Here is a 70251-nt window from a genome sequence, read left to right as displayed (position 1 = left end):
AAAATAATGACATAAATGAGATATTAGCATGTCGGTTTCTGTTGTTAAAACCTCTGTGTTGTTTTTACTAGAAAGTCATATGCTTCCCAGAAAAAAGACATAAATAAATAAAAACTAGGAAGTCATGGATAATGATGAAGGAAAAATACGTGCAAAAGTAAGTAACCTTAGAATTCCTAAACCCTAAACCCAACCTAATCATGAAGTAGAAATTGTTTTGGATAAAGATCCTACTCCACCATCAACATGCCAAAGGCAGAATTACATTTATTTTCTCTTCTTTCAACTCTAAAAGAAAAGTTAAACGTAAAGAAAGATTACCTCAGAGCGGTATTCTTTCTCTACACCACCTACAGTTGTTCCTGGATGACGAGCTCCAACAAGCATGAGTGCTGAAATCCAAATCAACTTCTCTAACATCTGCTTCTGAAATTTTTCCTAGTTGAGAACCTGCTTTATGTTTTCATTCATTAGTAAAAGAGTAACGCAACAGAAAAAACAATTCCAAATTAGTGCAGAATGCTATGGAGATATTATTCTTTTACTTTGCAAGTGAGGCCTCCAGCATGTAATCTATCAGCTACTGTCGATGCCCACTTCCCATATGATGCAGTCAGTCCTTCAGGATTGGTATCAGTCTTTCGATCAACAGGAGGTTCTCCAAGCTTGGAGACAGCAAAATATGCTAGTACTTGGTCAGCATCACCAAGACCTTTACTTCCAAACCATGGTTCCAGCATTCCATTCTGGAAAAAAACCAAATCTGCCAGATTGTCAAGTCCATTGGGTCAAGCAAACCAAGAAGCAAAAATCCAAATTAAAATTTTCAAATGAAAAGTAAAGTAAAAAGTCCAGTTAAAGCCATTCACGAAAAAATGTATTCTGATATTTTCCTCATTTTCGCCAATTTTGGCAAGCAACAAAACTTGAAAATAAGGAGAGGAGGAGCAAGTTATATAGGCTTGATTCACTTATAACATGTAATTTAATTGAATTTGAATAGTTAGAAAATTATTATCTCAATAAAGTAAAATTGCTCTGAAAGAGTAGACAAAATTTACAAACTATTAACCGAGTATTTGTGCATGGGTATTTTAGTCATAGGCTTGTATAAGTTAGTCAGGTGGTTAAGATGTTTAGCTAACTTAGTTATTAAGTTTTGACAGCTGTTAGTTTTGTTTGGTTAGCTATATATACTGAAATATGTAAGCAATTGTATTCAGTTAGATAATACAACAACATTTGCGAGATATTACTTTCTCTCTGCTATAATATTCATTGTTCCTTGTTCTTGCTCTTCGATGGAGATTCATGGCGCAATCTGCCATAGTTATCATGGTATCAAGAGCTGAGGTTCAGTAAACTGGTGAAGAGGATCCTGGTTAGCTCGTCAGGCTTACGGTTTTTCTGCGGCTGAATCTTGATCTGCTCAGATTGGGGCTCAGATTGGGATCTTTGATCGTTGTTGCGAAATCAGGTTTTTCTGTGTGGTTTTGATCTTCAAAAATTGAGATGTTTCTTCGTATAATTGTGGATGTGTGGCTTGATGTGATGATTTCTCGAGCACGAAGCTCCTTGTTCTTTCTTGATTGTTGTTGATTTCTAGGGCACGAAGCCTATTGTTGCTGTTTTTTTTTAGGGCACGAAGCCTATAATTGGTTGATTACTGGTGATTGATTTGAGCACGAAGCTCCTTGGTGTTTCTTCTTGATTGTTGCTGATTTCTAGGGCACGAAGCCTCTAATTGTCTGATTTTATCAAATTGCACAGTATTGGTTGTTTCTTGAGCACGAAGCTCCTTGATTACTGGTGATTAGTTTGAGCACGAAGCTCTTTGCTGCTTCTTGATTGTTGCCGTTGATTTTGTAGTTGAAATTACTGTGTTCTTCTCATTCTTTTTTTGTTGGAGTAATGGCGATGAATATGGTGAAGGTTGAAAGTCTACTTGGAATGTTAACCATTAGACTTCAGGAGGATAATTTTGTGAAGTGGTCTTTTCAGTTTCGATCTGTTCTTGAAGGAAATGATTTGTTTGATCATTTTGATGGTACCTCTGTATGTCCACCAAAGTTTGTCTTTACTGAAGACGGTGGTATTACTACTGAAGTTACAGCAGCTTATAAGGAGTGGATTAAAAGAGATAAGGCTCTTGTGAGTCTATTGCTTGCTACTTTGGGAGATGAAGCAGTTGAATATGTTGTTGGTAGTCGAACTGCACATGAAGCTTGGATGAATTTGCAAGATCGGTTTGCTACTGTTTCGAGGGCAAGAGTGAATCATCTCAAGACTGAGTTACTGATAATTAAGAAAGGTTCGGATAGTGTTGAGAAATACATGTTGCGAATCAAAGTTCTTAAGGATCAACTTCTTGCTGCTGGAGAAGTGGTCTCTGAAAATGATCTTATTGTTGCTGCTTTGGCTGGATTGCCAGCAGAATTTAACATGATCCGTACTGTAATTGTGGCTCGTGAAACTCCTATTTCTCTCAAAGAGTTTCGAGCTCAATTATTGGCTGCAGAGAGGACTGCTGAAGATTCCCAATCCACAATGACTTTTCCTATGTCGGGCATGTACTGCCATGGTGAATCTTCAAATGCTAATTCTTCACAGAGTCAAAGCTCAGCTCAACAATTTTCTGGTGGTTATGGTTTTGTCAGTGGTGCCAATGCTCCTTCTCAGAATCATACTCAAAGGTCAACTGGGGAATTTGTCTCTCAGGCTTATCTTCCTCAGTTTCATCAACACAATAATGCAAATTCTCAGAATAATAGGGGTTATCAGAATTATGGAGGAAATAATGGAAGGGGTAACCACAGGCCTAGGTATAATGGGACCAATAATGGCAGGTTTTCAGGGAATAATAATGGAAGCTCTAATTTTGGATCTAAAGGTGGTTCAACTTGGCAGCAGTGGAATGGCAATAATGGTTCCAAACCAACACTGATTCCTGAATGTCAGATTTGTCATAAACGAGGCCATACTGCTCCTAATTGTTACTCACGGTATGATGCAAGTTCCAGTTCTGCTCCTCCAGTTATGGCATGTCAAATTTGTGGAAAGAAAGGCCATACTGCTCTCAACTGTTATCACAGAGGCAATTATGCATACCAAGGTGATCAACCAGCTTCTTCTCTGACTGCACTTACTGCCCAAGCTCAGCAGAATTTTGTGTCTTCTTCACAGCCAAATTGGGTGTTAGATACAGGAGCTACTCACCATATGACTGCTGACCTTGATAATTTGACACTTGTGACACCTTTTGAGGGCAATGACAGGATTACAGTTGGCAATGGAGAGGGCCTTCATGTTGCTAACACTGGTTTGGGTTCTCTTTTAACCTCTTCTAAATCTTTAACTCTTCAAATGGTGTTGCATGTTCCACAGTTAGCAGCTAGTTTATTGTCAGTTTATAGACTATGCAAGGATAATCATTGCTATGTTATACTTGATGAATTTGGTTTTTGGGTGCAGGACAAGGCAATCAAGAAAATCCTCATGAAAGGAAGGAGTAGTAGTAGTGGCTTGTATTACATTCCTCAGCAGCAGTTCTACAAATATTCTCAGCTAATAAATAATACACCTCAAGCTTTGTTGGGGCAACTTGTGAAGACATCTATCTGGCATCATAGACTTGGGCATCCCACCAATGAGGTTCAAGTCAAAATGCTTCAAGACTCTCAGATTTCTGTTTCTTTCGATAAATGTTCTCAGTTGTGCTCAGCTTGTATTAGGGGTAAGATGTCTAGACAACCCTTTCCTTCCAAGTGTAATAAGTCCAGTATTCCTTTCGAAAAAGTGCATACTGATGTCTGGGGACCTTCACCTACTGTTTCTGTGGAAGGTTACCGATATTATGTAATTTTCGTTGATGAATGCACAAGGTTTACTTGGATTTTTCCCCTTGTTAATAAGTCTGATGTGTACACTGTGTTTGTGAAATTTCATGCTTTTGTTGTGAATCATTTCAAAGCCAGTATTAAGACTTTACAATCTGACGGAGGAGGAGAGTACATGAGTAAAGTGTTTAAGACCTTCTTGGATACCAATGGTATTTTGCATCTTGTTTCTTGTCCATATACACCTCAGCAGAATGGTCTTGCTGAGAGAAAAAATAGACATATTGTTGAAACTACTGTGACATTACTGAGTGCAGCTTCTTTACCTCAACAGTTCTGGTTTCATGCGTGTAGTCATGCAGTATTCTTGATAAATAGAATGCCTAGTCAGACTTTAGACATGATATCCCCATATATGAAGTTGTTTGGACAATCCCCTTCTTTAGGGTCTTTAAAGGTCTTTGGTTCTGCAGTCTTTCCTTATTTGAGACCCTATAATGTTAATAAGCTCCAAGCACGAAGTGATGAATGTGTATTTTTGGGATATTCAGTAGGTTACAAAGGAGTATTGTGTTTTCATATACCTACCAAAAGGTTATTGTTGTCTAGGCATGTCATTCATAATGAACATGTATTTCCTTTTAAGACGTCCCAATCCATACATAGTCCTCAATCTGTGTCTACTTCACCAACACAAAGAGAGTTACCCAGAGTTGTTTCGGTTGTATTGTCTCATGAATCTGAGCAACTTGGGGTGAATGATGTTGTCAATAATCCAGACATGGAACTGCATTCTGTTTCTTCTCAGTCTTCTGGTACAGCATCAGGTTCAGGATTGTTACCATTACAAGCTACTACTCTACTTCCAACTCCTTCCTCTTCAAGGTTGCCTGTCCATAACCCTTCCCAAATTCAGGTATCTTCTAACTCTGCAGATCATTCTCCAAATGCTTGTTCTACATCTGCCAATATGGTTGATATTTCATCTGTTTCTCCCAATGTTATGGCTGGTACTTCTTCAGTTTTTGTTCATGATGTAAATGATTCTGAGATTCATAATGATGTACCTGATGTGTCTTCTGAGCATAATATGGTTACAAGGTTAAAAAGTGGAGCTTTACAAAGGAAAGATTATTCTGGTTATTGTGCTTCTGTATCCATAACTCCAGGTTCTTCTTTATCATCTGGTGATGATATTATGTTTAGTGGTTTTACTGCTATACTGGATATTCCTGAGTCGTCAGAACCCACTCATTACAAGCAAGCTGTTGCTTCTGTGCACTGGCGTAATGCAATGCAGGAGGAATTTGAAGCTTTGCAGAAACAAGGTACTTGGGAATTAGTACCAGTTCCACAAAACAGAAATGTTATAGGCAGCAAGTGGGTGTACAAGCTTAAGAAGGATCAAGATGGAAAGGTGTCCCGATACAAGGCAAGGCTTGTAGCTCAAGGTTTTAGCCAAGAACATGGTCTGGACTATGAAGAAACATTTAGTCCAGTGGTCAGACACACAACAGTACGACTAGTCTTGTCACTTGCAGCAATGAACAAATGGGATTTAAGGCAATTAGATGTGAAGAATGCCTTTCTTCATGGAGAATTACAAGAAGAGGTGTTTATGAAACAACCTCAAGGGTTTCAAGACTCTCTACATCCTACTCATGTCTGCAAGTTACTTAAGTCTCTTTATGGCCTTAAACAGGCTCCCAGAGCATGGAATGCTAAGTTTACGAGCTATTTACCTACTCTGGGGTTTCAATCTTCTCATTCTGATCCTAGTCTGTTTGTGAAGATCAGTGGGTCTAATGTAGTGATCTTGCTATTGTATGTTGATGATATTATCATCACAGGGTCTTCTTCCAAGCTCATCCAGCAAGTCATTGATGATTTAGCTAGTGTGTTTGATATGAAGGACATGGGGAGGCTAACCTATTTTTTGGGTTTACAGATTGCCTACAGAGAAAATGGAGACATTTTCATTAATCAGTCTAAATATGTTACTGATCTTCTCAATAAGGCGGGTATGATGCATTGTAGACCCTGTTCAACTCCGAGCAAGCCACACACTCAGTTATTGAAGGATGAAGGACAACCAATGGCTGATCCAACAGTGTACAGAAGTATGGTTGGTGCATTGCAGTATCTGACCTTCACTAGGCCTGATATTGCCTATGCAGTCAATTATGCATGCCAATTTATGACAACTCCAACTGAAGAACATTTTTGTTTGATTAAAAGGATTCTTCGATATCTTAAAGGGACATTGCAGTGTGGATTGACTTATTCTGCTCAGGGCAAAATGGAACTACTTGCTTATAGTGATGCCGACTGGGCTGCTGATATAAATACCAGAAGGTCCACCACAGGCTACATTGTCTTTATGGGTTCAAATCATGTATCCTGGCAGTCCAAGAAACAAGGAAGTGTGTCTCGCAGTTCTACTGAGGCAGAGTATAAGGCATTAGCTAATGCTGCTGCTGATGTAGCTTGGGTTAGATCCGTTCTCAGAGATCTGCACGTTTTTCTTCCATCTGCACCATTGTTACATTGTGATAATCTTTCAACATTAGCCTTATGTTCTAATCCAGTTTTTCATACTCGGATTAAACACTTGGATACTGACTTCCATTTTGTTCGTGAAAGGGTCCAAAAGGGAGATCTAGAGGTGCAATATATTCCTACAGAAGCTCAGGTTGCAGATATCTTGACCAAAGGTTTACACAGTCCTGTGTTTATTCATCATTGTACCAATCTCAGACTGGGATATCCCAGTTGAGATTGAGGGGGAGTATTAACCGAGTATTTGTGCATGGGTATTTTAGTCATAGGCTTGTATAAGTTAGTCAGGTGGTTAAGATGTTTAGCTAACTTAGTTATTAAGTTTTGACAGCTGTTAGTTTTGTTTGGTTAGCTATATATACTGAAATATGTAAGCAATTGTATTCAGTTAGATAATACAACAACATTTGCGAGATATTACTTTCTCTCTGCTATAATATTCATTGTTCCTTGTTCTTGCTCTTCGATGGAGATTCATGGCGCAATCTGCCATAGTTATCACAAACCTATACCATTAAAACTAGTTTTTGTCCATACAACGCATCACAATAGATTTGCCTACTTAATTTCCAACACCTTGTTCTCTACTCCCTTTCTCTAGAAGCAAAACACAAAATCCCGCGCTTTCCCATGCTTATTCAAATTCAAACATCTTTGACCCCACCAGAGAGAGCCCCACCCCTACAATGTGTGGGACCAAAACCACATATGACCCCACCATTGTGCTGATGTAGCAGAACAGAGGTGGATCTTGTCTGAATAAATTTTGAGACATCTATTACCGTACACACTAACATGGTAACTTTCCTACTTACTATCCAGTAAAAAAAAAAACCCAGCTTTTTGTGCTTGTTCATTCAAGTGAAGATTCAAATTCTCTCTATAAACATCAGTCTCTCTCTCTCTCTCTCTCTCTCTCTCTCTCTCTCTCTCTCTGAACAATGATGGCTGGTTGCAAGAAAACCACATTAGTTCTACGGCAATCCTCATACAACTCTCTCTATGTCGATCCCCTCGCATACCAGAAACACAGCCGCAGCCACAGCCAAGGCATCGCCTTCATCTCCAAGAACGACAATTCGGAGCCGAACCCATCAGCCTTAAACGTCAACAAAGAGAACGCAATGCCCAAGAAGCCACAGAAGGCCGTGCCCGACAGCGACAAGGAGAATTTGGTCGCACATGAACATGGGTCTTCCTCTTTTGCGATGCAGCCATTGAAGCAGAGGAACTTGAAGTCTCTGTCCACTGGCTGCAGGGCCCTGAAGCCTTCCTCGCTTCAGCTCTGTATGCAGGCGAGCGAGCCGGAGAAGGCACTCTTCGGTGGGTCCACAATGTGGGACCCACCCTGCAATGGGTCCGACAACTCGAGCTCTTTGAACATCTGGGACTACTCCGACTCTGAGGCTGCCCCTGCCTCCTCTTGGTCTACACTGCCTAACAAGTGAGTTCTCTGCCCAATGTGCTTATGCTAAACAAGGGACTTGTAGATCAATTTATTAAAAGCATTCTGCCTTGCATCCGAGGTCCTGGTTCGAAACACCCCTCCCCCAGTCTCGCTTGTATAAAAAAGAAATTGCTTTTGCTAAAAATATGAGATTTTTGTTTCCTTAAAAGAATATTTACTAAACTTGCAATTTATTTGGTGGGTATTTTTAGGTCATTGCTTTGCAGGCCATTGCCAATGGATGTGGGAAGATGCACATGTGTGATAGTGAAGGAAGCAATCCCAGAAGCAATAGATGGAGGCACTCTCTATTCTCTTTATACCAATGTAAGAAAGATGTCTCTACTTTGACGTTTGAATAGCTTATGTCATGTTCGATTTAGCCGAAACCATACTTGTGTGGTACAACTCTTCTGCTGGCGTAATGCCGGTCAGTCATTCCTGTATTTATAAGGTAGAAGATATGTTAGAATACTGTTATATCCCGAGATTCCCAACATTGCGAAACATATTTACCTGAGTTTCTTTTTGACATATGAATCGAATTTGCGTTGTTAGTTTGATTCCAAGTTCTAATATAATCTTCACGGCGTCATCCATGACCTGCGAGCCCTGCCCTATTGCTGTTCCTGTAGCAGTGGTTTGAAGCTCCATGTTTTTTGTTATAAGTTTAAGTACTGATCAACATTAATATTTTAGAGGTAAAATGTGTTAACCTACCTTTGGTTTGGTATTGATATGTTGCAGGAAGGCAAGGGAAGGCAGGACCGGAAACTAGCTATTGCTCACCATAAGCGGCGGAATGGGAAATCTGAGTTGACAATTGCTCAGAATGTGAAGGGAATACTGTCTCATTCGGATGATAGTTTTATTGGTATTGTAAATGCTAACCTCATGGGTTCAAAATACCACATATGGGATCAGGTTAGAAATATATTACTCGTAGAAATCGTAATCAGATTTCCTTGGACATTTTATGTCATTTGGTTGATAATACAGTTTTTATTGCAGGGTGGTCATCCCAATTCCTTGAGCAAAGAGGCTAAATCACTTGCCGTTGTAGCGTAAGCCTCCCTCTCTCTCTCTCTCTCTCTCTCTCTCTCTCTCTCTCTCTCACACACACACACACACACACACACACACACACACACATGTGCACGCAATCTTTCCTCAATTTGTAATGGTTCCTGTTTGTCTTTACAGGTTCACGCCAACAATCCCGAGCTGGACAGGAAGTTACAGACGTATAAGGGCATATATACCCAAGCACCAATCCATGCTGTTAAAGAACACAACGCAGGTGATCTTAACAGTTTCTAAGATATCTTAGGTTAATTCGTACTTACATTGATAATGTGTATAGACCAGGTTCTTCTAGTGACGATCTTATTTTTCTGAGTCTCTGGTATGCGTGAATTGCATTCTGAAATCCAGTTTTTCGGTCAACTTCTTAACTTCTGCGGTACATGTTCTCTCTTGCAGGTACAACACATTAAGGGACTCCCAAAAGACTGGGAAGGGAAGCTTGACAAAGTTCATCAGCTATCCTCAAGGGTTCCCCATTACAATAAAGTAGGGCTATTACCTCACTGTAGGAATTTTTCTTGTTTTTGTTAGTTTCGATCTCCATTAATTGATTTCTGTTATCATTCAGATTTCAAAGCAGTATGAGCTAGATTTCAGAGACAGGGGAAGAGCGGGTCTTAGAATCCAAAGTTCAGTCAAGAATTTCCAACTGACACTGGAGGTAATTACTAATTACCATGGACAATCATGACTCAGAAATCTTACTCGGCTCATCTGAAACGCGCATGTGTTTATGTTCTGTTATGTCTGTAGTAACAATATGATCATCGATTAAGGCTCTCGAATTTTTCCTTTGTTTATGATAATGAGAGTACCAGTGTTTAATTAATGTGTTAATTACTAAGGGATGCTAACTTTTATATATGCGTTTTTAGGAGAACGGAAAGCAGACAATTCTGCAGCTCGGAAGGGTTGGAAAATCAAAGTATGTGATGGATTACAGGTATTATAAGCAGCAACTCAGTAATTATGTGTGTTCTATATATCAAAGGAAGTAAGGTGATCCATATTTATTGAAGTAACATGTATGAAATATATTTATATTCTTCTGAATTGATCACATATTCTTGTGATCTTGTTTTTTGGCAGATATCCTTTGACAGGCTACCAAGCGTTTTGCATATGCTTGGCTTCTATTGATTCAAAGCTTTGTTGCACTGTGTAGAGCAAAATTATCTGCCACTGCGTTTTGTAGTTCAACCTCTGAAAAGAACACAAGCTTTTGAGTTTTAATAGGTACGCATGAGTAACTGAAGGCAGTTGATCAAAAGGACTGAATTTGTTGTGCAATCTTGATAAGATGTTAGTGTGCAGGTGCAAATTAAGTGCCGTTTTTATCACACATACTCCTTGAAATTGATTTAACTTATTAGTTTGGTCTCTCAATTTGAAAATCGAGCAATGTCGTTCTTGAAATTTGGTGCCGCGCGTCAATTTGGCTCTTGCTGTCCAAATTTGTCAAATTTTCTATTAATTTGTTAACATGGCACATAGGAGGCCCGCACAACCAATGGTTCGGTGCCACATTGTGATATCCAAGGAAATTCAATTATTTGGAATTAAAAAATTAAAACTAATTAGAAACTAAATAAAATCAACAAAAAAATACAATGATTTGGTTATTGCTCAAGGTATGTACGTTCTCTCTTTTGATTTCGTGGTGTTTTATGTTTCATCCCATCATTGTTCGAAGCCCTGATCGCGTAGAGGGCTTTCTGCGGAAATGGCAATTCGCAAACTTTAGGAGTGAAGTTGCGAATTTATCCAAATCATGAGTATTTTTATTTTTAGGTCCAAGTACCTCCAAGTTGTTCAAGTGGATGAACAAAGGCTCAGAGTATCTCCGATTTGTTCAAGTGGATGTTTATTTTTAGGTTTGTGTTGTTGGTTTTTATAGGAGATACGAAGGTTCATGATGCGGTTTACGGGCCTAAAGTAAGAATGATGAAGACTGAAAACCCTAAAAAGGGTTGCATTGACGTTATTTGGAAGCCAAAAACAGGCCATAGTGGTGAGTATTTGCAGCTGGACTTGCATTGTTGTCCGGGACTGAATAGTGTTTTTTGTAGAGCGTGTGGTGGATTCTAAGCTCAAGCTACTTAAACTAATGACTGAGGGAATGGTAGAAATGTGCGGTCATATGAGTGCAGAGCTTAAGTAATTATGCACAGAACAGAAAATCAACAGGTGTAATATTCACACACCCTTTTTTACTTCTCACACTCTTTGTTGATTTTTGTCATTTAATTTTTTTCAATTCATTCGATCCGACGGCCGAAAATTAAAAAAGTGTATGAGAAGTAAAAATTGATGTATAGATGGTACACCCCAAAATCAAAGATGAAGCTCGTGAAATGGTGATTTTTTTTATTTAAAGTTTTTGTTTTTGTTGAAAGTAAATAAAAATAACATGTTCTTATGCGACACGAACACACATGAAATTGGATACGTTTTGAAATTCTACTAACCTTTGCAGTGATGCTTCAATCCTCTTTTTCTGAGCTTGTTGTATCTAGGTTTGATGTGTCCCAAGGTTCTACAATCTAAATGTTTTTTAGTTACTGTGTTTATACTTAAAATCTATTTAGATTACTATGTTTTTAATTTAGTTGATTTGGTCATTGTGTTTATAAACTCGGCAATGTCAATCATTTCTGTTAAGTTTCTCTTGATAAGTAAGTAAATTATTCATTTACTGTTTTTTTTTAAATTAGCCAATAAGTAAATTGTTCATTTACTAATTAAAAATTAAAAGAATTAAAGATACTTAAAAAATTCATTAAAAAGAAACAAAAGTGAAACCCCAAGAAAGAGACAATCTCAAATTTTCACCCGTCTCCAGCTGAGATTGAAATTGAGGTTCAATCCTGGATATTTCACCATGCGAAAAAGTTACCTTGATTAAAAATTTCCTTCTTATTCTTCAAAGTTATAAAAAAATCATTGAAATGCTTCATGACCAATTTCATGTATGGTTCTTCACAATCTGAAGTCTTATAATTTGGCTCATCAACTCTTTCTTGAATAAGCAATAAATTATCTCCACTTTCAGTTGTCTATTCAATATCTATATCGCTCCATGTATCTTGTAAGACCTTATATTTTCTAGGGTTTTTTAACTTTAATCCTTCAAAAAGATTAAAATTTAAAATAAATCTGGTGTTAGATTACACATTGATTATAATCCCTTGATGTGTCCCTAATTCAAAATAATTAATGTGCATTTTATTTAATGTCTCCCATTAAATATTTAAATTTATTAATATATATACAAATTTTAATTTATTTTTTGACCAAAAAAGAGTTTTTTAATTTATTAATTTTATTTAACATTCTTTAAACTTGAAAGACTCAATTAATGTATCTAAATGTTAGTACCAAGATGTATTATATTGAACTAATGTATTTAAATGTTAGTACCGAAATATATGTACCGAATATACGCATCAAAATATATTATATTAAATTAATGTACCTAAATATGTGTACCGAAATGTATGCATTGAAATCTTAGTACCAAAATCCATGCATCGAAATCTTAGTACCAAAATGTATTATATTGATTAATATACCTAAATGTTTGTATCGAAATATATGTACCGAAATATGTATACCTAAATGTATGCATTGAAATCTATTATAATAAATTTACCGTACCTAAATGAAGAAGATAAAGTACATTGAAATATGTTGTATAACAAAAATTAGTTTATCTAAATGTTTACAACAAAATATATTACGATAAATGAAATGCAAATTATAATTATAATGAAATAAAATTAATACATTAAAAATTAGGAAGAAAAAAAGAAATAATTAAAAAAATCAAAATATAATTAATAAATGAGGTTATTAATGTATCAAGAAATTAAAATTAAATTTTGATCTTACTCATAGTTTTAATCTAAAAATCATCTTTGTTAAAAGATTAAAATGAAGTTTTGTATATTTTCTATCCCTTTGCTTGATCTAGACGACTTAACCAACGTAACATTAGCACGACCAAACACATACTTTAAAGAAGTTCTCTTTTTGCGTACCAACTACATTTTTTCATCACTTGGTGTAACTCGAAGTTGAAATCTTGAATACCAAGCTGATCAAGTACAACTCGTTCAGTCGGCAGACCTACTCGTTCAGTCGGCAGACCTACTTTAGTACAATAGAACGCAAAGAATTCATCTTCGGATTCTTTCTTTCTGATTCTTCAAATTAAGGAATTTGTGTTGAAATTTAATCGAACGAATACAAATAGGAATTCATTTTAAAAGTTATAATAACTTCAGCATTGAATTAATTTTTAATAGTATGAATCTCTTAATTTGATGGGAATGAAGGAATCTAGAGATGATCTATTTCCCAATAGAACAATAAAAGAGGAAAAATAAGTAGAATTCGACAACTTTCATCGGTACATGCATAAAGTCAAAATTAAGGTACTAAAGAAGGTGAGGGTGGTGGAGTTGGTCCACCATCCATGACTAGCTATTGCCTACACAGTACACATTACAATAATCACACCCGCACACTAACCATCACACCCGCCGATTTCAGACGGTATGTATATGCAACCCTCTTGGAGGCAATTTCCTCAATCTTAAACTTTTGTTTGGTGGGTGGATGAAATTGGGTCTTAGGAATGAGATTGAATTAACAAGAACTTGTAAAACAGACTTGTAACCTACGTATAAAGATAGATTAGATAATTCACTTTATTGTGAATTTATAACTTATCATGTCCAGTCATGTTCATATCACATTTTGACACAACAAACAACGAACTGAACTAGACTCAAGTTCATTTTAGTTTATCACAAGTTATCTCATCCAGCTCACCAAACGGGACTTAGAAGTATTGTTTTTGGCTATAGATTGTATAATTAGCTAGGTCAAGTAATTGTACAAATTAAAAAAAAATAACTAAGGGCATCATAACTCAACTTAATTGATGGTTTATGAAAATATTTTTTTCTTCTTCTTTTATCTACCTCTTTTTATGGTTACTATGGTGTATATATACGATATTCTACATTGAATTCATAAATTATCGAGATGAAGATTTGAACTTATGCATAAAAAGAGAAACACACTCCTCAAGTTAGATTAGCTAAACTCAAATTTGTTTGTTTTGATATTATCCAGTAATCTTTTACATAGGTAAAGCGGTAAAGGTGATGTGGTAGTGTTTTGGGTTTAACAGTAAAAGTCACATTGCCACAAATATATTGTGAGTGTGTGAATTCAAACTTAATCAAAAGTCAACCAAATGCTAAGTCAAACAAAAGCACACGATCCTTGGACTTGGACCTTGAGATCACTTCACAACCATATGCATCCAACTGCAAATTAAATTATTAATTGGGCATTTGTCAAAAGAAAAATCATTAATTGGGTCAAATTAGAATCTGCTCAACTATATTACCCAACTATAAACCGACTGGCATTAATATGGGATTCTGCTCAACCATACACCCAGCTGTAAACTGACTACCACTAATCTTGCTAGTTGATCTGAATTATCTTCATACGCAAGGAAATATGAATTCGGTGCCTACCCCCTATTACTTCTACATTATTTAAATTAATCATAGAAATTGTGTACGGTCTATCTTCAACCAAGGTCTACATTGTTGATCAGATACGGTTAGATTTGATGTTTTCTCTTTCTAATACCGTTAAGAATGTATAAAAAGTCAATGTATTAAATATAGCCAAGTTCAATATACATATACTCTAGACTTTCAAAAAATGAGACATTCTCTAAACTTTTTGTTACCTTATGTGTATTTGGCACAATGTTTGATGTTGGCATGGAAAAATATGAGATGACAGAGAGTTCATAGAAAGTTCTACTTTTAAGATGGGTATGCTAGGGAGATTAAATTTGTAGACAAAACTTGCAAACTAAATAATGTGTCACTAATAGGAATAAACATGTTTATCATAAGTAATAATCCAATCATCCACTTTCATGTCATTTAGTTTACAAAATTTTGCATACAAATTTAATTTCCTTAGCATTACCTTTTTAAAAGTCTTTTTAGTATTTCTCATTCTCTGTATGTGACATAAAAGTCAAACCTCGTTAATTTTCATGACACATACTAAATATTATGTAAAAAATATGAGGTGAAAAAGAATCTTCATTTGAGAGAGTTTGCCATTAAATTATGGGTTCGCCATCACCTTTTTTTGTGTCAAGGGTTTGCCATCAACTTCAACTTTTTAAGAAAAATTAGAAATTTCACTGGCAGCTGCCAACCACTAACGACCTGAAATACCCCCCCGTCCTATTCTGCCCTACATTGGGCCCAATTGAGAGACAATATACAGAGCATTTGCTTCGATCGTTGTCTAAGGGTACGAGGTATATGTTGCAAGCTAAGCTATTTCATTTGTTAGGGTTGCTCTTTAATACCAAAACTATTGTATAACAAAACCTCCAACTTGTGCGCTTGCTTGTTAAACAGGTTGGAAGTTTAAAGAGTAAGACTAACCTCATTGAGAAGGCAGTGACCTATTCTGCCATTCAACAAACCCTATGTTAAGAATTCATTAGTCTTGTACTATGCACAAGCATAATCTATACGCCAACATAAATAACCTATTCGACTGCACATTTAATATTTTAGTTATCTAGTGCATGTCAAACACCGAAAACAATAAATTCCATAAACAAAAGTTCAGCTCATTAATGTACCAAATAGGATGTAAGTGCAACCACTACTATCAAGCTTAATCTATACGCCAGCATCAATAACCTATTGTCCGCACACCAAATGTTTTATTATTCGGTGCATGTCAAACACAAAGACAGTAAATTCAAAAGACAAAAGTTCAACTTGTTAATGTAACAAATAGGACGTAAGTGCAACCACTACAATCAGGATAGGAAAACTAATGAAAATGGCTTGAAAACTTTGAGTTTTAACAATAAGGACAAAATAAAAGGTAAAGTGAATACTACCATGATTGACTTTTTAGTATAAAAATATGGTTTTTTGTTAAAATTCCCTAATTTATTTGCCGACATCCATAACCTATTCAAATGCATGAGTAGTGTTTTAGTTATCTGGTACATGTCAAACACCGAAAACAGTAAATAAAAAAACAAAAATTTTCCTCAATTATGTACCAAAAATAGGACGTAAGCGCAACCACTACATATATATGAAATGAAGTAAATAGGTGTGGCCCTTAAATGCCAACTTTTGAACTTATCTTCTTATGAAAATATTGGATAAATGAACGTATATTCCCATCTATATGAAAATCAACCAATAAACAAGAATTAGCATACTTTCGTCTTTACCATCTCCTTCTTTGTCAATGATCACGATGTCCTTTTACCTCCATATTCACAAGAACATCGAAATAAAACTGGTCTCATTCTATACCAGTATACGTCTTCAACTTCCTTTGCGGATCATCTTCATGCATCAAGTTCACAGTGAAAAACAGGCGAAGCAAACGGCTGTAACTCACCAAAAATAATGTCATCTCCTTCCGCAATGCTGTTCAAGTCTTGGCAATCAAAATACGTTTGAATGTCATCAGGAAAAATGCGTCGACGTATCTCTGGCTCTGAAAGTGTTGGTGAGCACTCCTTAACAGAGGATCTCTCAAGCATTTCTTTAAACTTGGGAGATTGTAGCAAGAGCCCTAGTGCAGATGACGCTGAAGAACCATTTCCTGTCCGCGGCAAGACAACCGAAGAATCGCTAGCGCTACTCGAACTAGTGTGGTCAGGCATGATCTCCAGTTCTGGTTTACCATTAGGGTTGTGCATTTGGTTGAGGACGCCATCAGGGTTTTGCATTTCATAGAGGTCACCGTTGGGGTTTTGTTGATCGTCGTTAGGCCCGTTTGTAGTATTTGGGCACAGAGACTTGATGTAACGGCTAAGATCAAAGTTTGTAACGGCATTAAGTCCACGGTACTCTATTGCTGCCATGTCATATGCTGTGGCTGCTTCTTCTTGTGTAGCTGCCAAGAAAGAAAGTAAAATAATAAAATTCAAAGGTTGTACAAACGTAATTGTTTGTGTGGGATCCAAACAAAGAAACAATAAATACTAGAATTTAATTTGCTAGCAAATTTTGGTGGAAAGATCTGGAAATTTTAGTTCGCAAGAAGAGAAATGTTAAAGAGTTTCTCTAAAAAATATGACTTTTCATGGACTCGTCACTTCACAATTTAACAGTCAATTTTCGTGTTAACTTTATAGAACATTTGCCAAAAACATAAAGTGAGAGTCTCACTTTTGAGAGAATCATCTATGCATTTCTTGGCAAAAAATAAGAATAAAAAACTGTAAATAGCTGCATTAGGCAGTTGAGGTTAGGTGATCTACATCCCAACTAAGTTGATTTGATTGCGTAATTTTCATTGTTTTCTTTATCCTATTATCTTGGACCATATGCCTTGTTTTTTTATTATGTATTGCAAAACTTTTTTTTTTTTGTGTTAGTAGTTGAGGTACACCAATGACGTATGACAAGTCACATCTTTCCACGTGGCATTTTAAACTTGTAACCGGGTTTAGGTAAAGGACATGCACCAAAGTTAACCCACAAGTGAAAGAAAAAGATTCTTTGTCAAGTTCTTTTGGCAAACCAAATTTCTTGTTTTTCTTGGTCTTTTCATTACCAAAAATCCTCTACATTTCTAATTGAACATTCAAAAAACCATTGATTTGAAACTCCACCTAATTTTCTTTCCGTTTAATACAACTTAAAGTAGTAATATTGCTTATAATAAAAGAAATACTAAATAGTAAAAAGTGGGAATTACCGAAGGTTCCAAGGTAAAGGTATTTGTTTCCAAATACTCTGCCTATTCGAGCTTCCCATCTTCCATTATGATGGTGTCTGCACAGAAGAATTAAATCAAAGAAAGTAAAAACCAAACTTACCTATATATGCATAGATTGTGACAGCCATCTCTCAACTTTTTGGCAACTTAGCAACCTTGAATTATATGCACATGTCCCTTCTAACCAAATATGAGTATATGGATGAGAATAGCAACTTGTCAAAACAATCAAAATTTTGTGAAAATGTATTAAAAAAAAAATTAACTATATTGTTTTAGTATAAAAATTAATTTGGAATGAAGAGATATAGGTTTACCCAAGTTAGCAAGAACAGTTTGTTCTACTCTTGCACCTAAGTTTAAATATTACACCCAATAGTTTAGATAAATTTAATGTGCAATTATCTTGTCGCTTGTTAAAGGGAAAAAAATAATATTGAAAATAAAAAAAATAAAGTACCTTGCGACGCCTCTATACTTTGAAACCCCGCGAGAAAATCCACTACTTTTCCTGTTAATTAATAAAAATTTAGTAAAATTAAAATTTAAAAACTCCTAGTATATAATATATCATCAAAGTAAATGCTAGATACAAGTTTAAAATTATCACCTTCTCAATGATCCAATGTATTCTTCTTTCGACTGGCTCTCCATTTCTTTGAGCTCTTCTTCATATGTGGATACCTACAATTAAACAAACAAATAAAAATTAAGGTAGATTCATGCCATTTCATATGCAAATAACATCACATAATCAATTAAAAAAAATGTTTTCGATCAGAGATGGATCCACCAACTCCAATTTCAGTAGGGTAGGGTTAGAAAATATACTGGGAAATTGAGGATTGTATCTCGTCCCCAGTACTTTAATGCCGCCAAGTCATAAGCACGTGCAGCAGCTTCTTCATCATCATATGCCCCTAAAAATATTGAAATATTACCTCATATAGTTAAATGATGATCCATTTTCTTGCTCAACAAAGAAAACAAATTGTGAATTAAAAGGTAGTAAAAAATGAAAATTAAGCTGTTTTCAAATGGGGACATACCTAGATAAACTGCATTTGAGTTGGGATTAATTCCATCAATATCATCATCACCACCAGGAAACCAAAAACACAAGAAAATGAAAATTGTTAACCGCAAAACAAAAAAGAATTAAGGAAAACGAACAACCAAATTAATTACCTTGTCTTCCTTTCTTGTTCTGCGACTCATTCCAGCAATTCTTGTCCCACAGATGAGCTTCGTATCGACCCGTCCATCGATGCCTAAATTCAACAACATTAATCAATAATATTGAACAGTGATATATCGCCCTAAGTTAAAAGCAGAAATGAAGCAAGAACCGGCCAACTCCCAACGAGAAAAGGCTAAAGAAAATGATGGAAACTATAAAATTTAACTATAATGTGCATCCAGGAATATGAAAGAACCTCGTGACGCCACGGTATATGGAGCTCCGCTGGGGCGGAGAGTCACGGCGGACGCTTTTCCGCGTTCGCTTGACTTTTGTTGTTGTAACAGTGCTAGTGGTGCTGCTGCTCCTGTTTGTGCTTCCAGCAGTATTCTTCTGGTTTTGCTGTGAGGTTTTCGCCATTAAACTGGCTCTCTCTCTCTCTCTCTTACCCAAAGAGAGCAAATGAGGAAATAAAGTAAGAGAGAAAAATAGACAAAGAGCGAGAGAAGAGAAGGAGGGAGATGATGGATGTGACTAGATCATCGTAATATAAATATGAGAGAGAAGGAAGGTGCTAATATATTGGAGGGAGAGAGCACAAAATTAATTAAAGGGTTTGATTTTTTTTGCACAAAAATGCATAAATGAAAAGGAAAAGAGTAATGTTATTCTTAACATAATTTTATACCATATTTTTTTATCATCTTAGGTGGACAGATGAGTTAGACAGGTTACATCATTTAATTTCAATCTTTTATTAATTAAAACACTTAAATAATCTTAGGTGGAAGAAGGAGATTCCTTATATACCACAATTATCATTTAATTAACAATCTTTTTATTAATTATTGATTAACATTTTGATTAAATGCTAATTAATTTAGATGATGTGGTTGTTCAACTCATCTGCCATCTAAGATGGTAAAAAAATATGGTATAAAATTATAGTAAGAATAGTATTATGGAAAGGAAAATAAAAAACATTAATGGATATTTGTTTTTATTGGAAATTGGATTGGAAGAGGGGAGAATAGAAGTGTTGAGCCGGCTGAATCACAAGAGTCTTTTTGTGACCGTCTCCAAGCGCTTATCTAGTCTCCTACTTCTTGTCCTCACTTCGTCCTTTCTGGGGCTATTTGTCAAAACTGAATTGATAGCACTTATTTTTTTTTTTTTTCAATTTTATGGCTCATTTGTATATACTTTTAAAATAATGAAAACATTTTTTGTGAAAATAATTTTAAAATCAATTTTGGTAAAAATTTAAGTAGATCATAAACAAACACTTAAACACTTCAAATGTTTTTGAAACCCAGAATCAATTTCACCATAAACACTTTCAATTAACGAGCCCATATTATGCTAGTTACCGATTCATTTACTTATTCAATTGTATCATGCATGCAACTACATATATAAAATATATACTTGAAAGCTCATGAGCTTATTCACCCTTAATTAACTTATAAACTTGAAAGCTCATGAGCTTATTCACCCTTAATTAACTTATAAACTAACTCCCTTTTTAGCCTCTCTTCTTGTTTGTGTGATTATTTTGTTTCTTCCTCCATCATTCTATATCGTCATCACATTTTTATTTATTTTCACTATCGTTCATTCATTCTACTAATAATTATTACCATTTTTTTAATTATTATCCTAAAATGCATTCTCCGTGCGAAAATTTTCTTCAAATGCCAAACAAGTTAGTCGGTACTTATCGTCTATAAGATTATCTCGCAAGGGCAGAAAAATAAAAAATAAAAGTATGTTTAATTTTAACGGGTTGAGTACAAAAAACTACCAAACCTTTTAGGATGATTTCAAATTAGTCTCAACATATTAAAACATTCTATGTGACATCTCACATCGCTAGGGGAGTGATCCTTAAATGTATATTCCCATCCTTACCTAGCACGAGGCTTTTTGGGAGCTCACTGACTTCGGGTTCCGTAGGAACTCCGAAGTTAAGCGAAAAGGGGGCTAGAGCAATCCCATGATGGGTGACCTACTAGGAAGTTGCTCGTGAGTTTCCAAAAACAAAACCGTGAGGGAATGGTAAGCCCAAAGCGGACAATATCGTACTATAGTGGTGGAGCGGGCTCAGGGAGTGATCCGCCCCGGGCCGGGATGTAACAATTTGGTATCAGAGCCTAACCCTAGCCGTGTGTGTGCCGACGAAGACGTCGGGGCCCTAAGGGGGGTGGATTGTGTCATCCCACATCGCCCAAGAGAGTGATCCTTATATGTATATTTCCATCCTTACCTAGCACGAGGCCTTTTGGGAGCTCACCGGCGTCGGGTTTCGTAGGAACTCCGAAGTTAAACGAGTAGCACGTGAGAGCATTCTTATGATGGATGACCCATCGGGAAGTTCTCGTGTGAGTTCCCAAAAACAAAACCGTGAGAGCGTGATCAGGGCTCAAAGCGGACAATATTGTGCTATGGTGGTGGAACGGGCCCGAGAAGTGGTTCCTCCCAGGCTGGGATGTGACATTCTAAATAACTACCTAACGTTTTGAAAATTAACATATGGTCGATCCTTTACCAACATTAGGTGATGATGTTACTAGCGTTTAATGACGAGTTGGACAAATACTAAAGTTGGTTTTCACTATTCGACGTCTTTAGAGTTCTAACCCCCAAATTGACTCATTTGCTAAGTTAAACCATAAATTTGCTCTACATGACGTCAATGTGGAAGTCAAATCTCCACAATGGACTTGAGAGTTAAAACATGCTTAATATTTGTCTATGTCAACACTTAATCCTAGTGAACCTAATAGATGTTCATTTTTCAAAACTTTAACTAGTTATTTGAAATGTTTTAAGAGGTTAGGGCCAATTCACCCCTAAAAATTGGATAGTTATCCGGACTTAACAACTTAATTGTCTCGACTCTCACCAACATGGAAAAATTAAATTTGACGCGGTTTCTCTCTATAATGGGCTAACAAGTTAAAAATTATATTTGACTTTGTATGCATAGACATGATATAATTTGTACCACCGCATTTAGAGTCAAGTATAAGCTTTGAACATTTGAAGATAGGCTAACGTAACGATTTTCATGTTTTTTTTTTCCTAATCTTCTTGATAATTTAGGCTCTTCTAACTACCTAAGATGATCAGTTTAGTGAATGTTTGTTTATGAGATGCAAATCAGTAGTCAAATTTGGAATACAAGTCATTAATGTGACATTAATTAGCAAGCTTACATTAACTTTTCAGTTTATAGCAAAACCTTAATATTAGCAGCTAGCTCGTTGTTCGGAGACCTATTCAGTATTCACAATGTTAATTGAGAAATGTTGCCACTTAGTACTATAGTCTAATGGTATTCTTCTTCACTTGTAAGTGAGATGTCTTATGTTCGATTCTCGCTAAAGGCGAATTTGAAACACATTATTGTTAGCCCATTGTAAGGCTTAGCCCACTATCCCACCTCTTAGTGTAGATAATATCGTTTGGTAAAAAAAAAATTGAGAATGTTAAGAGACTATCTCAAAAGTGGAACTTTTCATGGACTTTGCCATCTTATTTTTTTTTACACAATATTTTATAATATTGACATACAAATTGATGTTAAACTATGAGGTGGCAGACAGTCCATGGAGAGTCTAACCTTGAAAGAGTCCCCTTAGCATTTCTCATATTAGTTATCAAACTTTCTTGATCTCTCAACCCTTTCACATGTATTTTGTACTTATCACAATGAGAGACTCTTCTTCGTTTCCGACTCTCAACTGTCATATTATTCAACCACAAACTTGACATTTAAATTTCTTGATTCTAAACATAGGATTTGTTGTTCTCTAGTATTCGGTCGCGTGTGTGCGCGAGAGTAGGGGTTGAAACTTAATTCCTCTTTAATGTACCAAAAAAGTCGGCATACATGACTTTAGAGTTATATGACATGTCTTATTTGACTTTGGGTTTAACCTTAGAGTTAAAAGTGTGACCCCCGCACTAATTAGAAGATACAACGACTGTATCTATATCTCTAAGTTTTGGCTTAATCCATCTCTAATGCACATGAATTGAAATGAAATGTCAAATTGGACTCTATGTGCATTGAAGATAGTATAACTTGCACCACCACATTTAAAGTTATACAATGATTGTCAGAAAGAGGTTGAAATGCCTCTATAAGTCTTTCTGGTCTCCAAAAAAATGAAATACCGTGACGAAGCTAAAATTTTGATAGCCCTATAATTGACTACTCAAGTTTGTCTATAAGTTAACAACCACTTAAGATTGTGACCATCAATTAATACATATGCATGTTCATCAATTAATACATATGCCATTCTGTACATCTGCATGTTCATCAATTAATACATATGCAAAACGAATTAAAAAGCTTTCAATTGGTGCAAACTTCTTGGTGTGTCATGCTTCTTCACTTTGCGGTTTTCTTTTCCCAATCAAGTGTAATTGTGCCAAATGAAGTCTTCATGGTTAACCACCAAAAATCTATCTCTACAAGGAATTGGCCAAACGTTTGATGCATGGTTGTGCTAAAACCAAAGGGAGGCAGTAATCATTCCATTGTAAATTAACCAAGCACGATCGGTTCTTATACTTAATTAGAGGTACTAAAAGTTAAGGTATTAGGTAACACTGCTGGATTCAGGAATTTTGTTCCAGGATTTCAAAAGTTTCGTAAAATTTTTTTGACAATAAATCCAGCAGAGAATGATGTAGTTTTGAACCCTCTTCCTCTCTTAATAATGGTAATTTTTTTTTAAAAAAAAAAAGGAAAAAAAAAAAAACAAAGGAATGAGGGTTTGAGCCGAAAATGGAGTGATCACTTGCTAAATGAAAAGACTTGTACAAAAATGGATGGAAAATCAACTTCTTTGACGGATTTGCCTAACGTGAAACCAAAAAGAAACTACAAAGATGAAAAATGCCTCGAAATAAAATTACTGGCAGGAGAGTGAAAATCCGAGTAAACTGGTAAAATTCCTGCAAATTAAACAAATGCCTATTTACCCAGTGGGCTTTTATCAAGCTTAAAATTCGTAGGTGTTCTCACCTTGGATCAAAGCCTTTAACCAAAACATAAAAATAGAAAAAACTAAAAAGCCCAGCAATATTGTTTCCCATTTTTGCTTTGGGAAAGTCTATTGGGGTATTGCGGATCTCCGTCTCCCTGACAGAGCTGAACTGTTGCAGTTAAAGTCAAAGTCCAGCAGATGCAGCTTCTGAGAACCAATTCGACAACCCCACCTCAGAAAACCAAGACTTATCAACTGGGTGTTATTTTTCTCAAATTTTGCAGGAAAAGCAGAGTTATCAGCCATGGAAATGGAAACAGAAGAACATGATCATGAAAAAGAAAGTCTTTACCCTGAGTCTGGGAACCAAAAGCAGAAGATCCCAGTAAAGGGTGTCCAATATTTGCTATGGACACCCATAAATTGGTTCAGAATGCTGAGCAGCGAGTTGCATTGGAGCTTTGTGGTAGGTGTGGTGATCGTGTACGGAATCAGCCAGGGTCTGAGCATGGGGTTGAGTAGAATTAGCATACAGTATTACTTGAAGGACGAAGAGAAAGTGCAGCCTTCTGAGGCACAAATCTACTTTGGGATCATCCAAATTCCATGGATTGTGAAGCCTCTTTGGGGTCTCCTCACTGACACTCTTCCTGTTCTTGGCTACCGCCGAAAACCCTACTTCGTTTTTGCTGGTAGATTATGATACCAACTCATTTTTCTATATAAATGTGTGTTTTGATTTTATATAATTTTAGCTGCTGCTTTTATTTTCTATTGAATTTAGGGTCATATTTTATGTTATTTAAAGATCATTTTATGTTCTAGCTTACTTGATACGTAAACAGCCTAATTTGGATTGGCATCGTATTCAAATTTATTCGGGGATAATTTGAGCAATTTAATAAGGACGTTGTGTTGTATGTTGTCACATATAATTTTCTTTTTCAGCTACATCATATGATTTTGCAGAAACTGCATTGCATGAAATGATGGTTAATTGGAGAGTATCATATTTCAAGTAGAGGATTCATCTGTTCATTTAAATGTGGGCTAACAATAGTTTATTTATGACAAGTAGAAAGCACTTCTGACGGAAGACATGACACAAAACCGAGGGTAGTGTCGTTCGAGGATTCATATAGCCGACCCTACTTAGTGGGATAAGGCTTTGATGTTGTTGTTGTATAAATACATACATGAATTTATTATTCGACATCAATTTTCGTAAAATTGAGAAACTACTGGTTTGTAAAATCTGGCAATTGTAATCTTTGGCTAAGTGTTGAAGCCCCATATCCCTTTAGTGCCCTGACTTCCATTTGCATAGGTATTTGTAATCAGATGCTGCATTATTTTGTCTCCAAGAGTTGCCATGTAACTTGGGTTCTTGCTTTTCTAATCTAATTTCGAATTTAATCTGTATAAGCTTATAAAGAAGAAAATACTACATTACCTGAACGCTGTTCCCTTATTTTTCCTTTCCTGTTGGTCTTTCCAGGTTTGCTTGGGATGACCTCCATGCTTGTGTTATCACTAGACAAGAATTTAAATCTCACAATGTCCTTGCTGGCTCTGATGGCGGGGAGTGCTGGAGTAGCAATTGCCGATGTAACAATTGATGCCTGTGTTACACAGAACAGTATAAGACATCCATCCCTTGCTGGTGACATGCAAAGCTTGTGTGGACTGAGCTCTTCAGTTGGGGCACTGGTCGGATTTTCACTTAGTGGGTTTCTTGTTCACCTTGTGGGCCCTAAGGTATGCTTTCGCATATAGTTGTGACATAAACCTTTGGCATTGTCAATCTTTTGGTATATGTTTATACTGTTAAATTAGACAGAACTTTGATTTGATATCGGATTTTGGCAACCTTTCGATTGAACCATATCATGTTGGTATAGTTTCATTATCCACTCAGATAATTTATCAGCTTAAATTGCTTTCTGACCGGTAGAAGTTGGCACTTCTATGACAGGGTGTGTTTGGGTTGCTCAGCATCCCTCCAGGGCTGGTCGTTTTGGTTGGGATAATGCATAGAGAATCTCATGTGCGCAACTTTGCTTATAAACAGGTGAGATTACTTTACTTTTTTATTTACCCATTTTAGCATCTGCTTTCTCTGATCCTCATGCCAATCTCTTAATTTAGGTCAGTGTAAAGTTACTGGATGCTGGTAAGGCTATGTGGACAACATTAAAATGCGGTAGCGTATGGAGGCCTTGTTTATATATGTACTTGTCACTTGCTTTGGCCTTGAATGTTCGTGAAGGAATGTTTTATTGGTACACTGATGCAAAGGAGGGTCCGTCTTTCTCTAAGGTAACCGGAAATGCTTCTATAATTTTAGAGCACTTCTTGTGGCCGGAAGTTGTTTGGTCTGGTGCAGCCTAAATCCAAACTCATTGTTTATATGCTTCCTACAGGAGATTGTTGGATCCATATTCTCTATAGGTGCTGTTGGCTCGCTTTTGGGGGTCCTTCTCTACCAGAACTTTTTCAAAAATTACCCTTTCAGGGATGTTCTTTTCTGGACTCAGTTGCTCTATGGTGTTTCAGGATTGCTAGATTTGGTATTGGTGTTGCGCATAAATTTGAAATTTGGTTTGCCAGATTATTTTTTTGTTGTCATTGACTGAAGCCGTTACTATGTTGATTGGGCGTATGAAGTGGATGCCTCTCCTTGTACTTAGTTCCAAACTCTGCCCTGCGGGTATAGAAGGCACTTTCTTTGCGTTACTGATGTCGATTGACCATGTAGGGATGCTCTCATCTACTTGGGCTGGAGGCCTCTTACTCCACATCTTGAATATTACACGGACACAGTTTGAAAATCTTTGGATGGCCATTTTGATCCGGAGTTTGTTGAGAATTGTTCCTATTGCACTACTTTTCCTAATACCCAGAAGCGATCCCAACTTATCCATTCTTCCATCTGAGATGTTGAGGACCAAAAAAGCCGACGATGTACATGAGTATGAGACGCTTGAAATGCCCTCCCTTGTCACTGGCACTTGATCAGAACTATGGATTTGTTAACTGCAGTGTCGAGGAAGAATCGCTTCTAATGACTGTTGGGAGGTACTGGAGAAACCCTTTTTGGAAATGTCAGTAACCACATCCTTGAGAGAAGGCATTTTTCACGTTCTCTAATTACAACAGACTATTGATTATACTTTTACCATGGTGAAGAACTTGGATTCACGTACAGCAATCTTTTTTCCGCAACAGGTTCTATTACCGCTCTAGTGTTATGAGAATGCACATGGGGCGAGCTTGGTGATTCGAGGTAAGTCATTGTACAGGTGTTGCATGCATCTAGCTGAAGTAGTTGTCTGGTCTGAGATTCAGAACCAGTAGCACTGTAATCAGATAAAGTGGGAGTGCAAGGATGGACAGCCTGACGATTTTTCTTACTCTCTTCTCACTGCCGAAGAACAGTGGCTTCAACCTCGCTCGTTTTTGTAAGTTCTTATAATATTCCTACAAATGGTTGATCCTTTGCAAATGTTGTTGTGTCAACTGAAGTAAACCTTATGCAGTTCTTCAACATAGGTCAATTTTTTGATGTGTATGAAATTTTATATAGTTCTTTCATACAAAGTTCTTTAACATTGTCAACAACGCTTTCAACTATTCTTTCGTGCACTCGTACGTAACTTGTTGCATCCAAGCATATCATACAGGAAAATAATACAGTCTTCAAACCATAGGGAATCACTTTATTACAGAACGGCACTCAGAAATTGCAAAGTAGCATGCATTCGTTACTCTATTCTAAACTTGGGGAGGGTTGGCACCACTGTAGCTTTGCAACAGTGCACTGGGGGGGATTTGGTTTTAATTACGAAATTACCCTTCTTTTATGTGAATATGGGCTATGGATGCCTTTGCCGTTTAGGCCCGTAATAAGCCTGACACAATTAGTTGTGGCCCCTTTAAACATATATGGTTTCTCTTTAGGTTAACGGTTTCATTGGCAAGTTCACTTTCATCAAATAGATAGGGGGGTTGAATGCCCTAATATGTAAGCACACTTAGTTGTATTATTAGTGAAAACAAATGTATTTTTTTCTTCTAATATTGCTTTAATTTCATTTTGAGGAGAGAATAAATAAGGTTTCTTTTCTTATTATTTTTCTTGCTCAAGTATATGGTATTAAAACCTTTAGTATATTTCCTTATTTACATGACAAATTTCTCAACTCACGCATCGCGCAGAAAGGAATACTTGTAAGAGATTGTGTGTTGTATATCCAGATAAGAACAAAATTGAATCAAAGAGAAATTTAGAGAGAGAGAGAGAGAGTGCAATGCATAGAATGCGACCCTGCAAATCTTCATTCATTCACCGTGAATGAGATAGAGGATGAAGAACAGTTCAAAACACTTTTAGTTATTTTAAAACATTATTTATAATAGCCGCTATCCGAGACCTTGAAAAGAAATAACACTTGCGACTTTATATTCGTACCAATAATATATCCACACTAAAAATTATGAAACCTTATTGGAAAACGTTTAGCACAGAGACGTGGTTAAAAAATAAATAAATATATCTCCTTGTCGTTTAATGAAGGCAAATAACCCATTTTAATCAGATAAATTATCCACTTCCAAGGACATGGATCCTCTCTGGATCCAATTGTTCTAATCTTAGGGATCAATGAATTCAGATCATTGAAATTTGATCCAACGGTTAAAGTTATTATAACTTTTAGAGTGAGCTTCTATCTGTAACCGTTGGATCAAATTTTAATCGTTCGGATTCATCGATCCCTAGTAATTGGACAATTGGATCCGGACAGAATCCATGTCCCACTTCCAAAAGTAAGAAACGAAAAGAAAGAGAAGGAAAAAGGAAAGTATGATAAGAAAGTGTTGAGCCTTATCCACAAGAACACTGTCGGCAGACTTTCCTCGGTTGAAATTCTTACGTGTCCAGGACCTTCCACGCAATCATCGCCACCGGCCCAATTACCAGGCAAATCACCCCGCACAGCTCAGAACCTTCGGGATGCGGGCCCCCACAATTTTATCCAAACACGCACGTGGGCGCACCTGGCTTCGCGACCACCGCAGAAAACGCCAAACTAGATGACGTCCTCTGACGCCGCCGGCCGCCTCTAAGAGCACAGTCACCGCCCAGACCCAATGGCGTTTACGTAAATCCAGTCGGGTCCATTTATGTCCGCCCACGTGGCGTATCCCTGGGACAATAGCCACGCACGTGACGGCCGTCCATGGGATCGTACTGTGCACATCCATCTTCCTCTCCTCTGCGTTAAAAGGAAAGGGAGACACCGCCACGCGGTTTTTGTTTCGTTGACGCGAATTTTAGAAACGTTTCTGGAACGGGAAAGTCGCTGAGTTAACTCGCTGTGCAACTGCGTCAGGTTGGTGTTTTGAATTCTAGAACCGATGGTTCAGCTAATGAGTCCGCGAAAGGTGACGGTGAAGTTGGACGTCGATGAGTCGTCCGGCACCCGACTCGGTCCGAGTCACAAACGGCTCAAACTCGACTCGTCTCCGCAGGTATAAGTTCATCTCTTTTCAATTTTGTTTTCGTATTATCTGATTTTCAATTTGCACAAATTGAATTGAATTGATTTGATTTGATTTCCCTGAGTTTTCCTGGCAACCAAACAGATTACTCATTAGGGATTGATTTTCAGGAAGAGTAGATATTATTTTTTTCCCGTGGTGTTTGATTTTCAATTAGCTTAATTGAATTATTTAAATTTTCTTGTACTTTCTTTGCAACCAAACCGATGAAGGAGTCGTTTTCAGAGAGAGAAGAATGTTATTTTTCAAATTTGATGTGATGTATTGAGTGTATGCTGATCTTTTTATGATGTTTGTGTCTAAGATGCCGGGAGATGTTGATGCGTCGGTGTACCATCCGCTGGATGAGCCGAGCCCACTCGGTTTGCAACTCAAAAAAAGTCCATCGTTTTTGGATTTGATCCAGATGAAGCTGTCCCAACAAAAATCTGATAAATTGGCAACACTAGGCAAGAGAAGTCACAAGGGAGCAGCTGCTTCCAGTGCGCCGGATAAGCTCAAGGCTATGAACTTTCCGGCTTCCCTTCTAAGGATTGGGACTTGGGAGGTATATAACTCCCATTTGATTGTGAAATCATAGTTTCCAAGACGAACACGTTTTCTGTATTCGATTTTGTTTGATGTATTGATGGTTGATGTTGGATTCAAGTATTATCGATTTTCTGCTGCAGTATAAGTCGAGGTACGAAGGAGATTTGGTGGCGAAATGTTATTTTGCCAAGCATAAACTTGTGTGGGAAGTACTTGATGGTAGTCTTAAGAACAAGATGGAAATTCAGTGGTCAGATGTTGTGGCTATCAAGGCGAACTACCCGGATGATGGACCGGGGAGTTTGGATGTAGTGGTAATTGTTCACTCTAACCTAATTGTCTTTTCCCCTTAGAAATTACGCCCTACCGGTTCATAATCTGTTAATATTCTTTCTTGGTGCAGCTTGCTAGACCGCCTCTTTTCTTTAGGGAGACCAATCCGCAGCCGAGGAAACATACCTTGTGGCAGGCAACGTCTGATTTTACCGCTGGACAAGCCACTTTGAACAGGTATATCTAACCTTGTAGTCAGTATAGGTATTAGTAGAACATTGAGAAGCTTTAAGAAAGAAGCTAGTGAGACTATATAGATGGCTTTAAGCAAGAATCTTGGTTGGAATGTTCCCAAGTTTGATTACACGTTATTTGAAACGTCAGTGGTAGTTACCATAGTTATGAGAACTTTTTAAAACATTGAAAAGCTTGTAGCGTAATTTTTACAACCACCGTCCATGTAAGATCACAATTATGTCCCAGATAATCTCCTCAATTAGGATGATCTAGTAGCTAGCAACTGATTATGCATACCATTGAGTGTGGAGAAGTCTCATTGATTGTGTTCCAAATTTGTAATTTGATTTTTCCCTTTTTTTGTCTTAAGGCGACATTTTTTGCAGTGCCCACAAGGGTTGCTTTTGGGCAAGCATTTCGAAAAGCTTATTCAATGTGATCCTCGTCTCAACTTTTTGAGCCAGCAGCCAGAAATTGTGCTGGAATCTCCGTTTTTCGATACTAGAGTTACCGTAACAGGTGACCTTGATGATGAATATAGACATCGGTTTGGTTCAAAGATTGAAGAGGGGTCTGCTATATCTGGTTTGCAGGAATCAGCATCACCTTCTGGAGCTCATTCGTCGCCACTTAAGAATGAACAAGATTTTAGTGGTAGAGCTCCTGAAAGTTATTCCCAGGAAATTTCTTCGTCTGCCTCAGGTAAATCTGCAAACCTTAAAAAGAGAGTTAATTGTTGTGGTGATAAATAAATAATTAACCATTAGTATTACAAAGTTGCTCAATCACTATGTTTGCTAAAATTTCAATTCTCACACTCATCTTTCATGACTTATGAATAAAATTTGTGTGTTTCTGGGTTAAAGATTTTATTCCCATTCATTTGCTGTCCTATTTATTTCTTGCAGTTGACTATTTTTCATTTTTCTTCGTATCGTCGAGTAACTTAGAAGCATATACATCTGGTCACTTCTGTCTCTCTGTATATATGAAATAAATAGCAACAAAATCACTTACTGATCCCTTGCAATAGAAATTATGTTGGCAAAGTATGAGTCAATTAGACAGAGACTGAGAATTATGTTTGGAAGTCCCTTCATCAGCATCCCTTTGATTTTGGCTCATAAAAGGGTTGGGGTCGGTTATTTTTCTGGTACTATCCATTCAAAGGATAAAAGGAGTTACTTTCCTGAATAAGGGATAAGAAGATCTGAAAAGAAACAAGTAACGTGTAGAAAAGAGAGAATTTGAAACATGATGTTCCATACGTTGATTTGCAATCGAATTGGTTAATCAATGTAATTTGTACAGAAATACACTAACATGGAACGTACACAGCATGAAAACCAAAAACGAAAGCTGAAAACAGTTTTAAGTAGGTTTTCTCTACTAGGTTATCGTATTCATTTTGTGTGAAAACAATTTTAAGTAGGTTTTCTTTTCTAGCTTTTCGTATTCATTTTGTATGACATTTCATGTGCATTTCTCCCTCATCCCTCCTACCACACTACATCACATTCTTGGTTCATCCATCTTTCCCTCCACATTATTGGTTAATCTCTAGTAGTTTAAGTATGCACTTCATACGATATTCACGTTCGTGGTGCAATTTTGTTATGGAAACTACATTGGCACAAGTTCTGTGTCTAACCGCCATTTCATATACAGTGATGGACACTGCCGGAACCTCAAAGATGCTCAGCAAGTTCAATCAAATCAAAGTTCCTGGACTTCCCTCGTCAATGTCAGTGAGCGACTTCGTAAGCCACATTGGAAATTGCATTTCTGGCAAGGAACAACCTAGCTCAGACATGTTGGAGGAAATTACTCAGTACTTGTTCAGTGATTCCCAACTCCCATTACCGTCTGATGAGCAGTCCCTTATGTCAAGAGTCAATTCCCTTTACTGCCTCTTGCAGAAGGATCCTTCAACAGATCTAAACTTGCAGGCCAGAAGTGATGACTGGTCGAATGGAAACAATGGTCGAAAAGCAGCGGAAACTAACTCTGCTTCTGCATCAGCTTATGAGAGCAAACCTGTAGAAGGTTTTCCTGCACCGAAGGGCGAGCCCAAGGATGATTCTGGTGACAAGCAGGAAGTGACCATACCGAGAAGGGATTCATTCGGCGAGCTTCTTCTTAATCTTCCTAGGATAGCAAGCCTTCCTCATTTCCTGTTTAACTTGTCATAAGTTTATGATGTAATTAGGCTAGGGAGTAGCCATTTACCATCCCGGATTAGTCTTTGTACAAAAGTATAGAAATCTAAATGGCGGTTCTCGAGTCTGTTAATAAAACGTGTACAACTTAGGGATTCAGAAATGTACGTCGGTGAAGAATCCCGACGTGTTTATAATGCCGACCTCGTTCTTGCTAGAATCTTACCGTCTTTCGTGTGTCCTGCCCTGTCTTACCTTTGTATGCAATGAACTTTTCTTCCACAGCCATGTGAGTTTTGTAATACACTCTTTAAGTCTGCCCTTCTGTGATTTCTTGCGGCACGCCTTCTTTCTTGATAAACTGATCTCGTTTACCTGGCTGCCTCCGGGACTGCAACTTTCAATGCGTTTATTTCTGAGCGCAAATGAAAGTGATCAGAAGGACGGGCCAAATGCTTGTTTCTAACATTATATTGTCCCCAACTTGGTAATTATCACCTGCACAGTTTGTTAGGTGTGAAGTTTTATCCCAAAAGATCTCAGTATTAGTTATAGTGGAGTTGAGATATTACTCGTATTTTTTGAGATACGATCGATGTGAGATATTTCAACAAATACAAATCGTATCCTGAAGGATGCTTATCATCCTCTACTTTATGTTAATTTTGTTTCTTGTTGATGATCGCTTTAGTTTAACAAAGATGAAGGCGCTGAGTTTTTAGCGCCGGATCGGCATCAGCCTTTGGCGACAGTGGCGGAGAACGAACTTGGACTGTGGGTGAGGCATTCATTTGACAAACAAACTATCCAAGATAAATACAGCTTGGACATATACTTTGATATATGACTTCTGCAAGACTCTTCACAATTTAGTAACAAGCATGTGCAGAGGGCATCAACACCTGCACTAATGTATCTTTGTATGTGTCTACTTTCTCCAACCAAATGTACAAAAAGAATAAACAAACAAATGACAAATAACAAACAACATCTATGGCTCGTCGGGGCCTTCATCGCCCACGGTGTCGTCTTGCAACATGTTCATGAGCATGGTAACCTGGTCTTGCAGCATCGCGTTCTCTCTCTCCACGTCCGAACGCTTGCTTCGCTCTTGGAGGAGTTGGAGTTGCAGGTGCTCTAGGCATCTGGCGTCCTCTTCCAACTGCTCATTTAGCCCGTCAATCTCCCTATCCTGAAAAGATAACAAATAATAGCAGTTCAATATATTGCAAAGCAATTCCTTTGGTTGGAGACGATGTGACCTGTTTGGAAATGACACCTTTCTGTTCATTTCTTGAACGGCAATCCTCCGCATCTTTTCAACAACATCGACATTGACTAGCTTCCTCTTTTTCCCAATCAACCACCCTTTAGGATAGGTTGCGGCATCAAAGTCTGGCGGAGGAAGTAAGGATTCAGCTGAGGGTCGCTTCCCATTGATATTTGTTATAGGTTCCAAGGGTTCAAAAAGGGCCTTTCGACGTTCAGAGAGCTCAGGAGCAGCAGTTACGTCCTGCATCTCCTCTTCAGTGATGGGCACTTCCTGTTTGTCGGGACTATTATTAGCAGTGTCTCCTGTTACCTTGTCTATATTCCTCCCGCGAGCTGTGGGAAACAAGTTCACTTTCTAGTGCTATTGAATTTAGAGATGCAGATCAAAAGCTCAAACCAGAATGGATGGTTGGGCCCTATTTGCTATATATTTGTGTACCATGTATTGAACATGCAGGATGATAGTATGCACTAAGTGATATGTGGAAAACAACAAGGGCAGGAATTTCACCACACGAACTTGAGGAAGAATATAGTACCAAGAACACCCTGTACAAGTGCATGATCAGGTGCATAGAAAAGATGATCGAGACAGTATGGCGATCCTTGTACATACCATGTTCCTCAGATTAGATACACGGATGAAATCCGACACTTGGGGATATTCTTAATGAAAGAACTACCAAAACTAGTCAATAGACGGATGACATCCGAAACTTAGGGTGGTATGTATCAAGGTATTTGGAGCTGTCGACTCAACTTCCAGATGAACATCTATGGAAAGGATCAGACAGTATAATATGATCACCAAATAGGGTAACTAGCACTAAGGTTTAGATAAGAGATTTGTAATTATTTAGGTAATATCTAACTTGTGTGTAATAGAATTATTATAGTATTCAAATCTGTCCAAACGGTAAGATAAGAAAATTGAAATACTTTTATGTTCTAACATTGAACTCGGGCTTGTTTGGAAGTGTTTTTAAAATGATTGAAAACGCTTTTGGTGAAACTGATTTTGGATTCTAAAAGCACTTCAAGCGATTTTTGAAAGAACCACTAGATATGTACTTCTTGCAGAAAGCATTTAAGTGTTTTTTCAGGATCCACTTAAGTTTTTACAAAGGATTGGTTTCAAAAATATTTTCACCAAAAACGTTTTCAGTTATTTTAAAGCACTTTTATACGAACTCCTAATCTATAGTAGATTTTTGGGAGATTTGTATTTGGGGGCAGAGTGGGGAGCAAGCTACTTTTAGCGAACGTGGCTATGGCTATGCCTAAAAGGCTAAACACTCTGGTTTTTATTGTTTTTTTATCTTTGAATTACGATATGCAATTCATTAACAAATGACATAACGTGGAATACTTTTATTAAAATTAAACAAAATCACCTCTAAACACATTTAAAATGAACTCACTCTTATTGAAGAATGAAATATGTAGTACAAGGAAAAATCAAAGGACGAAAAGAAATCGTCATGGTCATTTGAATAATATAAGAAATAACCATGTTATATAATGTATAGAGTACGAATTAAATTGATTGTCTCCTAGCATTTACTTTTTTTATTTTATTTTTGCGCGAGTATAGTAGCGCATGATTATCCTTTGAAGACGTCAAAGATTACAGGCCAGAAATGAAAAGAAATTGAAATGTAAATTGCAATTAAATGCACCTAATAATAATGAGAGAGAGAGAGAGAGAGATTCAACTGTTGTTGAAGAGTTGCTGACTTTGCTCCATTTTGAAGTAGCGAATGAGCAAAGTCAGCAACTCTTCAACAACAATTTTATCTCTCTCTCTCTCTCTCCAGCCCAAATTAAGGACTGTTTTATTTTTAATCTTAGTAATCATGTTAGAATTTTACAATTAATCAAGCAATAAATTAAAAACACGATAAAATGAAATGAGTGATAGATGCAAGAATTAATTCAGCTTCTGTGACGGTGCGGCTTCGATTCGTGGTGATAATTATGATTTAGGGTTATGGATTCATTTAACGAATATCCTTATTTCTTCGTAAACAAATTCAGCTTCAAACTGTTGAATAAAGTGTATAAATTACATGCAAAATTTAAGAAAGATGATGCAAAAACATGCATCTAATTGTGGAGGAATTTGTGATGGGAGGTGTATATATGTATGCATATCTTAAAAATTCTTCATGTATTAGTAATTAATTTTAAAAAAAAAGCCCAATTGGAGAAACAGAGAAAGATGTAAATATGGCAACCCTAGTAGATGAAACGAAGGAAAGAAGAAGTAGGGTAAGTACCTGATGATATTAGTGATCTCCTTCTGGGTTTCCAGTCAATCCTTGTGGAAGAGACGACTGCAAATCCTTCCAAACCCCCATCACCGCCCTTCTTCCCCCCATCAACATCTCTACTAATATTAATATTCTCCCTCTCCATCGAAACACAAACTATTCAGGAGAGAGAGAGAGAGAGAGAGTTGTTCTTGTTCTTGTTGGTTTGGTATTTTATTTGAGCGTTTTTCTTGTTTGATTCCTCACCTAGAAAAACGAGCAGATAATTGTTTTGTTGGGTCGATGAACACGATGGACCGGGACCACTTCCATCCCATGTTCATGTCGTATTTTTGACGGTTCAGATTTGGCATTTGGTAGGCGACCTGAGGCTAACAGTTGACCCTTCTATCTGCCATTGCCACTCGGTGTCCGGGCCCCCCCCCCCCTTCCCATTTTCTTGCATGCTTTCTAATCGTATTAAACACGTTTAGAGGATGTAGATTGATATGAATTATGGCTTTTACGCTAGTCTAAATTTAATATTCTGCACGAATTTTTTTTTATTTTTAAAATAAGAAGTAGGGACGGAGAGAGAGAATGTGTGCATCGCTTAACATTATTTGTAGGTGAAGTTTTAATAAAATAAAAAATAAAATTTGGATATGTAAAATTACATTGAAGTCCATTATTGTTTTTTTGTGTGATAGAAGACTAAATAGTTTTTTCATCATCTTTTAATTGACGAAGATAATTGTATTAATAGGTACTTTAGATAATACTGTCCAATATTTCTCACTTTATTATTATTATTATTATAAACCCAATACTATATTATATTAGGGGAGGGGTGTTAATCTGGTTTTCCTGTTTTCTTTTTTTATTTCCTCGTCTGTTTAAATGACAAATAATAGTATTGTTTTTTTCATAGCTTGTTCACTATTGGAAGAGCATATCCTTGCGGTGCATCAGCATCTGTTTTTATATATTGTTAAATGTTAGGGGAGGAGGATAGATATTATTGTTTTTCGTCACTACAGTAAAGAATATCTGCACATGAGCAATTTTGCTTCAAGTATATATATATTTGCAATATGAGAGACTCTCTTTTATGCATCTTACGTATAAGAAATCATTACTACTTGTACAACGACGTGATATTAGTTTACTTCTTTATTGTCATTCAAAGATCATCTTTAACAAATGTCAATTAATTTAGATTCCATTTAGCAGAGAGAAAATGCTATCACTTCCTTACCGTAGTGACCAAATTTTATAGAGAGAAGAAGGCGAATGGTGGCTCTCCGTCATTCTCCTTGTTCTTCAAAACCCCGTAGTTTGGTGGAGTGTCTTACAATGGCCAGTCAAAAGCGTGAAACCCTCACCAATAAACCCCCAAAACCGACCAGTTCAGGTGGGCCTCTTGGGCTTTCTTACTTTGGTTGTCATGGACAACTTGAGTTACTGGCCTAAATAGACCTAGGAATCCAAAACTCACTTTAAGGCCTAATACGTCGTCTTATGTGCGTATAATTAATTAACTTAACCTACTCAATTAACTAATTTAATTGATCTCATCTTTACAAGTTTTGAAGACATACATCATGCGGCTGTTAATTCTCAACGCCATCATGGCTGCCCCGGCATCGTCCCACGCAGAAAGAAAGAGGACAGAGCCTCCGCCCGACCTGTATGTCCGCTAACGTAAAGCGAGAAGTTGAGCCCGAACCGAGCATTGCTCGTATCCTTGCGGCGATATAATTCAAAAGTACACATCATGTGACATGAAGATGATAAGAGGTAGAACTCAAGGGCCGGAAATTGAGCTGATATAATTCAAAAGTACACATCATTCTAACGAAAGGGTTACTCGCCTATACAATTCTTAATGAGCTATATATACTTATGCACCAAATCACCTTATGAGCCTTAATGAAAAGGTAAAGCAGGTCTGAAATTGTCACCACAAATCTTTCCCCTGCTACCGACTGTTCGAACAAAATTTAGAAGAGGAATTTCTCATGACTAGTGCCACAAGGCATGGAGGATTCAACATGTTATGAACCAAGACTCGAATCAACACTCTCCCAGGGCACAAGTCAACTCTCACCAACGGCACAAGGAATCAATTGTCACCGATGGCACAAGGAATGCACGGAGGATTTTTAGCTTGGTCTGCAGGGGTGATAAGCTGCAAGCAGTGGTCATGAAATGTGTGGCCACACGGTAGAACAGCAACAACTGGTTGAATAGTTGGTATGGAAACAGGGCCTTCAGGTGTGAAGGAAAGATCCCTCTTGCATATCAAACACTTGTGCCCACTTGGTTGAGTTTGACCAAAACCTGCAAAAGAAATAAAATTCCTACTATCATCACATATATTTCGGTACTATACATGTTACTAACCATCAAAATCATTACAGTACCATATGTAGTATGTATCAGATAATTTTAAAAAATAACAGATTTAGTAGTATATATGTCTCAGGTATGCCTAGACTTCCAAACTTTAAGTGTGTGTTGCAGTATTCAATTATTTTAAAACCTATCGGAAGCAGTTGTATAAACTGCAAAAGAAGGCCTCAAGTATGCTCATCCGAACACAACCTGGGAAAACCATGACTAGCAGGTCTTTTACTCATGTTGCCAGAGAATGATCCTACAATTTAAACTTAACTTGAGAAGTGTACGCATTTAGGCCATGTGGCATAGCAGGTCTTTTACTCATGTTGCATTAAATGTGCTCTAATGGGTTGAGAGAAAACCATGACTAGAAATAGCATGACATGTCAAATTGTTTGTACTCGCATAATCAACACTTGTATCATTTAAAACAACTTTGCTGAAAATTTTAAAATATCAATGTACGGTTAGAAATAAAGACATAATGAAGAAAAAATTGTTAAAGTGAAACAAGAATGAAGCTAACCTTTCCATTTTATATGTACCGCTGAAGCAGTCCGGGATTGTGGTGGGAGAGGGGGTGCAGCAGTCTGGGGTTGAAGTGGGGGAGGTAGACCAGTCTGGCGTTTGGGTAGGAGAGGGGGAACAATCTGGGGTTGTGGAAGGGGAGGTTGAGCAGTCCGGGGAGAGAGTGATGAAGCAGACTGAGATTTTGGTGGGAGTGCTGAAGCATTCTGAGATATCTGTGGGACTGGTGGAGCAGCCCAAGGTTGTGATGGGAGTGGGGGGACAATTCGGACTTGGGGTCGGAAAGAGGGAGCATTCCAGGACAGGTTTGGGTGTGATGCAAGTTGAGGAGCAATTTGGGGTACAGGTAGGAAAGAGGGAGCATTCTGGCATAGGGCTGGGTGCGATGTAGTAGTTTTGGCTTTGGGTCTGAGACATGGAGCAGTCAAGGATAGAGGTGGGTGTGATTTAGTAGTTTTCACTCGGGATGGCAGAGAGGGAGCAATCTGGGATAAGGCCGGGAGTACTGCAGTACGTCTGACTGGGGTTGGTAGGGCAAAAGTAGTCTGTGACAGGGGTGGCAATAATGGAGTACTTCTTCCTTGGGCTGGGAGAGTGTGAGAAATCTGCAATAGGGGTGAGAGTGATGTAGTACTTCTCGTTTCCCACGGGAGGGATGGAGCTGTAGGATCTGGGACTGTGAAAGAAGAGGCCTTGGATGAATTTGGGACGGTTGAAACATTCAGGGACAACATTGGAGCAGATGAATCGACAGAAGATTGAGTTCTTCTTCTCTTTAACAGTTGAGCTCTGGCAGTCACTGCTCGTGGTTGTTCAGCAACCCTCTTAAGATGTGTTCCAACAAAAGCACTAGAACCTTGCGCAGTTCTATTACATTTGGTAACTAAAAACTCTTCACCTAAAATTGTGCAAGTTATCAAAATAACAGCATATGCAGAGGTATATTAAAGCATGATCAAGACTTAAGAGTTTCAATCGTAACGTACCAGTCCTCATGGATCTAGAAAGGTTTGTAGATGGATGAACAGCACCAATGACTTGAGGTTGACAATAATTACCTGAAAAGTATCCATCCAATGCATTACCAAGTTTTTTTTATCACTCTATAAGATTGCTTTCTTTGCAAACAAGTGCCAGCCACTGGTGTGTCATGGGCTAATACGAGTTCTGAATCAATATTGGAATTCAAAAAACAAGTCCTATTCATGATACCTATCAGTCAATGCTATATAACTTCACTCTAGCACAATTATCATTTTACCCATCTTCCTCAATCTTTGGTCCCTTTCTATCAATCAGCTATAAATCAAATCATGTAAGAATATGTGCACTGACAGTGTTCCACACTTGATTACAACATTTGCCGAGCTAATTCTACTGTCAACCTATTTCTGGTTTATTTTTTCATACAAATACAAAAACCACAGGATAGTATTTGTTATAAAAAAGCACAAAAAGACCACAAAAGTTACTATGTTAAGGATGAAATGGTTGCATAAATACAACATTGCGAGTTATATAAGTAAGATGGACTTACTAGGTAGCTGGCTAAACCTGAATTTCCCAGGAACATCGCCTCTTTCAGCAAGTTCTGCAGCAATAACCTCATTAGTTGCCAAAGGCTTCCCTAAAGAGAGTTGCAGTGTCAGTCACCAGGAAAGCTACATACAATGGAACTTTTAGCAAGTCACTACTTTACATAAACAAATAAAAGTTAAGGTAGCAACAGCAGATCGGTTTGTTGCATACAATTTCTTAATACCACTTATCACCATAGTTTGCCTGCTTAAAACTATAAACATGGGTTGAGTGACTTATTAGTGTGCAAAGCAACCTGAAGCTGAACCAACCATGCGAAAGAACTTTGGTCAAGGCTACCCAAAAAGACATGATATGTCAAGCATATTGAGCACTTATGTTAATCCCAGTAGTAGTACTCAGAAGTCTTTATATATTCGACTATTTTGTTGTTCTCATCATGGGGTTCCTTCTGCAATATTCGAAAACCAACGAAGTTGCTCTGTGGTTACCCAATATGTGAGAACAGTACAAAGAGTAACTACAACTCAGTTCTTCAAATCAATCAAAACAGTAATGGCGAATCAAGGTAGCTTGTTACATACTTGATTCTACTCAAATTTTTAGTGATATTTGGATGAGAGAAAATTTTATAACCAAACTGTTATCTCATAAGCCAATAATTCCTATAATGTGTTCCTCAGGGACAATGACTATTGACGAGTCACACCTCACAAGTATCATGTGTAATACCTAGTGGTTTCAATGTCGCATAAGTGACCATATATTAGTTACCTGCACACTCGGGTGTACTAAATTTTATTAAATATAAAAAGCGCATATCTTCAATAAGATTATAGAATCACAATGAAAATAGTTGAGAGAATATAACGTACTTTTAAGTAGAAGTTCAGCGTCAATGAGGTTACAGCATCGGAAAGAAAAAGGTTGAAAGAGTTTAACTTAGTAAAAACATAAAAAAAAATATAAAAAAACCCTGAAGTCCGTACTGACCAAGTGTATATGACCTCAACGGATAGGGACCCAAACAGATGGTACACTTGTTCACTGACCTTACTTATACTTGTATGGCATCCATCCTACTAACCCTGAAACTACAGCTCCAATCAAGAAGAGAGATTCTCTCCCTTCACGGGGGGTTAGAACACCTAAACAATTAACACTCCAGCTGACCAAACATGACCCTTAGATGAAACTCCACTACATAAAGCCAGATTCTAGATTTGGTGGCAGGAAAATAATCAAGAAATTCCTCCAAGGCCCTACTCTAATGGCCAAAAGACCCCTCGTGACACTAAGCATCCAAGAGGGGTCATCCTTGCAAAATAAAAAACCATATTCAAGTTCATGAAGGAAGTAAAATAAGAAAACCTGTTAGACCCCCCAAAATATTAACCCTATTTTGATTACTATCACTAACTTAATTCAAAGCTTCCATGGTACACCACAGTAGTGGTCCAAGATCTCACAACCATTGGCCTTGGCCATTATCAAACATCATAAGTATCTATGTACAGAATATAACAGTCCAGAAGTGAAACTAAAACATGCAACCAAAAATTTCCATTATGTAATACACCAATAAAAAGGAGAGCATGGTGGAAGCATTCCAGACTCACCAAACTGATCGTGCAGGGAAGTGCTTCTTGAGGCACCAAAAGGAGGAAAAACCATGCCAAGATCAGCAACGAGGTTTCTAGAAGTTTCAAATGCAGGTGGACAAGTACTTGTACTCGAAAAAGAGAATGATGGCAAACCATATGCTCTGCTCTCTCCAGAATCGGGAAGCGCGGATAAGCTGCTACCAAAAGGAATTAAAGATACATCTGGGTAACCCTGAAAACAGTTACTAGGATCATTATATGCAGATTTTGTATCCCAGTTCCCTTCAACTCCAAGAGCAACATTCCTGTTTCCCGGCATAACAAAATGATGTTGGCTGTCATCTTGTGGCATCTGCGCAAAATAAGGTGGATTCAGAATGCACCTAGGACTAGAACTAGCATCATACATACTGTTATATTTTTATTAGAAAAAGTTCAGCTACCAACGTTGTTTGTCAGCCCGTTGAATCCACCTGCGGTGTTCTGATGACAAGGCAAACCACCAGCTACATCAGAGGGATCGAAGAAATTTCTTTCTTCTTTTCGACTATAGAAAATATTTGGTTGAGGAAGGGCATCCCTTCCAAAATTAATAGCAACATTTGTTTCTGATCTATTAGATTTAGATAAATCCTCTGTCTTCCGCTCAATCCCCAGGGTTAGGAAACTGACATCAAGGTTTTCTGGACAATCCTCTTGAACTTCGGTTGTCATGAAATTGTTATTTGTTGCCATGCCTAAGCCATCTATGGTATGGCCTGGCACAGGGGTGCTAACTCCATCGCTTATGAAATTTCTAAACAGCTGAGGCCTGCCTATATTTCTATTTAGTTCTTCATTCTGCTGTATACCATATAAGGCTGCAGCTGAGTTTCCATTAGCAGTTACTAATTTCCTGTCAACAGGAGGTTTCTGAATAACGTCCACATCAGACATAGCACTGACCACTTTAGAAGGAGGCATTGAATAATCAAGAGGACGATCAGTTTGCTTCACATCCAAACCGATAAAATTTGAATCTGGCTTATGTTGGACCAGTTTACTACCCTTCCCATATACAGAATCATAGTCAAACATTGGATCCTGAGGGTTGCTGAATGGTAGAGTGAGATCAGTCATCCAATTAATATCAGTCAGCGGCATTTCCATGGCATAAGGGTTATTCGTTCCATGAATGTCTTCAAAAGGAAAAAGTGAAAACGGCATCGTCATACTTGGAATGGTTATATCATCAGCTCCAGCAGCACTAGTATTATTAAGGTTCCCCACGAAGTTAGACACATCATTAGGTTCATTACTTTGAACCGAGATTTCACTTTCTTTGATCCGTTGTAATGGTGAAGTAGAGCCAGGGGGCTCTCGTTCATGTTTCAACTTATCATTTGCCATCTGAATAAAATAAAGTCAGAAGAAACTCCAAAACAAGCCTTTTTAACATAGTAGAATTAATTTATATACTTTTAGTGATTTTTAAACTTGGCTTCCCAACCTTGAAGAAAATAAAAATTGAGGAGCTAGCAATTTTTGAAAAATTATAGACATTGATAAGCCATAAACCTATAAAGCTCACACAACAGAGGGTCTACTCAGGTAGAAATGATCAAGGAATGCCAAAATAAGCAATTAACAGAGAATTTAGAAAAGATTAAGTATTTCACGAAGAAAAAACGAAACACTGCTAAACAACAAACTAAATATATACAATTTTTTATTAGAAAGGCTAAATTACAGAGTCCCAAACAAGTGATAGTATGAAGCTCATTAACCCAACAGAAGCTCTTAAATCACAAACAACCAACATTATATCTACCCACCAAAAGTATAAACTAAATATCTGATAACCTCCCTTCAACTAGTACATTATACAGATATTAGCCAACCACACTCAACTTCAAAACTCAAAAACCCCAAAACTCATAAACACATACGATTCACAAAACAAAATCAACAAAACCGAAGAAAGGGAGAGTTTAGGAGTTGTCTATCCTTAGTAGTGTTGGGGTTTTCCTAATTCTTCAACTACAATTTGTACTTAATGTTGGTTTTGTATCCTGAAAACGTAATTTACGGCTCCAAATTTCTGACATATATTAGCAACCAAAAAAAAATCAAGAAAAATAGTGGACAAGAGCTTTTACAAGTAGCATGTGGACAATGAACATAAATCGATAAAAACACCATATCATAAATCATAACAAAACCCAATGCAGAGTTTCAATACCTCAACAGAACCTGGAATTTTAGAGCGAAATCTCGACCAACCCCGAAAACCAAACACAGGAGAACTCACACCACAACAAATTCCAAAAGATCCGAACAAACAACAATCTAATTAGTTTGAAAAATTGGACAAACCCACATATCAAAATTAGCCGCCAGTATCCATGGAGGAGGGGAGGAGCTAGATTCAACCCACATTAATAGCCACGCAACTTTGTAGGAGAGCAATAACATCCAGATTGCAGCACAACATCAACAGGGTTAAAATCAATTAAATTCACCGATAATTAAATCTTTATCAAACTGAAAAACAAAAATCGAAAATCGAAACCAAAAATCTTGATTCATACATTCAATCTTTAGGGTAAAGAACTGAAAGCGATGCTTACCACCGTTCACTGATCCGTGCCCAGAGAGAGGGAGAGAGAGATTAGGAGGGGAGCGTTCTTCTTTCCGGTCTCTTTCTTTTTTCTCTCTTTTCTTTTCCTCCAAGTGACAGAAGGAAAGGGTTTTGGGTTTGGCGCTGTTTGGGAGATTTTAAAGGATTCGGTGCGGGGTCCACATGGCACTGACAACACGCCACGTGGCGGACGGAGAGGTACGGATTTGCTTTGGTGGCAGTGTTCACTGCAACAGTACTGATGAGGTGAACTCTCTGAAGAGCCAATAGAAGGAAGGCACGTCACTAAAATGTGAGTGGCACATTCGTTATTAAGTGAACCTTTTGAGGGCGTTTTATCATTAACTGAAATAAGACGCCCCTGCGGGTTGTGATATGGCGTGTTTGAAACGCGATGGGTGTTATTTTTTATTTAGGCTAAATTACACTTTATCACCTCAAGTTTGAAATTAATTTTAATTCTTTACAATGTCTTTAAAATATTTCACTTTCATACCTCAAGTATTATTTTATTTTAATATAATACATCCGTTACATTTTTTATCCATTGATTTCTTAAGAGTTGACGTGGCTACCACATTTGTGCCACGTGGTTGCCAAATGTGTGTCACGTGGCAAAAAATAATAATTTTTTAATTTAAAAAAAGAAAACCTGAATCTTCTCCAAAAAAAAATAAAAAATAAAAAACTAAAACTAAAACTGAAACCCACCTCCCCGAAACCCCCACCCCTGCAAAACAAACCAAAAAAACCTTATTTCCCTCCCCCCAACACGACCCACCTCACCCAAAAACCTTATCCCCCCGACCCATGCACAAGCAAGCTCCATGAATCCATGGCTACCTAGTTGCCTTCCGCCCGCGGATCTCGGGACCAAGTTCATCAGTGTCGACGTTGACGATTGAATCGAGAGGATTGTAAATCACGGTTCAGCATAGAAAAGCCGCGGGGAATCGGAAACAAGAGAGACCCAATTGACGGCGGCGAAATCAACGGAAGAATGAAGGTGGTTCAGGTTCGGGTACTCCGCTGGCGGCTGACTAGATGAGTTCGTGCGGACGAAGATGGAGTCTCTACAGATGGCCTACGAGAGTGACATTCTGATCCACCAGCAGGATTTAAATGCCTTCACACTAGAAACCCTCCCGTCCCAAAGTCCAGCTTCTCATTTAACTCTTTGACTTACTCGATTTTTCAAAAATTACTTCAATTTAGGGTCTGTATCTGGGCTGTGTTTTTTCTCACAAACAACTTCCTCCCTTTCTCCCTCTCCTCGCTTCTCTTCTCTCTCCTCGCTTGGGTCGGGGGGATAAGGTTTCTGGGTTTGTTTGTTGGGAGGGGTTTTAATTTTATTTATTTATTTATTTAGAGAAGATTCAGGTTTTAAAATAAAATTAAAAAACAAAAAAAATTGCCACGTGGCACACATTTGGCAGCCACATGGCACAAATGTGGCAGCCACGTCACCTCTTAATTGGTCAATGGATGGAAAATGTAACGGATGTATTATATTGAAATAAAATAGTACTTGAGGTATAAAAGTGAAATATTTTAAAGATATTGTAAGAAATTGAAATCGATCCCAAATCTGAGGTGATAAAGTGTAATTTACCCTTTTGGTTTTTTATATTAGCATCCCACAAAATGTTGAATGCACTCTACATTAAAATTTAATATTAAATAACGTATTTATCCTACTATGCAATGAAAATTTTGACCTTATTAGGTTAAAAAAAAAATTATATATACACCCCAAATCACTTTTAACGTATTATTTATCTTCTTTAACTATCAAAACCCCTCCGACCCTCTATTGTTGAACAAAACCTTAACCAATGAAACTACAAACTTGTTGATTGAGAAAAATTATTTTTGACGAATGAAACACAAAATCGATGTTTCGGAAGCTTCACATAAGGTAAGACTTCTTATTATTTATTATTTTAGTGATTTTGACCACATCGATAATTATTTAATCTTATTTTTTATGCGTTATTCAAGCTTTTATGTTTGTATTCATTTTTTAGGGATCATAGGGATTACATAAAGAATTAAACACCTAAAATTACCACCAAATATTAAAAACAGACGACATGGGTTTTAGTGGTGGAATTGAAAACAACTCACATATGCTTTAAATCCCATACGGCATCTTTTGTCAAAATTTTAGTCACCATTTTTTGTCCAAATTAAAAGCTTTATAAGATTTAAGAAATGTGGGGTGTATAGAAAATATGGGGTGCATGTAGAAAATGTAAGGTGTATATTAAGAATGTGGGATGTAAGGGTATTATGAGGAAGTATATGAGATGTATTAAGATAATTTTTAATTGAAAAAGAAAATGTGGGGATGTATTAAGTATGTGGAGTTTATTTAATAATTTGTGGGGTGTTAATATAATAAGCCATATTTTTTTGGATTTTTTGATATAGACCTAGTCAATCGAGTGAGAATCTCAGAAATCCTCAAATCACATCCGTTCATCGTACATCGTGCAGTTAGAAATCATTGTAAATTTTTTTTTAAAATTAAATATAAACAGTACTTGACTAATATTGGCCGCAAAATGCACGATGAACGGATGTGATTAGAGGATTCCTGAGATCCTCACAAAGCAAGATCTCTCTCTAGTCGATCGTGAAAACTTACTCTTTGTTGTGAACAGAAGATGGATTTCAAATTGTTCATTATTTTACTGATTCTTTCTTATTAGATTTTGTATTTACTTTGAAAACAAGTTACTTTTTTTTCATGATTTATTATAAATAAAAGCACTAGCATAAGGAGAATCACACAATCTTTAAGGTCATCTCCAATCGAATACGTTAAACATAGCCTCATTTAGAGCAAGAAATTATTTTTTATTGAACAATAGTAGACCATATTCATATACCATTTCCAACAGAAAAGGTTAAATCTTGGCAAAAAAAAAATAAAAAAATAAAAAAAACAAAAAAGAAACATAAGGGGTTAAACGTAGCTCTTAAAAATTTATTTTTTTTAACATGATTTAGGTCAATCTACCCCTATCTTAAAATAAAAAAATTAATTGAGTTCCTAGATAAGGTAACATGTTGAATTTTTTTGAACATACGGAAACATGTTGAATTTTCACAGACCACAAACGCCAACCACCATCATTAGTTGATAGATCTCGACTCCATGAGGAGATTTCTAGGTCCCGATCTCCCGTTGGTGCAGTGACAGGTACGCGGCGAGGCCATCTTTTTTGGCGATCCGTGACCTTGACGACGATTTTCGCTGTCCACTGACCTGTTCTGGACTTCAAGGAAAGCATGAACATTATTCTCCTTATTGTAACCCACCTTCGAGTAAATTTTGAGCCAAATCGGTGATGGTCGGAAAATCAAGCAAAGCTTAGCCGTCAGATGTTGCGTGCGGCGAGGCGTGGCCAATGACTCGACCTTGTTATTCTAGGCTAATTTCAATGCTCTAAAATCGTTTTCAATATCTGTTTGATGTGATTTCATTGCTTGAACCTAGTTTCGTAAATGACCGCCACTTGACCTTTGTGGTAGGTGAAGATCCCATTACTGGATCGTCATGAAATTATAATATGTTGTTGTGTGATTAATGTGAGACCCTTAGGAGATCAAAAATTAGATGTGCGGATCTTCCAGATTGTTTCACATAGAGTTGTTGACCCTACTATTGACCACGTTGACCAAGGGTTGACTTTTGGTCAACATGTTCTAAATCGTTCATAATTATAGAAATTAGCGCTAGTAAATACTTGATATAGTCTAGTGGCCCTACCTTGGTCAATGTAACATCTTGGGGGATGTGCACTTCAGCTTGTGTGCAAGTGGCACTTTACTAGATTTATGTGGTTATTGTGATTTTAAGTGAGAGTAATGAAATTTATTTTGCAATGCATATTTGAAATGTTTGCAAAACGAAAGGGCTAGTAGAGAATTATTAAACCATGGTTATTAGGAAGTCGTGACATCAAACTTTTGTCTTTTCTAGTTCCATCGAGTTATCCTTAGGTTCCTATAGTTTTATTCGATTTCGTTGAGTTGGTCCGAACCCGTATACCATTTGGGTCCCGTTGAGTTAGTCCAGAATCCTTTTTCTTACTCATTTTTGTTGAGTTGGTCTGGAACTGTGCTCTATTTGGACTCTGTTGAGTTGGTTTGGAATCTCATTTTCTATTCAGTTCCCTTGAGTTAGTTTGGAACCCTCCTTCGTTTGGATTTCGTTGAGGTTGTCCAGAATCACATTTCCTACTCAGTTTTGTTGAGTTGGTCCATAACCCTCCTCCGTTTGGATTTCGTTAAGTTGGTCAGAAATTCCATTTCGTACTCAGTTCTAGTGAGTCAGTAAGGAACCGTGCTCCGTTTGAATTACACTGAGTTGGTTTGGAATCTCATTTCCTACTCAATATTGTTGAGTTTGTCTGGAACCCTTTTCTTCTTGATTCTGTTAAGTTGGTCCTGATTCCATTTCCTATTCAGTTTCATTGAGTTGGTCTAAAACCATCATCTGTCTGGATTCTTTTGAGTTGGTTCGGAATCCCATTTCCTATTCGATTCCGTTCAGTCGTCCAGACCCTTCCTCCGTGTATGGATTATGTTGAGTTGGTCTGAAATCTCATTTCTTATTCGTTTTTGTTGATTGGTCCGAACATTCCTCAGTCTTGATTTTATTAAGGTTGTTCGAAATCCCATTTCTTATTCGATTCCATTGAGTTGGTCTGCAACCCCCATTCGTCTGAATTTTGTTGATTTGGTCCAGAATCTCACTTCCTATTCGGTTCCGTTGAGTTTATTTAGAACCCTAGATTGTTGTGAATGGTAGTTGCTTAAGGTGTATACTCTTGTGTTTGTTATTGGAATTACCATGTTATTGCTTGGAATATAAGAGGGAAATACGGAGATTTGCTTTAGTAAATTTCGTGAAATAATATTTGATATGATCAGTTGATCAATGTGGTTAAAGTTAATTGTGCATCTTGGTCTGGAAAGAATTGTGATATATGTGAATGATGTAATGACATGTTAGTGCATCACTCATATTGGGAGTTGTCTGGAACCCTATGTTTTTAGCCAATTGATGCCATGAGAAATTTCAGAGCTTAACAGAATGATGATCTGCGAATGGTTTGATCTCGTCTTAGGGTACTTAGGTAGTCTCAAGGGTTACAGGTAGCCATAAAATAAATGAAAGAATGTTCCGTTGCTGAATTATTGGTGTTTTCGGAACTTCGCTCTGTGGGACAACTGGCCTTGTTGATGTGCTTTGTGTATGTATTTTATTGAAGTAATGAATCCAACTTGATTTTATGTGGCTGTTTCGATATGGCACGTGTCGATTCTGGACATATCTCGGGATTAGAACGTGATAGCGGCCTTCACCTTATCATTTGTAATCTAACAGGCCTTTTTGACCAACTTAATTCCTTCTACTATCTAGTATTTTTTTTTACTGAATTTTTGACTTAATTACACCGGTTTGGTTAGGTGCTAAACCTTTTGTTCAACAATCCAAGTTAATTTTACACACTTTGCAGAAAACTAGATCATGAAAATGATAACATTTTGTAGATCAGGCTAGTTCTTGGACTTCAGAATAAACGCAAATATAGTTGCATCCTTGACTATCATTTTGAAATTAATCACTGAGATTTGATGACAAAAAGTAACATTGGTTAATATGTTTAACTACTTTTTAATTCTTTTGGTCAATAATTAGATGGCATTAATCATTGTGGTATTGCAAAGATATAACACATATTTCGTGGATGCAAAAGGTGCTTTAGTTGGACGAGTTGGATTATACAAGAAATATTGATTAAGGAATGATTAATATCTCCTTCTGCCCATTTAGTTCTCAGTTGCTACCTTTTGTTTGGATTTGCAGGATCACATCGCAGCGAGGGACGCCTAGCTTTTGGTTGGCTTGATTCTAATTACACGTAACACATCCACTTGTTTAAGACATGATTTGGTGGATGCAAAATATAAATCATGATTGATGATTCGATTTTGATGTTTAATTAAATCATTTTCTGCAGTTTAGGATTTCAAGTTTTGTGATTATGGCGATTGAAGGGACGTCACTATAATGTTTGATCATGTATTTTCTGTCATGCTATCGATTGCCCCCTACAATCTGGTATATCACTTTCTGCTTTTGATTTTGTGTGTTGTACTAGCATGATACAAGCATACCTCTACATAGAGAGGTTTTTACCCAACCCATCTTTTAATGTATGAAGAAAACTTACACGCCAAAATACTAAAAACCGAACTTCTAATATTTAAGTATACAATTTTGACTTTCATTATTCCTTCTACATGCTTGTTTTATAGAGGTATTCCCACTCATTTCACAACACTCCTCCTTAGGTGCATCATATATCAATATTGGTTGTCTCGTTAAACCTTACACACCAAAATATTATACAATTGCTCGTCCTAAATTTTGAAAGGTGAAAAGTTTCAAGTGGGAGAAATGCTAAAGATAAAAATACAGTTTTTCGTTATAGTCTTATTGTTTGGCCTACACCAACTGAAAGGAAACTAAAATAATATCTAATATAATCCAAAATTAAAAAGTAAATTAAAAAACTAAGCAATGGAAGCATAGCTTTTCTGCATTGAGTACCAAAATCTAAAAAATAAATAAATAAATAAAAACTCAGCATGCCTTTTTTTTTTGTTTGTTTTGGAGTAAGAAATAAACTTGAGTGCGCTTAGTCTAAATTCATAGAACAAAACTGGGGCCTCTTAGCTCACTGTGCTGATATTAATGGTGGATCCCTAATAAGCCTGCATGCCTTGGTAAAAAGAACATCCATCTGGAGAGAGAGAGAGAGAGAGAGAGAGAGAGAGTACAGACTTGAGTGGAATGCTGTCATCATTCAAGTTTCCGCAGGCCTCCAGTCGGTCCTGAAAAGAAGTAGAAAAACTGAGTGCCCTCACACACAAGCTGCTTGCAACTAAACTTGACAGTGCAGTAGAGATAGACAACTTATAAAATGTCAACTCCCTTCCCACTCTCCTCCTCACCTCACGATTATGCTTTCGGCGTTTGCATCCAAAACGTAAGGGCATGTTTGGTATCCTATTTGAAAATTTTTATTATTTATCAAAATATTTTTTAGGAACATTTCTTAAAAATAATTTTCTTTAAAATTAAAAAACTTGATTGGTTTGCGATTTAAAATTTTTAAATCTTACGACTTAAACTAGACAAAGAGATCTAAAAAGAGGGGGTCGCAGGAAAGGGAGAAAGATGAGAGATGAGGAAAGAAAGTAAGAGATAATTGAAGGAAGGAGAAAGAAGAGAGACGATCGGAAGAGATAAAGAGGAAGAGGATGAGAGAAAGAACCGAGAGAATGAAAATAACGAATTGAAGGAGAGACGAAAAATGTGAAAAAAAACAGGAGAGAGAAAGAAGAAAAGAGAAAGACAGATTTAGAGTAAGATGGGAGGAGTGAGAGAAAAAAGAATGAGTGAGTTTAAGTTTAAAAACTCCAAAAACTCAATTTTTATGTTTTGAGAGAAACTATATTTTTGAGTTAGTCTTGAGTTCAGTTTTTTAAAATAGTTCTGCCAAACAAGTTTTTAAGGCCTAAAACTTGAAAATTATTTTTGAGTTTAAAAAGTTGAATTCAAGTAGAGTACCAAACAGATACTAAGATACTAGAGTTTCCTCGGTTCTTCAACAAAATCATAACCTTGATTGACTTCTTATTCCGAAAATATCCCTTTCCACCTTCTCTCCAGTCTCTCTTTTACTACCACAAATCATTTACCACTGTTACATGATATGAGAACGAAGCACGATGAAAGTTGAAGCGAAGGGAATCTCACAAACAAATATTGTTCTTAGGCTCTTTCAGTTTATCAAGTATGGCTTTCGTCGAAACCATGTTTTTTCTTCTAATCCAGCATTTGGTCTCGGCATCTAGTAGTGCAGTTGCTGGTCATCCCCAGAGTCCTCATCACTCTTTGATTGCAGACAAGGCTGCTCTGCTGGAGTTCAAGAAGGCCATTGTATATGATCCGTATTCCAAGCTGGCTAATTGGAAGGAAGCTACTGATGTCTGCAAGTTCACGGGTGTCAGCTGCAACTTCACGGATGTCATGTGCAACTTCACGGGTGTCAGCTGCAACACACAGCATTATCGCGTATCAGATCTCATTCTGAAGGATTATGCGCTTGCAGGGCGGCTTTCACCCGTCATTTCAAATCTTACAGGCCTCCGTAACCTCGTGCTAGTTGGAAATCACTTCTATGGAACTATCCCTGCTGAAATTGGCTCACTCAGGCGCCTCCATCGTCTACTGCTAGAGGGGAACAACTTTCATGGTTCAATACCGGATTCCTTAGCCCTTCCTTCAGAACTCACTACAGTTAGTCTATTGCAAAATAATTTAACCGGCGCCATTCCACCTACACTCTTCTCCAACTGCAGTATGTTAGCGGTTTTAGACCTTTCCAACAACCTTCTTTCCGGAAAAATTCCGATAGAGATTGGAAATTGTCCAAAACTATGGAGCCTCAATTTATACAACAATCAGTTCACTGGAGAACTTCCTCTCTTTCTGACCAATAGCTCACTGGTCAACTTAGACGTCGAATGTAACCATCTTTCTGGAGAGTTGCCCATCAAGTTTGCACAGAAGTTGCAAAATATTCTCTATCTTCATTTATCTAACAATGATATGGTAAGCCAAGATGGCAACACTAATCTTGACCCATTTTTCTCTGCCATCACAAATTGCACTTCTCTAGAGGAGCTTGAGCTGGCTGGTATGGGCCTCGGAGGAATATTGCCCAGTTCCATCGGTAGACTTGGTATCAATTTTACGAATCTTTTGCTGCAAGAAAACCAGATATTTGGATCAATTCCTCCGAATATAGGTAATCTTTCTAAGCTTGTGGTCCTGAATTTGACATCCAATCTTCTGAATGGAACAATCTCAGCAAACATCAGTCAGCTGTCACATTTGGAACAGCTTTTCTTATCACACAACCTGTTCACCGGCGCAATTCCAGCTGCATTGGGCCAGATGACTCACCTCGGCCTGCTTGATCTCTCTCATAACTCATTCTCCGGTGATATTCCAAGCAGTATAGGAAATTTGGTTAGCCTGAATTATCTGTTCCTCAACAACAACCTCCTTTCCGGATCAATACCCCCAACATTAGGATACTGCATACAGCTGTACAAGCTTGATTTATCATACAACAGATTGACAGGCAGCATCCCCCCACAATTATCGGGTTTGAGTGAGATCAGAATTTTTATAAACCTCTCACATAATCAACTCGAAGGGCTTATACCGATTGAACTCAGCAAACTGGAAGATGTTCAAGAGATGGATCTTTCATCGAACAACCTAAGTGGAAGTATCTTCCCACAGATATCGAGTTGTATTGCATTGACCCTGATTAACTTTTCACACAATTCTTTGGAGGGGAAACTTCCAGATTCCATAGGTGAGCTGAAGAATCTTGAGTCCCTTGATATTTCAGGAAACCGCTTCTCTGGAAAGATTCCACTAAGCCTCAACAACAGCCGAACGCTCACATATCTAAATCTTTCTTTCAACAACTTTGAAGGAATGATTCCCTCTGGTGGCATCTTTGAAGCTGTCTCATATACATCTTTCTTGGGCAATCAGCACCTTTGTGGTACTGTTTCCTTCAGACCTGCTTGCCCCCACAAAAAGCTTCCGTTTCAATCGCACATTTTCTTAATCCTATTCAGCTTAGTCATATTCATATCAACATCCCTATCAATACTATGCTGTGTGATTGCAATCCGGCGCATTCAGGCACTAATCTCAGCTCACAGGACTGCGAGAGCAAGAAAACCAACACAACCAGAATTGGTTCACAGTTTCCCAAGAGTCACATATCGAGATCTGTCGGATGCCACTAACGGATTTGATGATCAGAGACTGATCGGAACGGGCAGCTATGGACGCGTGTACAGGGGAGTTCTTCCAGATGGGACAACGATAGCAGTCAAGGTCTTACAGTTGCAATCTGGAAATTCAACAAAGAGTTTTACCAGAGAATGCCAAGTCTTGAGGAGAATTCGGCACAGAAACCTTATAAGGATTATAACAGCATGCAGTCTACCGGACTTTAAGGCCATTGTTCTTCCTTATATGGCAAACGGTAGCTTAGAAAGCTGTCTCTATCAACATTCGAAGACAGGTCTGCGTTCAGGTTCTTCTGATTTGAGCCTGATCCAAAGGGTGAACATTTGCAGTGACATAGCTGAAGGGATGGCATATCTACATCACCACTCTCCAGTCAAAGTTATACACTGTGATCTAAAACCGAGCAATGTTCTTCTCAACGATGACATGACAGCTTTAGTTTCCGATTTTGGGATCGCAAGATTGCTGATAGCTGGAGGTGGAAATTCAGCTCTTGAGAACATGGGAAACTCTACTGCAAATATGTTATTCGGATCCATTGGATACATAGCACCAGGTAACGATCTATCCTCTGCTTAAGCTAGCCGTTCGTTAAACCAAACAGATAGAATATGAGTTTTGTTCATAACTACATTCTCAGCAATTGGAACTTCAAGCATTTCTGAACACATAAATCTAAGCATGGTAACAAAGATCATTCATTACTCAGAAATAATGAATACAATTCACCAATTTCTCTATTTGTTTATTTTCATTTCGAAGCCATTTTTAAAGACTGGCGATGGTAGAACTCGATTATTTGTTCAGTAACTTAGAATAAGCCTAATGCACGCTCGCTTCTTTGTATGCAGAATACGGGTATGGTTCTAATGCATCTACAAAAGGCGATGTTTACAGCTTTGGCGTTCTGGTTCTAGAGATGGTGACAAGAAAAACGCCAACAGATGACATGTTTGTTGGAGGGCTAAACCTGCACAGGTGGGTCAAGAACCATTATCATGGAAGGGTAGAAAAAGTGGTTGATTTCTCCCTAATGAGAGCTTCTAGAGATCAATCCGCCGAGGTGAGAAAGATGTGGGATGTCGCAATTGGAGAGTTGATAGAGTTGGGAATCCTCTGCACACAGGAGTCCCCCTCCACTAGGCCGACAATGCTCGATGCTGCGGATGACTTGGATCGACTGAAAAGATATCTCTGTGGTGATACTACTGCAACATTTGCCTCTACCCTCGGAATTTCTTCTCCTACCCTAGACGACGGCTAGCATCCCGCATCCCGTATCTTTTTTTAACGAAATGCTTTCTTTCTGTTTCTAGCTCTATGTCAAACTTGTCTTGCAATCAGCATAGAATCTCTTACATTCTTATCGATCAACGGTAAGAACAATGATCACAGCTGGATTACAATTATTTCCTAAATATGTTTTACATAGAGCAGAAAAATAAAAACAAATAGACAGATGCTAATAATTGATGCAGGGCGCAGCGGGTAGAAACAAAATAAAATGATATGGACTGATAAATAAGATTAATAAGAAAACAAAAGGCAGAGTCCACTATCTCCAAGTGCAAGGAGAGACCTGAAAACCCTATACACTTTGGTTCTAGTACCAACTTATGACGTAGACACTAGAAAGAACAAAGTTGCAGACTCTTAAACAAGAGAAAGGCACACATATGAGATAGAACTCTCTCTCTCAATATTTCATTCATCAACAAACAACGTCCCACCTCCCCACCTTCCAGCAAGAAATTGGTTTTATATCAAATTTGTAACATATAGTTCAGAATTTAGAAGGACAATAAACTTAAAAACACTAAAACTGAAGACGTGATGATCATCATCTCGTCTTGAAGACGTAATGATTAAGAAGCAAATTGCAGCTCTAATGCATACAAATGTTGTAATATTAGGGAGATAATGCAAAACATGATGAACAGTGTGTGAAAACCGTGGGAAAAGGAAGCAATTAAAAACACAATGATAAGGAAGGAATACATGATGTGCTCAGTCACGCGGCCTCCGACCGAATCTCCTACGCCCACTCCTCGTCATCACACAACTTACACATTTGTCAACATAAATGATAAGATGTGAAGGCTTTAAGTCCTGAAGGTTTATGTTCACTCATTGTCAAATGTCAACTAAAAAGTGTGAGTGCGGCCATTTCCACAATCATATCATCTCCCCGAGAATATACGGTTTGGAGTGGCTTCCGGCACCCCACTTGTGAAATGATAGAACAGACAATGCACCAATGGCACTACATTCTGGTTCGATTTAAGTAGGTACACATCTTAGGGATAAGGATCCTCTTCGAATCCTCTTTTACGAGGATGCTAAAGATCCTCACATCCTATTAGTTCATCGTACATCGTTCAATCAGCTTTCGTTAGATACTGATGTGCATAAATTTAAATAAAAATATCCAAATAATTTCTGACCGCATAACGTAAGATAAACAGATAGGATCCCAAAGATTCTCTTTGGATGGGACCCAAATCCCACATCTTAGTGCATTTTATGATGGAGCATATTACGTGGGTACATCTTAGAACATTTGGCAGTGGAACCACCACAAATGAGTGGCTTTAACAGACCACCATAAACCCTAAATCCTAATGAACATGTAGCAAGCAAATGAAAGTGTTAGATGAGACCAAGCAACCATTGCACCACACAACTAATCGAGCAATAAACATAATACGCCAGGAAAAGAAAGTTTACATCATTGTAAATCTAGGACATTAACAAAAACACTGCATATTTGTAAACAATTATTCAAGCAGAATCACAAACAGAGAAGAAAAAACCAACTAAACCAAAACCCTCAATTTTAGTCAACTTCCTCAATCGTAGGCCCGGCTCCTGATCCGCCACCGGACGTAGTGTTTCCAAATCCGCTACCAGGCATCTGAGCACCACCGCCCACCGGCACATTTCCTCCAGGACCCTGATACATTTTGGCAATGATCGGGTTGCACAATCCCTCCAACTCCTTCTGCTTGTCCTCAAATTCCTCCACCTCCGCCAACTGGTTCCGGTCTAGCCACTCGATTGCCTCGTCAATGGCCTTCTCAATCTTCTGCTTGTCTGCAGGGTCTAATTTTCCAGCAATCTGCTCATCTTTGACGGTGTTCCGCATGTTGTATGCGTAGTTCTCGAGCGAGTTCTTGGCATCCACCTTCTTCTTAACCTCCTCATCTTCAGCCTTGTACCTCTCTGCCTCCTGCACCATTCTCTCAATCTCTTCCTTGCTCAGTCTTCCCTTGTCGTTGGTAATAGTGATCTTGTTCTTCACTCCAGCAGTCTTGTCTTCCGCCGACACATTCAAGATACCATTTGCATCAATGTCAAAGCAGACATTGATCTGAGGGACGCCTCTTGGCGCCGGGGGAATGCCCGTGAGTTCAAACTTGCCAAGGAGGTTGTTGTCCTTGGTTCTAGCCCTCTCTCCTTCATATACCTGAATTAACACTCCTGGCTGGTTGTCGGAGTAGGTAGAGAAGATCTGCTCCTTCTTGGTAGGAATGGTTGTGTTTCTCGGAATCAAGACGGTCATGACACCACCTGCAGTCTCAAGACCGAGGCTGAGAGGAGTGACATCAAGAAGCAACAGATCTTGGACCTTCTCATTTCCTTCGCCGCTTAAAATTGCAGCTTGAACAGCAGCACCGTAAGCCACGGCTTCGTCAGGGTTTATGCTCTTGCACAATTCCTTGCCATTGAAGAAATCTTGCAAAAGCTGCTGAACTTTGGGAATTCTCGTCGACCCACCAACCAAAACAACCTCATCAACTCGACTCTTGTCGATTTTGGAATCCCTCAAACACTTTTCAACAGGTTCCATACACTTCCTAAACAAATCCATATTCATCTCTTCAAATCTCGCCCTAGTAATTGTAGAATAGAAATCAATACCTTCGTAGAGCGAATCGATCTCAATGGTGGTCTGGGCGGTGGAAGACAAAGTCCTTTTCGCCCTCTCGCACGCAGTCCTCAACCTCCTCAAAGCTCTGGCGTTGCTACTAATATCCTTCTTGTGCTTTCTCTTAAACTCCTGCACAAAGTGATTAACAAGCCTGTTGTCAAAATCCTCACCACCAAGATGAGTATCACCAGCAGTAGCCTTCACTTCGAAGATCCCCTCCTCAATTGTGAGCAAAGAAACATCAAAAGTCCCGCCACCAAGATCGAAAATAAGAACATTCTTCTCGCCAGTACTGGATCCCTTCTTGTCAAGACCGTAAGCAATGGCAGCAGCAGTAGGCTCGTTGATAATCCTCATCACATTGAGCCCGGCAATGGAGCCAGCATCCTTTGTGGCCTGCCGCTGCGAGTCATTGAAGTAAGCAGGTACAGTGACCACAGCGTTGTTGCAAGGGTGACCCAAATAAGCCTCGGCAATTTCCCTCATCTTAGTCAGCACCATTGACGAAATCTCTTCCGCCGCAAACTGCTTCTCTTCGCCTTTGTAATTTACCACAATCATGGGCTTGTCGCCGGGACCAGCAACGACCTTGAAAGGCCAGTGCTTCATGTCGCTCTGGACAGAAGGGTCGGAGAACCGCCTGCCGATGAGTCTCTTGGCGTCGAACACGGTGTTTTGGGGGTTCATAGCGACTTGGTTCTTCGCTGCATCGCCGATCAAACGCTCCGTGTCGGTGAAGGCGACATAGGAAGGGGTGGTCCTGTTTCCCTGGTCATTGGCTATGATCTCAACGCGGTCGTTCTGCCACACCCCGACGCAGCTGTAGGTGGTGCCGAGGTCGATGCCGATGGCCTTGCCTTGCGTCTTTGAAGCCATGAATAAGAAAAGAAGAAATCAGGAAAAAATTTAAAAGAAGGATTAGGGTTGTTGAATGGGTGAAGTGAGCTTTTCTGTTGTTGTTTGCCTGATGGTCTGTTTGGGAGACCATGGCAATGCATATATACAGGCATTGGGTGTCTGGTACGAAGGAGGAGGGCAAGAAATTTCGAGAGGTATGTAGAAGATTAGAAGAAGAAAAGAGGGAAGAAGGAAGGAACCAGAGAGATCTGGAAACATTGAACCAACGTGTCCAACTTTCCACATTTGGATTTGGGTTTGGGAGGGATTTGGAATTGGGCTAATCAGCTAATTGTGCATTATCGCTTTTTTTTTTTTATTATTATTATTATTATCATGCATATATAATATATTCATATAATGTGTCACCAATTAATTTTAGAGAACTTTAATGAAAAGTTCTTAATACTGTTTGTTTTAACGAAAAAACACATTTTATACTAAAAAGTCAATTATGGTACTATTCGTTTTACTTTTTATTTTGTTTTTATCGTTAAATCTCAAAGTTTTCAAACATTTTTCATTAGTTTTCCTTTAATTTTATAATTAATTCATATTAGAATTTAATGCATCATGGGGTGACCAAATGATTGAGGACGAAGTTCAGGCAAATATTCCACAAGACACGTTCTGGGTTCGATGTCTCTATGAGTTTTTCCGGCTTCGAAAAAAATGGAATGGGTGTTGAAGTCATCAACTGGTCCCCCTTTTTTTTTTTTTTTTTGAAGAATGTATGCACAAATTTAGTGTTTGTAGCATCAAATTTTCTTAGTTCTAATTTTTATTTTACCGTGTGATTTGTGAATATAAAACATTTTCTTTAAACAATTCAAAATTCTAGAAAACCTAAACCGAGCCCGAACTTCCTTTGGACCGCCCGAGGGTTGATAGTCTATTTGGTAAATAGGTCGTGTTTATTATACTTGTGTTAACATGTGTTATGTCATATCATTAAGCTATCAGGTTGAAAGATCCAAACTCAAACCCGACGTGCTAAAATAACCAATGAAATACACTCTTGTTTCGATTTCGATTAATTTTATTTAATTTTAATACCCACTATCAATTAAAATTACTAGTTTATCTTCTTTTTTTTTTTTTTTTTTTATGTAAATGTTGTTTAGTGCAAGTAATGGCAGCAAAAGGAAAAATATGGGTGATTTTTTGGGGTGCAATTTGGGTTGGGTTAGCCCGAATCTCAACTCGATTTTAAAACCGATCGGGCAGGTTAGAATAAAGAAAAACCCCTCTCTCAACCTAAACATTTATGGTTGAGTTGAGTTGATGTCTTGCCCGCCCATGTCAACCCAAACACAACCCGATTTTGAGCTCGAATTTACCCTATGCACATATTACCATCCCACTGCATATTATATGAGTTATATATAAGTTTTGGAATGACTGTACTTCTTTATAGTCCGTCTTCATATGGATAATGAATTATAGTGTTACCTTTACATTTCTTTGATTGACTCTTTGGTGTACGCCTTGTATTTAATTTCAAATTTGCATGGTTGAAACATTAGAAAGAATCTCCAAGTTGTTTGTTTTAACTTTTGTGCGGATGATGATGTGTAAATGAAATTTTAACTAATATTGACGTTGTTCAGTTGAAAACTTGAAATATCATGCAAAACAAGGTGTTATACGATTGGACTTGATAAGGTTGACGAATCCGAACACATCTAGAATATCCGGACTCAATTAAAATCCAAACCCTACTAAACCCAGATGAAACTCAACCCAAACCCAAATTATAAAAGAATATATTAGAATTGGGTTGACCATCCAACCCCTCCGAGTTGCATCCCTAGTGATTTCAAAAGAAATTGACAAACTTTAAATTCTTACGAATAGTATAAATTATACTTTATACCTTGTTTATTGTTTCAGTACATAGTTCATTTATAGCTTGTATATTGTTTCAGTGTGTTAACTCCATCCACTGACCATTAGCTTTTGCTCCATTGTTGTGGAGCGGGAGACCCAATCACTCGACAGTCGACAACGTTGTATAGTAGAAAGTTAACGATCTATCGACTGTTAGTGGCGGAGTTCTAGAAAATTTTACGTGTGGAAGAACCTCTCACATACATAGGTAATGTGAACTTATAATATGCAAGATTGGAGCAATTTGTATAAAAATTGAAAGACCCTAAATTCAATAGAGAGAAGAGAACTAAAAACATTACACAATCCCATAAACCCTAATATGAGGTAAAGGGTAATCAAAATTAAAGAATAAATATATAAGTTAAAGCCAGAAAAGTTGATAGAATAAGAGGAAGGCAAGTGAAGATTGCACCGTAGTAAAAGAGATGGAGAGAAAAATGAGGCGTTGCTTGGAACATGAAGGGTTTGGATTGAGAAAGCACTTAAATTTTAAGGGTATGAGACTGATATGCAACATCAACATCTCTTATAGTAGCAAGAAGAAAAAATGTAACATCCCACATCGACTAACGGATAGGAGGTAATGTGCCTTATATGTATATGCTCCCCTCCCTATAGCACGAGGCCTTTTGGGGACTCACTGGCTTTGGATTCCATCGGAACTCTGAAGTTAAGGGAGTTCGGATGAGAGCATTCCCAAGATGAGTGACCCCACTGGAAGTTCTTGTCTGAGTTCCCAGAAACAAAACTGTGAGGGAATAGTAAGCCCAAAGCGGACAATATCGTACTACGGCGGAACCGAGACTAGGATGTGACAAAAAAAGGCAAGATGGTGCAGGGACCATTCTAGTCCCTTAGTCGCCTGCCAATGTTGGCAGTTCACATCATCAGATAAATTGAAGATAATCAAATAACAAAATTAACAAAGCCTATGTGAGATGTAAGAATGATTGTGTTAATAGCACCACCCTATTCCAAATCCAAACTGTTCAAGTATGTTTGATGATAATAAATTGTTTGTTTTTCAAGAGTAGGCACCATGCTTCTTCCTAGCCTTGTGGTTAAGTGCTTTTGCGCATGGGTGGTACCTACAAGGATAGGGTTCGAAGCTTGGTGGCGATGAATGTGTAACAACGACAAGGACCTTTCTGCACCAAATGAGGTATTTCAAAATACCTCTGTTTTTGTACCACCAATTTCTTGTACATTTTAAGATCGCCACTTGTTTCTCAGCATCAACATTGATGAGTTCAGATTCAAGAGGTTAAGTGATAATTTGACTTTTAAGGAATTATGTGAGACACCAGTAATATTTTAAGAAGTTTAGATGTAATCAAGCTTTTTCAAAGTCAAATTATGGATTTGAGGACATAGATTTTTTTTTTTTTTTTTTTTGTTGAGTTAGTAGGAGTGGAGATTAATGGAGGAAGACACTTCCTTCGGAGGAGAGATTGGTGTCATTGTACAAATGGTGACATACTTGTGTTAAAAAATTAACAGCTTAAAGTACCCCCTCACTCTACTAGCCTGCATTTTCTACACAAAACTGGTTTGGACAAAACTAATTCTAGGAATTGGATTCAGAGTCATGTTTGGGCTGCACCAATATTCGAAACAAACATCTCTGCAAAAGGTAAAGAAATAAAGAAAGTACAAGCGGGCGTGGATCAAAATGGATTAAAGATTTCAAAATAATCAACTTATTGAAATCTCATACATTGTATATCCCGAAAAGGAATGTTCTGGTGGATTGAAATTAACCTTTGTTAACAGGTCATGTTGTACCAATATGAATCCATTTGATTCTATTTATTCAAAAGAAAGGATTCATTGCCCCATAATAATCAAAAGGGAAAGAAATGTTGATAAAAAAAAGGTTTGATCTTTGGCGAAAATGATAAAAATGGTTGAATTTAATTCTGATATATGATTAAGAATATATGATTTCGAAATGTTTTTTATTTTTTGTGTTCTTAAGTTTATGTCCCTTAATGCAATTTAATTTTGTGATTAATTTAATTTTTTTTGTTTTTTTTTTTTTTTGTTTTGAAGCTGAGCATATTGACATCTGACAGAGAGCATTTTTTGAGGTCATTATTTGAGTATGTAAATATACCTATATACAATCTACTCTTAAGTATATCATTTGAAAATTTTACAAAACTCAAGAAAATAAAAAAGAAAGACTCTTCGTATACCATAATTATCATTTAATTAACTAGTTTTTTCTTAATTATTAATTTATTAAATAATGAACTAAATTAAAAAATTTAATTAATTTAAGTGATGTAGCTGTCCACATCAAATACCGTCTAAATAGAATAAAAATATAGTATAAATAACGGTACTCTTTTTCAAATAAATCATATAGAAGAAGACAAAATCCAAAGTTACCATTCAAAACAGAACGGCTGCGTGTTTTATTTTAATTGGATCATACATATGTGGAAAAAGCAAACAAGCCAACTCAGAGTTGAACCACTCTCCAGAAGTCTCTGGTGTGACCTTCGACGGTTCGACATCTCCCACTGATTTTTCTGACAACCTCCCAGTCCCTTCCACCACCTTCTCTTCCTCTCCCATGAAGCCCTCCACGAACCCTACTCACCCATATAAATTTGAACCCCCAAACCCTGCCTCACCGTCAAACCAAAAGCATACCAGACAACCACAAAATTCAAATTTCCAGAGCAAACAGATTTTGCTTCCTTTTTCGTTGTTTTCATAAACCAGTTATTCAATAGTTTCTCACTGATTTGTTGTCCATGGCTGCAAAGACGCAAGGCAAGGCCATCGGCATCGATCTCGGCACCACCTACAGCTGCGTCGGGGTGTGGCAGAACGACCGCGTTGAGATCATAGCCAATGACCAGGGAAACAGGACCACCCCTTCCTATGTCGCCTTCACCGACACGGAGCGTTTGATCGGCGATGCAGCGAAGAACCAAGTCGCTATGAACCCCCAAAACACCGTTTTCGACGCCAAGAGACTCATCGGCAGGCGGTTCTCCGACCCTTCTGTCCAGAGCGACATGAAGCACTGGCCTTTCAAGGTCGTTGCTGGTCCTGGCGACAAGCCCATGATTGTGGTAAATTACAAAGGCGAAGAGAAGCAGTTTGCGCCGGAAGAGATATCGTCAATGGTGCTGACTAAGATGAGGGAGATTGCCGAGGCTTATTTGGGTCACCCTTGCAACAATGCTGTGGTCACTGTACCTGCTTACTTCAATGACTCGCAGAGGCAGGCCACAAAGGACGCGGGCTCCATTGCCGGGCTCAATGTGATGAGGATTATCAACGAGCCTACTGCTGCTGCCATTGCTTACGGTCTTGACAAGAAGGGATCTCGGAGTGGCGAGAAGAATGTTCTTATTTTCGATCTCGGTGGCGGGACTTTCGATGTTTCTTTGCTCACAATTGAGGAGGGGATCTTCGAAGTGAAGGCTACTGCTGGTGATACTCATCTTGGTGGTGAGGATTTTGACAACAGGCTTGTCAATCACTTTGTGGCAGAGTTTAAGAGAAAGCACAAGAAGGATATTAGTAGCAACGCCAGAGCTTTGAGGAGGTTGAGGACTGCATGCGAGAGGGCAAAAAGGACTCTGTCTTCCACCGCTCAGACCACCATTGAGATCGATTCGCTCTACGAAGGTATTGATTTCTATTCTACAATTACTAGGGCGAGATTTGAAGAGATGAATATGGATTTGTTTAGGAAGTGTATGGAACCTGTTGAGAAGTGTTTGAGGGATTCCAAAATCGACAAGAGTCGGGTTGATGAGGTTGTTTTGGTTGGTGGGTCAACGAGAATTCCTAAAGTTCAGCAGCTTTTGCAAGATTTCTTCAATGGCAAGGAATTGTGCAAGAGCATAAACCCTGACGAGGCCGTTGCTTATGGTGCTGCTGTTCAAGCTGCAATTCTAACCGGCGAAGGGAATGAGAAGGTCCAAGATTTGTTGCTTCTTGACGTCACTCCTCTCAGCCTCGGTCTTGAGACTGCAGGTGGTGTCATGACGGTCTTGATTCCGAGAAACACCACCATTCCTACCAAGAAGGAGCAGATCTTCTCTACCTACTCTGACAACCAGCCAGGAGTGTTAATTCAGGTGTATGAAGGAGAGAGGGCTAGAACCAAGGACAACAACCTCCTCGGTAAATTTGAACTCACGGGCATTCCTCCGGCGCCAAGAGGTGTCCCTCAGATCAATGTCTGCTTTGACATTGATGCAAATGGTATCTTGAATGTGTCGGCGGAAGACAAGACTGCTGGAGTGAAGAACAAGATCACCATTACCAACGACAAGGGAAGATTGAGCAAGGAAGAGATTGAGAGAATGGTGCAGGAGGCAGAGAGGTACAAGGCTGAAGATGAGGAGGTGAAGAAGAAGGTAGATGCCAAGAACTCCCTCGAGAATTTCGCATACAACATACGGAACACCATCAAGGATGAGAAGATCGCTGGAAAATTAGATCCTGCAGACAAGCAGAAGATTGAGAAGGCCATTGACGAGGCAATCGAGTGGCTAGATCGGAACCAGTTGGCCGAGGTGGAGGAATTTGAGGATAAGCAAAAGGAGTTGGAGGGATTGTGCAACCCGATTATTGCCAAAATGTATCAAGGTGCTGGTGGGGATGTGCCGATGGGCGGTGGTGCTCAGATGCCTGGAGGTGGAAACGCTAGCTCTGGTGGTGGATCAGGAGCCGGACCTAAGATTGAAGAGGTTGATTAAGCTTGAAGAGGTTTCTAAGCGACGTTCAGCTTGTGAACTCTGCTCTTTTTATACTGAGTTATCTTGAGTTAGCAGATGCGGAATAATGCAGAGCTGTGGCTATAGGAATTATGAGAGGGTTTGTATAATATTATTACTGATTTATGTTTCAGCGTCTTCTGGAATCAAATTAAAACCACGTTTTCCTCAAATTTCAAAGAATGTACTGATTTTTTAGGTTTCTATTTGGACTCTCTCAGAGCATGATAAGAACCGTGTGGAAGAACTGATTTCCCGTTAGTCGTGTAGATTATTAAGGCACTAACTGATAGCTGGAATTCAGTTAGGAATATGCTAAAGGGACGTTCCTGTTCACAAGCTTATACGGTCACTTGATCAGTAGACCTCTCACACAAGCTTATACATTCACTTGATCACTACACCTATCACTAGTATTGAGCATAAGGCACTGCGTGAGTAGAAAGCCTCTCTCGTGTGTTTCCCTGTGCATTCATCCCAACTCCAATGGTATCTTCACGTACATGTATTTCAGTAGAAACACTAATTGTACATAACCTTACAATCTCTAATATTTATGCTGGTGTCTCTTCAGTAAGACAACGTGCGTACTTGTATATATGTATGATCACAAAGAACTCATTGTATTATTTGTAATCCTAAGGTTCTTCCTCGGGTTTCAGATGTTATTGAAGCACAAAGTTGGTATTTGCCAGATTATTTTATTAATTTATTCCTTTCTATGGCGCAACAAATTTTACGTATGTCTTTGCCTTTAAATGTTGAGGATGACAAATTGATTTGGGAGCCCTCATCTAATGGGAAGTTTTATTTTTCTTCTGGTTATCACCTTATTCAAAGGAGACATAGTGATTGTGCTTAGGACTAAGGTTATCTGGCAACATTTTATTCCACCACGACTATCTATATTGGCTTGGAGGCTTTTTCATGATAAACTTCCTACAAAGGGTGCGCTACAACGACATGGTATTTCTTTGGCATCCATTTGTTGTTTATGTCGTAATTCTGAAAAATCTACTGCTCATCTTTTCTTTGGCTGTTGGATATCTAGGCAACTTTGGAGGTGGTTAGTATGTCAATTTGCTACCTCTTTGCCTCTTTTCAAATTCTTCGACTGTTTTTTGGGATGTCTATGTCCATAAGACATTTTCCAAATAGTTGCACAATCTATAAATTTTGTACGGTCTTTCTAATATTTCAGCTATTTGGAAGGCATGAACTAAGTTTATTTTTTAGGGTCGTCCAATCTATTTTCATCATCTTTGCATATCTAATAATTATGTGATTGTTCATGGTGGGAAGTTTATTCCTGGTTACTCTTAGAGTTTTGACACTTGGATCATTTCTTCTTTGGGGATCCGACCTATCCCTCGCAAGGCACCTACTATTCTTTTTGTCCTTTGGTCTCCTCCTTGGTTTCCTTGGGTTAAGCTTAATACAAATTGTTTGTCTAAAGGAAATTCCAGTCATGATGCTTGTCGATGAGTTTTCAGGAATTGCCATGGTCGTTTTCTTAGAGGTTTTTATTAATGGATTGGTCATCACAACTCTCTTTTTGCAGAGTTATCAGCAATTATTATTACTGTAGAGTTTGCATATCAGCGGGGTTAGCATTGTCTTTGGTCGGAAAGTGACAGTTCTGGTATTATTTATACTCTTCAATCGTCTGATTTTGATTCTCATTGGTCTCTTCGTACACAATAGTTTATTTGTTTGGATTACATTCAGAAAATGCTTTCTACGCTTCTCACATATATCGCGAAGGAAATCTTGTTGCTAACAATTTTGTTAACATAGGCTTGTTTTCTCCATCTTTAACATGACAATGATTCTCCTCCGATGGTGGCTTATGCTGATATGTTTGCAAACTATGTTGGTTTGTCTGGCTACCGTTTTTCAAATTAATGTGCATGTTGGTATTTAGGTTTGTCTCACTTTTTATTTTATTTTTTTCTCCTAACTTTATGATGTTGTTTAACTTGTTTTGCAGGTTTAGACTTTTAGGTTTAGTTTTAGAGGGGTTAGGTTTTATGTCCCTTCTCTTTTCTTTGTATCATTCCTGTTTTTGTTTCTAGAAGGGTAAAGTTTATGTCCCTTTCTTGTTTTTCGTGTATTCCTTTTCGTTGTCTATGTTTTTTGAGGGGTAAAATTTATATCACATCTGACTAGTGTGTAACTTATTTTTTCGTTATCAATAAAATTTTCCTTGTACCGTTTAGGTTTCTCAAAAAATAAAAAATAAAATAAAATAAATGTATTATTTGTAATCCTCGTAACAGACTAACCATTATAATCTAACATTTGATAACATAGCCATTTTAGTCTCGCTTGGATTGGTATTTTACCATTATTCCAATTTATATCCGTACATCACCGTGTTCTTGTGTGTTTGCAGAATAAACAAGGATCTCAAAAAGACCGTGTGATTATTTCTTGGGAGAATTGATTGCATAAACTACATCAAAATGGGTTCATGATAATATTGTTCCAGCATGATAATTGCATGACATTGTAATATATACTAGTTCTTCTAAAGTAGACAACATGTGAATGGTTTCGATTAATGAATTAGAGCATAGTAATTGGAAAGATGTTAAATAAGTTCAAATTCTTGTTCAAAGACCTGAGTTGTAAGAGAGTTTAACATTGAACTAAGTAGCTATGCGTGAATTAAGTTTCTACAGTAAATGTTTCTTGCCCAAAGGTGTTACATTTTTACTGTGTAACCTCCTGAAAATTTTGATCATTCTAACAACTGTAAAATGCATATTCAGTGAACCCTACTGCACTGATTTTTTCCTCCATCGAGCCATTGAATGGAGAAAACTATAAGAAATGGAGGCATGACGACGTGGAGATAATCTTGGGACTGATATGACCTCACTCTTCGGGAGGATTGACCACCAACGCTGAATGCCAACGGAGCAGAGGCTAAAGTTCGAAAATGGAAAAAAGCTAATCACATGGCACTCTTGGTGACCAAGAGAAGGGTGAAATGGGCAACCTTATGACAACTCTGACCACTCTAAAATTCGATGGGAGATTTACTGTCAGATAACATATTCTGAAGCTAGTTGAAGCCGCTGCAAAACTTATACATCTTTTGAAGTACCAGTTGGGGATGCATTGGCCGTGCATATGGCTCTTAACTCCCTCCCAGAGAGTTATGAGCAATTGAAGACTTCATACAACACATAGAAAGAGAAGTGGAGCCTTAATGAGCTCATATAAATATGTGTTCAAGAGGGGAGTTGGATGAAGCAACACATGAAGCTGTGAATTTTGTGAAGGCTGAAACTGCAAAGAAATGTCCCGATCTCTGGTAAGCCAAACAAACCCTTTAAACTTTAGTCACTCTGCTGGGCGTGATACTCCATCCTCCTCTAAGGGTCCTCAAGGTTATAAGGAAAACATGGAAAATGTAATCTGTTATTTTGCGAAGGCTATGATCATTTGAAGAGAGATTGTGAAAAACGCAAGAAATGGACAACTGAAAGACGTGACATTGAAAATGTTTTTGTTGTGTTGACATTAATCTTGTTGAAATCCCTCCAAATTCTTGATAGTTTGACATTTACTGTTCGGTGCATATTACCAATTCCTTGCAGGGATTCACAAAAAGGACAATTACAATAAATGAAGTCTATCGTGTTCACGTAGGAAATGGAAATAAAGTAGTTGTGGAAGCAATAGGCATCCTCAAGCTCAAGATGTCAACTGGATTTGTTTTAGAGTATTTGATGTTCTTTATGTTTCTTCTTTAACTAGAAGTTTGATTTCAACTTCCAAACTTGTAAAGGATGGTTATGCATTTATTGTGACATCCCACATCGCCCAGGGGAGTGATCCTTAAATGTATATTCCCATCCCTACCTAGCACGAGGCCTTTTGGGAGCTCACTGGCTTCGGGTTCCGTAGGAACTTCGAAGTTAAGCGAGAAGGGGGCTAG

The 70251-nt window shown here is 37.9% G+C and overlaps 8 protein-coding genes, 1 long non-coding RNA gene and 1 pseudogene across 9 annotated transcripts; 5 read left to right on the top strand and 5 right to left on the bottom strand.

Annotated features, from left to right (window-relative positions):
* Window positions 1-788, bottom strand: part of LOC125477060 — a 1781-nt pseudogene extending 993 nt beyond the window's left edge.
* Window positions 789-7269: 6481 nt separating this feature from the next.
* LOC103945392 (tubby-like protein 8) lies at window positions 7270-10330 on the top strand. Its single transcript, XM_048583954.1, has 9 exons — window positions 7270-7839; window positions 8055-8169; window positions 8590-8766; window positions 8854-8906; window positions 9046-9142; window positions 9325-9414; window positions 9497-9589; window positions 9804-9871; window positions 10018-10330. The coding sequence occupies exons 1-9, from the start codon at window positions 7337-7339 to the stop codon at window positions 10091-10093; spliced, it is 1272 nt and encodes a 423-aa protein (XP_048439911.1). The 5' UTR covers window positions 7270-7336; the 3' UTR covers window positions 10094-10330.
* Window positions 10331-16104: 5774 nt separating this feature from the next.
* On the bottom strand, window positions 16105-19466 carry LOC103945391 (AP2-like ethylene-responsive transcription factor At1g16060). The gene is made up of 8 exons (XM_009355949.3): window positions 19179-19466; window positions 18931-19013; window positions 18792-18800; window positions 18574-18662; window positions 18353-18426; window positions 18203-18253; window positions 17722-17798; window positions 16105-16914 (listed from the first exon to the last, which is right to left on the bottom strand). Exons 1-8 carry the CDS (start codon window positions 19340-19342, stop codon window positions 16361-16363), a joined length of 1101 nt encoding a protein of 366 aa, XP_009354224.2. The 5' UTR covers window positions 19343-19466; the 3' UTR covers window positions 16105-16360.
* A 4555-nt stretch (window positions 19467-24021) lies between these two features.
* Window positions 24022-27543, top strand: LOC103945390 (probable folate-biopterin transporter 3). Its single transcript, XM_009355948.3, is given in 6 exon segments — window positions 24022-24617; window positions 25424-25683; window positions 25901-25996; window positions 26074-26244; window positions 26349-26558; window positions 26560-27543. Coding segments are annotated over 6 exon segments (1506 nt in total). The 5' UTR covers window positions 24022-24229; the 3' UTR covers window positions 26941-27543.
* Window positions 27544-29214: 1671 nt separating this feature from the next.
* On the top strand, window positions 29215-32971 carry LOC103945389. Its single transcript, XM_009355947.3, has 6 exons — window positions 29215-29457; window positions 29792-30034; window positions 30159-30332; window positions 30422-30528; window positions 30899-31230; window positions 32197-32971. The coding sequence occupies exons 1-6, from the start codon at window positions 29344-29346 to the stop codon at window positions 32718-32720; spliced, it is 1494 nt and encodes a 497-aa protein (XP_009354222.2). The 5' UTR covers window positions 29215-29343; the 3' UTR covers window positions 32721-32971.
* Window positions 32972-33477: 506 nt separating this feature from the next.
* LOC103945388 (protein HEADING DATE REPRESSOR 1) lies at window positions 33478-36478 on the bottom strand. The gene is made up of 3 exons (XM_009355946.3): window positions 36239-36478; window positions 33967-34292; window positions 33478-33879 (listed from the first exon to the last, which is right to left on the bottom strand). The coding sequence occupies exons 1-3, from the start codon at window positions 36375-36377 to the stop codon at window positions 33679-33681; spliced, it is 666 nt and encodes a 221-aa protein (XP_009354221.2). The 5' UTR covers window positions 36378-36478; the 3' UTR covers window positions 33478-33678.
* Window positions 36479-38005: 1527 nt separating this feature from the next.
* Window positions 38006-39493, bottom strand: LOC103945387. The gene is made up of 2 exons (XR_007258309.1): window positions 39141-39493; window positions 38006-38554 (listed from the first exon to the last, which is right to left on the bottom strand). It is a non-coding gene; the product is annotated as an uncharacterized LOC103945387 (long non-coding RNA).
* Window positions 39494-52551: 13058 nt separating this feature from the next.
* On the top strand, window positions 52552-57112 carry LOC103964301 (putative leucine-rich repeat receptor-like serine/threonine-protein kinase At2g24130). The gene is made up of 2 exons (XM_048583950.1): window positions 52552-55389; window positions 55685-57112. The coding sequence occupies exons 1-2, from the start codon at window positions 52788-52790 to the stop codon at window positions 56095-56097; spliced, it is 3015 nt and encodes a 1004-aa protein (XP_048439907.1). The 5' UTR covers window positions 52552-52787; the 3' UTR covers window positions 56098-57112.
* Window positions 57113-57517: 405 nt separating this feature from the next.
* Window positions 57518-59905, bottom strand: LOC103945384 (heat shock 70 kDa protein). Its single transcript, XM_009355942.3, has one exon. The coding sequence runs from the start codon at window positions 59638-59640 to the stop codon at window positions 57670-57672; it is 1971 nt and encodes a 656-aa protein (XP_009354217.2). The 5' UTR covers window positions 59641-59905; the 3' UTR covers window positions 57518-57669.
* A 4129-nt stretch (window positions 59906-64034) lies between these two features.
* LOC103945383 (heat shock 70 kDa protein-like) lies at window positions 64035-66755 on the top strand. The gene has a single exon (XM_048583765.1). It carries the CDS (start codon window positions 64320-64322, stop codon window positions 66282-66284), a length of 1965 nt encoding a protein of 654 aa, XP_048439722.1. The 5' UTR covers window positions 64035-64319; the 3' UTR covers window positions 66285-66755.
* Window positions 66756-70251: the final 3496 nt, after the last annotated feature.

This window comes from the organism of the source record quoted next, unplaced genomic scaffold, assembly GCF_019419815.1.
Source record: "Pyrus x bretschneideri cultivar Hongxiangsu unplaced genomic scaffold, Pyrus_bretschneideri_v1 Contig20, whole genome shotgun sequence".
In the NCBI taxonomy this organism is placed as follows: Eukaryota; Viridiplantae; Streptophyta; class Magnoliopsida; order Rosales; family Rosaceae; genus Pyrus; species Pyrus x bretschneideri.
This window is presented reverse-complemented; position numbering and strand designations above follow the sequence as displayed.

What these genes read in the sequence shown, in the direction of transcription:
- LOC103945392 (XM_048583954.1), top strand. Translation starts at nt 7,337, where the DNA reads ATGATGGCTGGTTGCAAGAAAACCACATTAGTTCTACGGCAATCCTCA. An exon ending in TCTATTCTCTTTATACCAAT is followed by an intron (nt 8,170 to 8,589) that starts GTAAGAAAGATG and finishes GATATGTTGCAG; the next exon opens with GAAGGCAAGGGAAGGCAGGA. An exon ending in AATACCACATATGGGATCAG is followed by an intron (nt 8,767 to 8,853) that starts GTTAGAAATATA and finishes TTTTTATTGCAG; the next exon opens with GGTGGTCATCCCAATTCCTT.
- LOC103945391 (XM_009355949.3), bottom strand. Translation starts at nt 19,342, where the DNA reads ATGGCGAAAACCTCACAGCAAAACCAGAAGAATACTGCTGGAAGCACA. An exon ending in ATATACCGTGGCGTCACGAG is followed by an intron (nt 19,014 to 19,178) that starts GTTCTTTCATAT and finishes TGTTGAATTTAG; the next exon opens with GCATCGATGGACGGGTCGAT. An exon ending in AAGTATAGAGGCGTCGCAAG is followed by an intron (nt 17,799 to 18,202) that starts GTACTTTATTTT and finishes TCTTCTGTGCAG; the next exon opens with ACACCATCATAATGGAAGAT.
- LOC103945389 (XM_009355947.3), top strand. Translation starts at nt 29,344, where the DNA reads ATGGTTCAGCTAATGAGTCCGCGAAAGGTGACGGTGAAGTTGGACGTC. An exon ending in TAAGGATTGGGACTTGGGAG is followed by an intron (nt 30,035 to 30,158) that starts GTATATAACTCC and finishes TTTCTGCTGCAG; the next exon opens with TATAAGTCGAGGTACGAAGG. An exon ending in GGACAAGCCACTTTGAACAG is followed by an intron (nt 30,529 to 30,898) that starts GTATATCTAACC and finishes TTTTGTCTTAAG; the next exon opens with GCGACATTTTTTGCAGTGCC.
- LOC103945388 (XM_009355946.3), bottom strand. Translation starts at nt 36,377, where the DNA reads ATGGAGAGGGAGAATATTAATATTAGTAGAGATGTTGATGGGGGGAAG. An exon ending in GAGATCACTAATATCATCAG is followed by an intron (nt 34,293 to 36,238) that starts GTACTTACCCTA and finishes TGTTTCCCACAG; the next exon opens with CTCGCGGGAGGAATATAGAC. An exon ending in TTCAAGAAATGAACAGAAAG is followed by an intron (nt 33,880 to 33,966) that starts GTGTCATTTCCA and finishes TTATCTTTTCAG; the next exon opens with GATAGGGAGATTGACGGGCT.
- LOC103964301 (XM_048583950.1), top strand. Translation starts at nt 52,788, where the DNA reads ATGGCTTTCGTCGAAACCATGTTTTTTCTTCTAATCCAGCATTTGGTC. An exon ending in CATTGGATACATAGCACCAG is followed by an intron (nt 55,390 to 55,684) that starts GTAACGATCTAT and finishes CTTTGTATGCAG; the next exon opens with AATACGGGTATGGTTCTAAT.
- LOC103945384 (XM_009355942.3), bottom strand. Translation starts at nt 59,640, where the DNA reads ATGGCTTCAAAGACGCAAGGCAAGGCCATCGGCATCGACCTCGGCACC.
- LOC103945383 (XM_048583765.1), top strand. Translation starts at nt 64,320, where the DNA reads ATGGCTGCAAAGACGCAAGGCAAGGCCATCGGCATCGATCTCGGCACC.